A 72,089-nucleotide genomic window follows, 5' to 3' on the forward strand; every position below is an offset into this window, starting at 1 on the left:
GTTTGATGCAATATGAGTTGCACTATGACTTTCCTGTCCTTTGATTGTATTAAAGCAAAAAGGAGGTTTGGTTGGAACAATATTTGATTCCCTACAGTGTGGAAACAGGCCCTTCAGCCCACACTGAACCTCGGAGGGGCAACCCACCCAGACCTATTCCCCTATACCTAACCTGCATGTTTTTGGACTATGGGAGGAGACTGAAGCAAACCCACACAGAGTGAATATGCAAACTCCACACAGACAGTTGCCTGAGGTGGGAATTGAACCTGTGTCGCTAGCACTATAAGGCAGCAGTGCTAACCCCTGTGCCACCATGCTGTCCACTCAATCCCCACAAAAAGAAAGCAGCTCTGTAGGTGCAGTATACAAACATTTTTATACTTAAACCACTTTCACCAATTATCCGAGAACTCTGATTTTCATGCACGAGACCCGTGTGTGGAATAATGATTACATTTCCCCTGCAAACCTCTGCTCCAGCTGTTTCTGTTTACGGGAGCAGATTTATTGATACAGAGTCACTTAAATAGATGTTAATTAAATGGGATGCTATTTGCCAGATTTATTTGAACAAGTCTCCACTTGTGGTTGTCATATAGTCTGGAGAAAACTGCTTATTGCTTTAAGACGGTGGATAAGTTTTACAAAACGTTCTAAATGGACCTTGTGACTTCTTTAATAAGATGATTATAATCTAGCTTCGATAGGTGACATTTTCATCAAAAGATTTGATAATTTTAAAGAACATTTCTTCAGCAGTTTTAAAGTGAAGTGTTGACTAGATCAATAATTTGTTAGTAACATGAATGAAATGTTAGCCTTTACTGTAAGAGGATTTGAGTACAGGAGCAGTGAAGTCTTGTTTCTATGGTATAGGAGTTTGGTTAGACCACATCTAGGGAATCAACTAGACAAAAGTGAGGACTGCAGATATTGGAAAGCAGAATCTAGATTAAAGTGGTGCTGGAAAAGCACAGAGGGCCAGGCAGCATCGGAGGAGCAGAAAAATCAACATTTCGGGCAAAAGCCCTTCATCATTCCTGATGAAGGGCTTTTGCCTGAAACGTCGATTTTCCTGTCCCTCGGATGCTGTCTGACCTGCTGTGCTTTTCCAGCACCACTCTAATCTATACACCTGGGGAATATTGCACAGTTTTGTACTCCTTATCTCTGAAAAGGTCTGATTGCCAAAGAGGGAGCCCTGGGGTGGTGAATGAACGTCAGAGATCTATGGGTAATAGAGAAGACCAATGGAATGTTAGCCTTTATCTCAAAAGAAGTGGGAGGTTTCATTAAAACCACACAAGGCACTAGTCAGACTCACAGCTGGAATACATGAACAGTCTATGCCCTTCATCTTAGGAAAGATACACTGGCATTGGAGGCATTCCAGAGAAGGTTCATTCAGCAGATCCCAGGTATGGGGGGAAAATGTCTTATGAGAAGTGGTTGAATAAATTTGCTCTGTGCTTGTTGGAGTATAGTTGAGAGTGTGTTGCTGGAAAAGCACAACAGGTCCTGATGAAGGGCACTGGCCAGAAACGTTGATTTTCCTGCTCCTTGGATGCTGCCTGACCTGCTGTGCTTTTCCAACAACACGCGGTCAACTCTGATCTCCAGCATCTACAGACCTCTCTGTCTCCTTGTTGGAATATAGAAGAATAAGAGGCAACTTTATTGAAACATACAAGATTCTCGGGGCTTGATAGGATAGATATGGAAGGGCTGTCTCCCCTTGTGTGGGACCAGAGGGCATCATCTCTGAGTAAGGAGTCACTCATTTAAGATGGAGATGAGGAGGGATTTCTTCGCTCAAAGGGCACTTAGTCTGTGGAGTTCCTTAATGCCCAGGGCTGTTCGATGGGCCATTCAGTTATTCAAGGGTGAGATAGATAGATTTTGAATACGTTGGGAAATGAAGGGTAATGGGGAAAAGGGACAGTGTGGGAACAAGGGACATTGTGGGGACAAGGGACAAGGGATCAGACCTCATTGAATAGTAGAGCAGACCTGATGGGGTGAAGGCCCATAGGCTGTATGGTCTATGCACCGTCTTATGAAGTGAGATTGGGCAAAGTGCATTTTGTAACATTTTGAAAAATGAGAGGTGATTTCATTGAAACCTACAAAATACTTAAAGGATATTTTAAGACAGAGTAGATACAGGTAAGATGTTTCCAGTGGGGCAGTCTAGAACCAGAAGAACAATTTAAATATAAGTGGGATGCTATTGAGGACAGAGATGAGGAGAAGGATACTTATGTGTGGGAATTCTCTACCTCAAAGGACTGTGGCGACTCAGTTCTTGAGTGTATTTAAAGTAGACACTGATAAATCTTTGAGCATCTTGTAATGTAGCGTTCCAAAAATTTTAAAAGTTTGGTGCTTCCAAAATCATGTTTTATGATGATGTGGTGGTCTGCTCGTTAAAGAATTAAAGTCTAGGAAAATGCTACTTTAATCCTGAGATCAGATTCCACCACTCTGATATTATTCCACCACTCTGATATTAAGTAGGCCTCTTCTTTAATGAAGTAATTAGGAGCTGGCATATTTGACTGAAGTGTCAAATATTTGGACAGCATTATGTTAGACCCATGAAGGTAGCTTTTGTTCCATTGGTCCTCAACTGGAACACCAAATCTACTGTACGTTTACCACTGATCCTGATAATTGATAAATGTCAATTCATCTTCCTTGCAATCCATTTTGCCTGAGAATAATTAAGTATTTGAACCCTCTAAGATTCTATTATATAACCAAGAACCACTTGGACTTTTAAGCGATAACTTCTTAAATTACAATAAATCATTTTTGGGTCATTTATTACCTTGTGTTCAGCCAGATACGATAGGCAATGGATTGGTAGTATTATTGACTATTAATCCAAAGACCCAGGTAATGTTCTGGAGACCATGGCAGATGGTGGAATTGGAATTCAATAATAATCTGAAATTGAGGGTTTAATGATGATGATGAAACTATTGCTCCTTGTCTAATAAAGTCCATCTGGTTCACTAATGCCATTAAGGGAAGGAAATTAGCTGTCTTACCTGGTTTGGTCTCCTGTGGTTTACTCTTGTCTGGTGTCTGGACAATTCAGGATGGGTAATCCATGCTGGCCTAGCCAGTGATACCTACGTTACATGTATGAATGATAAAAGAAATTGTCCCAGCAATCCCTCCTATGAAGGACAATAGCAACAGGCATTTGCAAATGTTGCCACTCCCAAACACTCCATAAAGTTCCAACATGGGGCCAATGTCCTTTTGTTCCGTAACCACTCTATGACTTAGTTGGATATCACCACAATCTGGAAACATATCGCTGATACTTTCTTGTCACTGTCTCAAAATCCTGGGACTCCCTCACTGATTGAAGTTTGGTTGCATCAAGAAGGATTTTACAAAAGACAAGTGACCCCATCCACTGGTTAGGGATGAGCACAAAGTACCAGCCTCCCTTCAATAAATCAGAACAGTCAAAGGCCATTTCAAACTTTGCTCATTGAGTGTGCTAGAACAGGCGTGGACATTGAGCTGTGTTTGAACGTCACAATTTAACGATTTTCTCAGGTTGCTCATCTCCTGTGGAACTGCCCTCACAAAATCAGAAATGGTTGCAGAATCTCAGCAGCTCGGGCAGCATTTGTGAGGGAGGGAAAGCAGAGTTGGTGTTTCTTCACAACTGAGCATCAGCAGGTTTTTATGTTCATGTTACTGCGGTTTGAACACAGTAAATCTGATGTTCCAAAATAGTTATTATCATTAAATTATGAATATATAGAAAACCGAACCAAGAAGGAATTCTAACTCCATGGCTTCTTCAGATCCCTACAGGGTAGGAGCAAGCCATCTGAGTATTGAGTCCAACCCTCCCTCCAAAGCATCCTACACCTATAACCTGTACTTCCCTTTGCGAATTTAGCTAAGCCTGGGTCATTTATCATGGCCAATCCATCTAACCTGCATACATTTGGACTGTGGGATGAAACCCACAGAGACACAGGGAGAATGCACAAACTCCACACAGATAGTCACTTGAGGGTGGAATTGAACCTGGGTCCCTGGCCCTGTGAGGCAGCAGTTCTGACTACCGAGCCACCATGCTGCCCCTTCTGAGCAAGCACCATTTCACCAAATTAATCTCGCTCCTCCCGGTGAAGGCACGGAAAGAGCATGGAGTTGTTAACCTTGACCTCAGTTAGATGGGGGTCGTGGGTTTAATACTTACCTCAAACCGAGGCAAAGAACAGACCAGCAGCTGCCAGCCAGCGAAGATCCAAAGCCCCCTTTGAACGTACAATAGTCTCCCAGGTTTATGGTGGGGTAGGGCTTTCAGGAGGGTGTTGTGGGAGGGAGGGGTTTGTGTTGAGGATGGGGAAGCATGAAGGGCCAGATGTAGTGACTTTCTTTGTCCCTGCAGCAGCCATGAAAAGCCAGGGGCTGACCAGCAGGGTCTCCAGAGCGTCAGCTTGACTCCTGTGTACAGTTCCAGTTCATTATAGGAAAGATGTGAATGCGTTGGAGAGAATGCAGAATCAAGTTACAGGAATGGTCCCCTTCAGTGATGAGGATGGATTGAAGAAGTTGGCACTGTTCTCACTGCAGGGATGAAAACTTAGAGGAAGGTTGATAGAGGTTTTTAAAGTCATGAGCAGGTTGGATTGAAGAGATAGGGAGAAGTTATCCCGACTTGTGAGGGGGTGACAAACTAGATGGCATTGATTTAAAATGATGTCATTAGAGTCATAGAGATGTACAGCACAGAAACAGACCCTTTGGTCCAACCTGTCCATGCCGACCAGATATCCCAACCCGATCTAGTCCCACCTGCCAGCACCCAGCCCATATCCCTCCAAACCCTCCCTATTCCTATACCCATCCAGATGCCTAAAGGAGCAATAATGAAATGAAGAAAAAGCCTTTTCAGTTAGTGAGTAGTTTGGGAAATGTGGTGGAGTCAGCATTCTAGTGAGGTCTCAGGACAGCATTGGGATGATGTTTTGGGGAGAAATGGTCTACAGGGATATGAGAAAAGACAGGAGATTGACACCGGGTAATGATGCTCAAACATAAGCAGAATGTCTTGGAAAAACTCAGCAGGTCTGGTGGCATCTGTGGGGAGATAGAAATAGAGTTAAAGTTTCAATTCCAGTGAGCAATCAGCTCTAACAAAGAGTCAATGGATTTGAAATGTTAACTCTGTTTCTCTCTCACAAATGCTGCCAGCTCTGCTGTGATTCTCCAGCAATTCCTGTCTTTACTTCTCTAGCATCTGCAGTTCTTTGTTTTATTTTCGATAATGACACTTATTTGAAGAGACAGTTCAGGCACGATGGGCGGAATGGCCTCTTTCTGCACAATGACAGCTCTATGAGCTTGTGATGTCATCACACACGCTGTCAATATGGTTGGCCATGGAGTACAGTCAGCTGCCTGGTCCTGGGCAGTGAGCAGCAGGACTGCCCACAATAACACAGCCACCCAAAGATTGTCTCAGTTTGCTTCGGGTGTGGTTTAGCCTCAGTCAGGGGAAGCTGTAGAGGTTTCCACAGCCACGCTCTGGATAAAACTGCAAAGTGAAACAAAGGTATAAATCAGGAGGATATAGGTGGAAGTTGGTACTCCAGATGCTGGAGATTACAGTCAAGATTAGAGTGGTGCTGGAGAAGCACAGCAGGTCAGGCAGCATCCGAGGAGCAGGAAAATCGATGTTTCGCAAAGCCCTTCATCAGGAATAAGGGGCTGAGGAAGGGCTTTAGCCTGAAATGTTGATTTTCCTGTTCCTCGGATCCTGACTGACCTACTGTGCTTTTCCAGCACCACTCTAATCAGGAGGATATAACCTGCTTTTGGTAACCATTGCTTGTTGTGGATGGGGTCTAAGTGAGTGTTTAAACTTCCTTAACCAGTTACCTGCCTAAATCCTGGCCAAGAGTAGGAGCACGTCAGGTTAAGATCCACAAACTTAAGAGGCCTGCACAATCTTGGAAACAGGGTTTGGAATTTCTGTTTGGTTTTAGGGGGAGGCGATGGGCTGGTGTAATTGTTGCTGGATGTTGACCCAGGGTAACACTCTGTGGACCTGGGTTCCAATCCCACCACGGCAGATGATGGACTTTGAATTCAATAAACATATGGAATTAAAGGGTCTAAAGATGACCATGAATCCATTGCCGATTGTTGAGAAAAACCCATCTGATTCACTAATGCTCTTTAGGGAAAGAAAATTCCATTCTTACCTGCTATGGCCTATATGTGACTCCAGACCCACAGCAATGTGGTTGACTCTTAACTGCCCTCTGGGCAATTAGGGCTGGGTAATAAATGCTGGTCGAGCCAATGATACCCTCATCCTGTGAATGAATTAAAATAAACTGCTTGGCTTGTGAAATATTCCGTCTTTTTTAGATTAGATTAGACTTACAGTGTGGAAACAGGCCCTTCGGCCCAACAAGTCCACACCGACCCGCCGAAGCGCAACCCACCCTTACCCCTACATTTACCCCTTACCTAACACTACGGGCAATTTAGCTTGGCCAATTCACCTGACCCGCACATCTTTGGACTGTGGGAGGAAACCGGAGCACCCGGAGGAAACCCACGCAGACACGGGGAGAACGTGCAAACTCCACACAGTCAGTCGCCTGAGTCGGGAATTGAACCCGGGTCTACAGGCGCTGTGAGGCAGCAGTGCTAACCACTGTGCCACCGTGATGCTGCACGATCAAGTCAACATAAAGGGTTAAGTCCGAAAGAGAGAGAAAAATACCAAAGGTACATAACAATATCATCACCAGAAGTCTGTTAGAATGAGAATTGAGCTGCTGTTTATGATCCCAGAGCATATGAAGATTTAGACAACAAAATTGCATTAATTACACCAGAAGTACTCAACATTTTGTACAATTCCTTTTGCGACTTAAAAAAAAATGCCCAAACTGGGTATGGAAACAATTAGAGAGGCTTTTTGAAGAATAATTGATCAGGACTTATAGCTAATTGATTGTGAATGCCCACAATTATTTCCACTAATCATAGAAACGACTGGTATATTTATTTTAAACATGCCTGCAGCAAGATTTGAAGGCATCAGTTACTTTGCAGTGACTTATCAGTGAATTGACCCTCCGCCCTTAAACAAAGCAATATAATCAGTCTCTGGCTTCCTTTAACCCCTGACTCCAGGCTGGATGTGTTTACTCAGTGCTGTGCCTCTGTGATCAATGCGACAGTAGCATTCAAAAGGACACATTGCAATTTATTCCACAGGTTTTAATGCAGAGTTCGCCTAAACTTAAATGTTAAAAGAAAGTTTTGACAGTGTGTTCCCAGCTATTAGAAAGTATGATGACAAATATTCAGGTTCAATATTATTGTCAGCTGACACTGAGCTACAACTTTATTTCCATAAAGTTTTATCATTCTAGAAAAATGTTGGAAGTTACAAAACACCAGTCCAACAGGTTTATTTGGAAGTGCTGTGAAAGTTTGTGAATTCAAATAAACCTGTTGGATGAAGGGCTTTTGCCCCGAAACGTCGATTTTCTTCCTCCTCAAATGCGGGCCTGACCTGCTGTGCTTTTCCAGCACCACTCTAATCTCGACTCTGGTTTCCAGCATCTGCAAGTCCTCACTTTTGGGCTATAACCTGGTGTAGTGTGACTTCTGACTTTGTCCACGTCAGTCCAACACCAGCCCCTCCACATCAGAAAAATGTTGAACCTTGAATTTTCAAACATTAAGAAAAGGATGTGCTTCTTAAATACTTGATAATTAATCTTCATGAAAGATGATTTAGAGACAAAGCAGCAACAATTTGTGCTTGAGTATTGCCTTGAATGCAGCACAACACCCTAAGGTGCTTCCTAGGCCCATTATCAATAGACAACAGATGCAGGAGTAGGCCATTCTGCCCTTCGAGCCAGCACCACCATTCATTATGATCATGACTGATCATTCTTAATCAGTATCCTGTTCCTGCCTTATCCCCATAATCCTTGATTCCACTATCCTTAAGAGCTTTATCCATCTCTTTCTTGAAAGTATCCAGAGACTTAGCCTCCACTGCCTTCTGGGGCAGAGCATTCCATACACTCATCACTCTCTGGGTGAAGAAGTTTCTCCTCAGCTCTGTTCTAAGTGGCCTACCCCTTATTTTTAAACTGTGTCCTCTGGTTCGGGACTCACCCATCAGCAGAAACATGCTTCCTGCCTCCAGAGTGTCCAATCCTCTAATAATCTTATATGTCTCAATCAGATCCCCTCTCAGCCTTCTAAACTCAAGCGTATACAAGCCCAGTCACTCCAATCTTGCAGCGCAAGATAGTCCTGCCATTCCGGGAATTGACCTCATGAACCTACGCTACACTCCCTCAATAGCCAAATGTCTTTCCTCAAATTTGGAAACCAAAACTGCACACAATATTCCAGGTGTGATCTCACCAAGGGCCTGTACAGCAGAAGGACCTCTTTGCTTCTTTACTCAATTCCTCTTGTTATGAAGGCCAGCATGCTGTTAACTTTCTTCACTACCTGCATGTTTGCTTTCATTGACTGATGTACAAGAACACCTAGATCTCGTTGTACTGCTCCTTTACCTAACTTGACTCCATTTCGATAGTAATGAAATTTGAAAGACTCTCCAAGGCTATTGTAGTTCAGGTGGCTAAACAGAATTTCTCAAAGGTAGGTTTTAAGGAGCAGTTTAACAGTGAAGAGTGAAGGGGTGAGGTCAAGGAAGCTGAAAGAACAATCACCAACAATAAAATGATTCAAATATGGTACATGCAAAAGTCTAGAATGTGAGGAGTGCAGAAATATTGAAAGGCCACACAAATGGAGGGACATCAATGCTTGCCAACATTTGAAAAAGTCTAGTAAGGATTTTATTCTTTTATTGAATGTTGGGATTAATGACATGGTGTCATTTCTTGCCTATCCCTAATTGCCCTTGAGCTAAACAGCTTGTTTGGTCATGGGGCAGAGAAGAGTCAACTGCGTTGTGGTGGGTCTCAAGTCACTTGCATGTCAGACCAGGTAAGGACAGCAAATTTCCTATCCTACAGGGCATTAGTGAACCAGATGGATTTTTACAACAATCAGTTGTTAGTTTTGTGATCACCATTAATGAGGCCAGCTTTCATTCCAACAACCCTCAAGAAGCTTGACTCTATCCAGGACAAAGCAGCCTGCCTGATTGGCACCATGTCCACAGCATCCACACCCTCCATCACCGACACTCAGTAGCAGCAGTGTGTGCTATCTACAAGAAAAACTGCAGAAATTCATTAAAGATCCTGATACAGCACCTTCAAAACCCATAACTGCCACCATGTTGAATGACAAGGGCAGCAGATACATGGGAACATCACCCTCTGCAAGTTCCCCTCCAGTCAGTCATTATCCTGGCTTGGAAATACATCACCGTTGCTTCACTGTCACTGGGTAAAACTCCTGGAATTCCCTCTCTAAGGGCATTGTGGGTCAACCCACAGCACATGGACTGCAGCAGTTCAAGAAAGCAGATCACCACCACCTTCTCAAGGGGCAACGAGGGATGGGCAATAAATGCTGGGCCCAGTCAGCAATGCCCTATCACACGTGTGAATAAACCCTCCCATGTCTTAGTCAGTAAATTCCAGTTCCTGCTGTGATTTGAGCAGATTTCCATTCACAGTCCATGAGGAGATTTGGGGGGCGGTGGGGGAGGGGATGGCTGGGTGGGAGTTAGATAATTCCCTTTCAGAGCTGGGTGAGCATGAGGCTGAACAACTCACCCTACCAGCTAGCCTCATTCAGGTTTCTGCAGTGAGAAGGAAAGGTCATCATGCTACATCTGTTTATTTATTAAATATTGGGAAGGTGATGCTATCGTGTTCAGTCCCCACCACCAAGTCTGCTCGGTAACCAGTAGCCTTCCCTCCTGTTGGAGGCTGAACCATGTATAAGTTGACCCAGAGAGGAGCATTCAACAGCCATTCTGCAACATTAGGGAGGCCGCCCATTTCCACCAGCTCCACAATCTCAGCTGATCTGCTGCTGAAACCCTCATCGATGTGTCTGTCCTCCAGCTGAGATATTTGACCGAGATCCAACCTGTCCTTCCTGTTGGATGCTGCAGATCCCACGGCACTGGAGAAGAGCAGGAGAGTCAGCTGTAGTGACCAGGCCATATTTAACCCTCATCCCACATCACCGCAATAGGTTATCTGGTCATTTTCACAATATTCTCGGTGAGAGTTTGCTGTTGCTGGCTGCTGTCTTGCCTCATCACAACAGGAACTACATTTGAAGTTTACTTCTTTAGCTTCAAAGTGCTTTGAGATGTTTTGAAAGGTGGTGTATAAATAGAAGCCTTTCTTTGTTTCGTAAGTGAATGGAGTTGAGAATTACCAAAGTAAGATTGTCAGTCAGACATGCACCTGTGTGTGCTGGAAGTAATGGGTAGTAATACACAGAGCCACGTCCTTTGCAGATGAAAAAACAATGCACCTGCTTCAGCTTAATACACAGGGAGTGACAGCTATTCTCGGTTATTTCTCAGATCAACTTGCCTGATTTAAGCAAAGCTTGGCAGTTAAGTGTCAATCATCATCCAACTGGTGCAGTATCTTTGAATGAGTGGCAGCACCTCTTCTAATGAAGGTACGCTTGGCAAACAAGCATTCTCTTTTTAATACGATATAAATGTTACTTTCCTTCAACTTTGCTTCTTTTTGTTAAATGTCCTGATAAGTGCAAGAGAAAGAACTTCAACAAAATGTATCCTCTGTAACAATAGTCATTATGTTTTCTTTCTTCCTGATTGTCTTCCAACACTCTCCAGGCTGACCTCCCACATTTGGTCTGTGTTGATGACCATCCTCCTATAGATATTGAGGTTATCTAAAACTCTGGCATAGAGTCATAGAGATGTACAGCATGGAAACAGACCTTCGGTCCAACCCGTCCATGCCAACCCAACCTAGTCCAACCTGCCAGCGCCTGGCCCATATCCCTCCAAACCCTTCCTATTCATATACCCATCCAGATGCCTTTTAATTGTTGCAATTGTACCAGCCTCCACCACTTCCTCTGGCAGCTCATTCCATCCATGTGGCATCCTCTGCATGAAAAAGTTGCCCCTTGGGTCTCTTTTATATCTTTTCCCTCTCACCCTAAACCTATGCCCTCTAGTTCTGGACTCCCCAACCCCTGGGAAAAGACTTTGTCTACTTATCCTATCCATGCCCCTCATGATTTTATAAACGTCTTAAAGGTCACCCCTCAGCCTCTGACACTCCAGGGAAAACAGCCCCAGCCTATTCAACCTCTCCTTGTAGCTCAAATCCTCCAACCCTGGCAACATCCTTGTAAATCTTGTCTGAACCCTTTCAAGTTTCACAACATCTTTCCGATAGGAAGGAGACCAGAATTGCATACAATATTCCAACAGTGGTCTCACCAATGTCCTGTACAGCCACAACATGACCTCCCAACTCCTGTACTCAATACTCTGACCAATAAAGGAAAGCATACCAAATGCCTTCTTCACTATCCGATCTACCACTTTCAAGGAGCTATGAACTCCAAGGTCTCTTTGTTCAGCAACACTCTCTAGGACCCTACCATGAAGTGTATAAGTCTTGCTAAGATTTGCTTTCCCAAAATGCAGCACCTCACGTTTATCTAAATTAAACTCCATCTGCCACTTCTCAGCCCATTGGCCCATCTGGTCCAGATCCCGTTGTAATCTGAAGTAACCTTTTTTACTGTCCACAACACCTCCAATTTTGGTGTCATCTTCAAACTTAATAACTATACCTTACTTGTGTCTTAACTTCTTAAAATGCCGTTCACTCACCATTCTGCTGATCATTGACATGCATTGGCTCTAAATTAAGCAACTGCAAAGCTTTTAGATTCTCACCCTCATTTTCAAATTCCTCAAATTTTCTTCCAGCTTCTCCCTTGTAGTCTGTAACAGCCTCCAGCCACCCTTCTGAGATATCAATGCTGCAATAATTCCAACCTCTTGAGGTTTCTGGATTTTAATTTCTCCACTGAGCATCAGCATCCTAGCTCTTGAACTCTGGAATACCCAGCCTATATCTTTCTATTTTTCTATCGCCCTTTCTTCTTTTGAGACTCTTCTTTTGAGACACTTCTTAAGCTCCACCTCTTTTTCTGCATTTTTGATTATTTGCTTCACTGTATCTTTCTTGATAACACTCTTGGGCATGTTATGTCATTGAAAGGTTCACCGTATCAGTGAATTTATTATTTTTCTTTACCAGCATAGCCACTTGGGAAACACATTCAAAAATAATTCTTCATGAAATTAATACATGACTTTGTTATTCTAAAATAAAGCAATGAATTGCAGCTGTTGGAGATCTGAAACTAGAAAGAATAGAAATAGCTGGAGAAACTCAGCAGGCCTGGCAGCATCTGAGAAGAGAGAAAGCAGAGTTAACATTTCAGATCCAGAGACTCTTCTTCAGAATGAAGGCTGTGCAAAAGAATCACTGGAGTCAAAGCGTTAACTTTGTTTCTCTCTCCAAAGATGCTGCCATGTCTACTGAGTTTCTCCAGCAATTTCTGTTTTTGTTTGTTTTTGGGTTAATTTCAGGCAGAGCTAGGAGAATCTCTGACCAGGGGTAAAGGAAAGGCAGAGAAGCTGAATGATTGCAGTAAAGTTATTCTGCTCTGACACCTATGGAACCAAGAGTTGACTGGTTGATCAAAGGTCGACATAATCACAAGCATTTGAAACTATTATTGAGGAGGTGGGGAGGCAGCAGGAGGATTTGGACAGGTTAGGAGAGTGGGCAAAGAAGTATCAGATGGAGTACAATGTGGGAAATCTTGAGGTCATGCACTTTCGTGTGAAGAATAGAGACATGGACTATTTTCTAAATGGGGAGAAAACTCAGAAATCTGAAGTGCAAAGAGACTTGAGAGTTCTAGTTCAGGATTCTCTCGAGGTAAACTTTCAGATTGAGTCGGTAGTTAGGAAGACAAATGCAACAATGGCATTTATTTTGAGAGGACTTGAATAAAAAAACAGGGATGTACTTCTGAGACTACATAAGGTTCTGGTGGGCGCACATTTGGAGTATTGTGCAGTTTTGGGCCCCATATCTCAGGAAGGATTACAGGCCTTGGAGCATGTTCAGAGGAGGTTCATGAGAATGGTCCCAGGAATGAAAAGTTTAACAGATGTGAAATGTTTAAGGACTCTGGTCTGTATTCAATGGAGTTTAGAAGGATGACAAGGATGAAACTTACAGAATACTGAATGGTCTGGACAAAGTAGGTGTTGAGAAGACTTTTCCATTGGTAGGAGAGGCTAAAACCCAAGGGCATAGCCTAGAGTAAAGGGAAGACAATTTTGAACAGAGATGAGGAGAAACTTCTTCAGCTAGAGAGTAGTAACTCTATGGAATTTATTTTTACAGATAGCTGTGGAGGCCAGGTCATTGAATATATTTAAGACTGAGATAGATAGGTTCTTGAGTATCAAGAGGATCAAGGGTTATGGGGAGAAAGTGGGAGAATGGGATTGAGAAACTTATCAGCCATGATTGAATGGTGGAGCAGACTCAACGGGCTGAATGGCCTAATTTCTGCTCCTATGTCATCTGTAAAATGTAAAAACACACAATAAGTATTTGAAATGTAATGAACTGAATTGAATTGATTGTCACATGTACTGAGGCACAGTGAAAAGCTTTGCCTTGTGAGCAATACAGGCAGATCACAGAGTTAAGTAGCATAGATAGTAAATAATAGGTAAACAGCAGCAAAAACAAAAACACAGGTACAGGGGAATGTTAAGAGTTTGTGAGCCCATTCAGTATTCTAACAACAGTAGGGTAGAAACTGTTTCGAAACCGGCTGGTGCGTGTGTTCAGGCTTCTGTACCTTCTCCCTGATGGTGGAGGTTGTAGAAAAACATTGCCAGGGTGGGATGGATCTTTGAGAATGCTGGCGGCCTTTCCTTGACAGCGGGCCTGGGAGATGGATTCTGCAGATGGGAGGTTGGCCTTTGTGATTGTCCAGGCTGAGTTCACCACTCTCTGTAACTGTCTCCGATCTTGAATGGTACAGTTGCCATACCAGGTAGTGATACATCCAGACAGAATGCTCTTGGTAGCGCACCTATAAAAGTTGGCAAGGGTATTCGCCGACATGCCAAATGTCCTCAGCTGTCTGAGGACAAAGAGATGTTGTTGGGCCTTTGTAACCAGTGCGTCCACATGAAGAGTCCAAGAAAGCTTGTTGTGGATGCCCACTCCCAGGAGCTTGACACTCTCCACTCGTTCCACCTCCATGCTGTTCATGCAGCTGGTATACACATCACTGTTAATATTTATCTACAGGATAAGTTACTAGAATAACAATACAACTTTGCCTTAAATAAAATTAAAAATCACACAACACCAGGTTATAGTCATCAGGTGAAGGAATGGTGCTCCAAAAGCTAGTACTTCCAAATAAATCTGTTGGACAATAACCTGGTGTTGTGTGATTTTTAACTTTGTACACCCCGGTCCAACACCGGCATCTCCAAATCTTTCCTTAAATAAAACTTACTGGCAGAGAGTGTTCTCACTCGCACCCTCAACTGACTACTCAGACATTGCAGCACGTTACAGTATTTGAGAAGAAATTGATTTGAAATTGAATCAACTGTTGATATTTCATGTGCTGATTTGATTGAACAACATATATGTTTACATTGAGTCAAATAAATTAAAAGCTATAATAATTGGACAGATAATGCAGTAAACTTTGTGGTCTATTTGAGGTATATAACGTTTGCTGGTTTATCAAGAATGCCAATTCATAAGATACAGGTTAAAACAAAGTTTGCTGTATTTTGTGTCTGTTTTTCACTGAGTTAGATATATCTCCCAAAATGGAAATGTAAGTGATTAGGGAAAATGAGGAGCTGAAGGTTTTGTTATCATTAGTCAGAAGATTGTACCAGAGAAAATTAATAGAATTGAAAGTATACAATTCCCTCAGACCAGATACTGCATCACCTCATGGAGGTGGCTCCACGGACAGTCAATTCATTGGTGATTATCTTCCAAAATTCTATAGGTTCTGGAATAATTCCTACAAATTGGAATCCAGAGTGTGGAGTTGTCGATGTTGGACAGGGATGGACAAAGTCAGAAATCACACAATATCGGATTAAAGTCCAACAGGTTTATTTGAAATAACAAGCTTTTGGAACTATAGCCTGGTGTCACATGACTTCTGAATTCGCAAATTGGAAGATCGCAAATATCACCCTACTTTTTAAGAAGGGAGTGGGAGAGAAAATAGGGAACGACAGATCTCTTAGTCTGCACCAGGAGTTGAACAACTGCTAGAATCAATATTAAAGGATGTGATAAATGGATGACTTAGACAAAACTGATCTGATTGGATGCAGTTAGCATGGATTTGCAAAGTTATTGGAGTTTTATTGAATATAACTTGGCGGATGTAGTTTATTTGGATTTTCAGAAGAATTTGGCTAAGGTCCACTATTGAAAACTAATTAGAAATATCAGATAGGAGGTAATGTACTAGCAATGATTGATGATTGGTGAACAGACAGAGAGCAGAGAGGAGGAATAAACGGGACATTCTCACGTCGACAGTCTGTGGTTGGTGGGAAACCACAAGGGTCAGTACATGGGTCCCCAAAATGTGTCAATGAATTGGAGAATGGGATGAAAATGTAATATTTCCAAATCTGCGTATGTGACAAAGCTAATTGGGAATGTGTTATGAGGAAGATGTAGATAGGCTTCACAAGACTTTGGCCAGGCTCAGTGAATGGGCAAGAACATCACAGCTGGAATACAATGGAAAAATATGAGGTTATCCGTTTTGTCAGGAGAAATGGACATTGAGTCATACAGCAACAAAATCGACGTTTCGGGCAAAAGCCTTTCATCAGGAATAAATTCTGGATCAGTGGTGCTGGAAGAGCACAGCAGTTCAGGCAGCATCCAACAAGCAGCGAAATAGACGTTTCGGGCAAAAGTCCTTCATCATATAAGTTCCTGATGAAGGACTTTTGCCCGAAACGTTGATTTCGCTGCTCGTTGGATGCTGCCTGAACTGCTGTGCTCTTCCAGCACCACTGATCCAGAATCTGGTTTCCAGCATCTGCAGTCATTGTTTTTACCCCATCAAGTCATAGAGTCCCACAACCCAGAAACAGACCCTTCGGTCCCACCAGTCCTTGCAAAACATGATCCTAAACTCAACTAGTCCCACCTACATGCTCCTGGCCCATATCCCTGCAAACCTTTCCTATTCCTCTACATATCCAAATGTCTTTTAAATGTTGTAATTGTCCCCACATCCACCACTTCCTCTGGCAGTTCATTCCACGCCCTCTGTGTAAAATATTTGCCTCTCGTCTTTTTTTCAATCTCTTAATCGAGCAGTGCAATAGCAATTTTTTATGTGTATGAGGGAGAAGAAATGGGGCCTACATGTTCCACCCTGCATTCAGCCCATGAGAGGATCAGAGGGAGTCTCAGATAGCAGCCATGGTGAGGCCTGTGCCCCTGACCCTACACCTGACCTTGCTCAAGCTCAAGGAAATAACGTGGCAGCTTATGGATGCTGCTTCAAACAGAATAAAGAAAATTAAACCATCCATAAAGACATCAGCATTGACATATTAGTACCCAGAACCCTTGGTCTGCTGGTGATGCAGAGGAAATACCTCCCTCCATCTGCAAGTACTAACCATTGTGGAAAATAACAGCAGGGCTCTGTTTCTGTGCATTTTTATATCCATATGTTGCCCCAAAACCCATCTGTAAGCCTGTAAAATGTTCAAAGTTCTGACAATTAATGGATGCTGTAACAGGCAGGTCAGGTAGAAAAGTAAATATAATGTGGCTGATGTTATTCCACACAACGTTGTGAACTATGATCGAGGTCAATTTCCCACTGTTTTAACGAAAGCTCTAAGCAATGGAAATGCCGAACACATCCCCTTTCATGTAACTCATACCCAGATGTGATCTCTGAAGTGGATAGAAAGACATTCATACAAGGGAGCAGAGAGGAACAAACCTTGTATGTGTTTGACATACCCCTTCAACTAACTTCCCTCAGGTTATGCATTTTCTTTCTTCTCATTAAAAAAATAATTGACAGTAAAAGGCCTATTGTGATGATATCATTATAGAGGCTGAGGGATTGTTCTGGGACACACACGGACCCAACACAGTGATGTCAGAGAGACTGCAGCTTTAAGCAAAACATCAGGATTTCAGGGTTCCCTTGTTAATAAGCTCACCGGAATGGCCTGCAGTATTTTAAGAGCCAAACAAAATAGCTTCCATTCATTTGGATTCTTCAGCTTTTTCACACAATTTGTTTTTTTTAAAAAAAACAAATGAACACTGTTCAGACTAAAATAGCACAGGTTTAATGTGGCCACTTTTTCTTTGCCTGCTATTCACATGACAGGCCAGGCAGCATCCAAGGAGCAGGAGATTCTTCTTCAGGAACAAGGGCTGATGCCTGAAACGCCGATTCTCCTGCTCCTCGGATGCTGCCTGGCCTGCTGCGCTTTTCCAGCAACATACTTTTCAACTCTGGCCTCCAGCATCTGCAGTGCTCACTTTCTCCTGTTCACATGACAGTCAGTCACCCTTTTGTGACGATTTATTTTCATCATTCACAGATACAGGCACCACCAGCAGAGTCAGCATTTACTGCCCATCCCTAATTACCCCAGAGGGCAGTTAGGAATCACTCACATGTAGGCCAGACATAAGACCATAAGACATAGGAGTGGAAGTAAGGCCATTCGGCCCATCGAGTCCACTCCGCCATTCAATCATGGCTGATGGGCATTTCAACTCCACTTACCAGCATTCTCCCCGTAGCCCTTAATTCCTTGTGACATCAAGAATCTATCAATCTCTGCCTTGAAGACATTTAGCGTCCCGGCCTCCACTGCACTCTGTAGCAATGAATTCCACAGGCCCACCACTCTCTGGCTGAAGAAATGTCTCCGCATTTCTGTTCTGAATTGACCCCCTCTAATTTTAAGGCTGTGTCCACGGGTCCTAGTCTCCTCGCCTAACGGAAACAATTTCCTAGCATCCACCTTTCCAAGCTATGTATTATCTTGTAAGTTTCTATTAAATCTCCCCTTAATCTTCTAAACTCCAATGAATACAATCCCAGGATCCTCAGCCGTTCCTCGTATATTAGATCAACCATTCCAGGGATCATCCGTGTGAATCTCTGCTGGACACGCTCCAGTGCCAGTATGTCCTTCCTGAGGTGTGGGGACCAAAACTGGACACAGTACTCCAAATGGGGCCTAACCAGAGCTTTATAAAGTCTCAGTAGAACAATGGTGCTTTTATATTCCAACCCTCATGAGATAAATGACAACATTGCATTCGCTTTCTTAATCACGGACTCAATCTTCATGTTTACCTTTAGAGAATCCTCGACTAGCACTCCCAGATCCCTTTGTACTTTGGCTTTACGAATTTTCTCACCGTTTGGAAAATAGTCTATGCTTTTATTCTTTTTTCCAAAGTGCAAGACCTCGCATTTGCTCACGTTGAATTCCATCAGCCATTTCCTGGACCACTCTCCCAAATTGTCTAGATCCTTCTGTAGCCTCCCCACTTCCTCAGTACTACCTGCCTGTCCACCTAACTTCATATCATCGGCAAGCTTCGCTGGAATGCCCTCAGTCCTTCATCCAGATCATTAATATATAATGTGAGCAGCTGCGGCCCCAACACTGAACCCTGCGGGACACCGCTTGTCACCGGCTGCCATTCCGGAAAAGAACCTATTATCCCAACTCTCTGCTCTCTGTCAGATCCTCAATCCATACCAGTAAGTCACCTCGAACACCATGGGCCCTCACCTTGCTCAGCAGCCTCCCGTGTGGCACCTTATCAAAGGCCTTTTGGAAGTCTGATAGACCACATCCACTGGGTTTCCCTGGCCTAACCTGCTTGTCACCTCTTCAAAGAATTCCAACAGGTTTGTCAGACATGACCTCCCCTTACTAAATCCATGTTGACTTGTTCTAATCAGACTCTGCTCTTCCAAGAATTTAGAAACCTCATCCTTAATGATGGATTCTAGAATTTTACCAACAACCGAGGTTAGGCTAATTGGCCTATAATTTTCCATCCTTTGTCTTGATCCTTTCTTGAACAAGGCGGTTACAACAGCGATCTTCCAATCATCCGGGACTTTCCCTGACTCCAGTGACTCTTGAAAGATCTCAACCAATGCCTCCGCTATTTCCTCAGCCACCTCTCTCAGAACTCTAGGATGCATCCCATCGGGGCCAGGAGATTTATCAATTTTAAGACCTTTTAGCTTTTCTAGCACTATCTCTTTTGTAATGGCAACCATACTCAACTCAGCCCCCTGACTCCCTTTAATTGTTGGGATATTACTCATGTCTTCCACTGTGAAAACTGATGCAAAGTACTTGTTAAGTTCTCCTGCCATTTCCTTATCTACCATCACTAGGCTTCCAGCATCAGATTAAAGTGGCCCAATGTCTACTTTTGCCAGTCGTTTGGTTCTTATGTATTGAAAGAAACTTTTACTATCATTTCTAATATTACCGGCTAGCCTACCTTCATATTTGATCCTCTCCTTTCTTATTACTCTCTTTGTTATCCTATGTTTATTTTTGTAGCCTTCCCAATCTTCTGATTTCCCACGGCTCTTGGCCACTGTATAGGATCTCTCTTTTTCTTTAATACATTTCCTGACTTCCTTTGTCAGCCATGGCTTTCTAATCCCTCCCCGGATAATCTTTCTTTTCTTGGGGATGAACCTCTGTACAGTGTCCTCAATTATATCCACAAACTCCTGCCATTTTTGCTCTACTGTCTTCCCCGCTAGCCTCTGCTTCCAGTCTATTTTTGTCAGTTCCTCTCTCATGCCCTCATAATTACCTTTATTCAACTGTAACACCATTACATCCAATTTTGCCTTCTTTCTTTCAAACTGCAGACTGAACTCTACCATATTATGATCGCTGCTTCCTAAGGGTTGCCTTACTTTAAGACCTTTTATAAAGTCCGGTTCATTACATAGCACTAGGTCCAGAATAGCCTGCTCCCTTGTGGGCTCCATGACAAGCTGTTCCAAAAAGCCATCCTGGAAGCATTCCATTAATTCCCATGAAGACCAGGTAAAAATGGCAGCTTCCTTCCCTAAAGGACATTAGTGGCCCAGATGGCTTTTCCAATACAATCGACAATGGATTCATGGGCATCATTAGACTCTTAATTCCAGATATTTATGGAATTCAAATTCCACCATCTGCTTTGGGGGGTTCCCAGAACATCACCTGGGTTTCTAGATTCATAGTTTTTCCATAATACCATTAGGTCATCACCTCCCTGAAAATTAATCAAGACCTGCTGCTTTTTCCCCAGCGCGCTCTGTTTTTGTTTCCGATCTCAGGCATCCACAGGTGTTTCTCTCCTTAATGAATACTGTCATTCCCCCTCCTTTTCTGTCCTTTGAAAACACCCTGGAACCAGGTTTATTTAACATTGAGTCTCACTCTGCCTTCAGCCAGCTTTCTGCTTTAGCTACAACATCATGATTCCATGCTGCAATCTCCACCTATCCCACTATACTCTGTACTCTCCCTGGTGTGCTGTGAACATAGGGACATCAGAACTAGGAGCAGAAATGGGTCATTGAACCTCTCAGCTCCGTTATTCATTACGATCATGGCTGATCTCATCTCAGCCTCAACTCCACTTTCCTGCCTGCTCCCCATAACCCTTCAACCTGTGCTAGTTAAAAGTCTCTCTGTGTCCTGCTTAAATTTACTCAGTGTCCAAGCATCCGCCACACTCTGGGTGAGTTAATTCCATGATTCACGACCCTTTGACAGAAGTAATTCCTCTCCAAGTTTGTTTTAAATCTGCTGCCCTTTACCTTAAACTTGTGACCTCTCATGGTACAAGGGGAAGCATCCTCTCTATGTCTACTTTGCCAATCCCCTTTATCACCTCATAAACTTCAATTAAATCTCCTCTCATTCTTCTAAACTCCAGAGAGTAAAGGCCTAAGCTGCCCATTCTCTTCTTGAGACAGTTCTGATTTAGAATGTTTTTATTTCTCTCTCATTCTGATTCCAACTCTTCACATGTTCTCCTCTAATCTTTTGCTATCTTTCTCTCCCAGTATTTTGTGCTCCCTAACGTTGCGGTCTAATTTTGTCTCCCACACTGTACGCAGAGTTAATGTAAAGCCTCCCAATAGCACTCTGTAAGGAGCTCAGTCTTGGCTCTGTTCATGTGCCAACTGTTCATCTCTCCCAGAGCTAGTCCCAGGAATTTGATGTCCTCCTTCCTGCACTGTCCTTCCACCAATGAATTACTTTGTCCTGTCCTCTTATTTCTATACTCAATTGTGTGTGGGACTGGGAGTAATCCAGAGATCCTTACATTTAAGATCTTGCCTGTTAATTTTCAACCTAGCTCCTAAATCTCTGACTGCAGAATCCTTCTTCCGACCAACATGGTACGGATTGTACTGCTATAACACGACAGTTGTGATCCTCTGCAATCTCGTGCTATGGAAAATCCCACCGTGGAAAACTGCTGTTGAAAATCCCGCAATGGAAAACCGCTTTAGAAAATCTCCGTCTGGAAAACCATGATAGAAAATCACCCTGTAGAAGATTGCTAATAGAAAATCACTATACCTATTTGGTTGAAAGTTTGTGTTGTCCAAACAATGTCCACAATTCATCAGTTGCATTATAGCCAATTCGTGCAGATGAAACACAGGTTATTACAAAACAACCTGTACCAACATGGAGTATGACCTCTGGCTGATCACCCTCTACCTGCAGCCACTCTGATATCCTTAGCTCTTGCACCATAGACACATCATTCCATCCCAGTCATGTTAAGAGCTGAGAAAGGCCTATCTGTTCTGCTAACGAATGAATCCCCTATCACGTTTGCTCTCCTACTTTTTCTTTCCTCCTGTACGTCTCACCCACCTCAGGTGTCAAGGACCTGGCACTTGCTAAGCTCCGCTAAGGAAGCAAAGCCTTCATCAGTATTCTGAATGGAAACCAGAGTCTCAAATGGGACCTCAGGGACTCCTGAATTATTGATGTGATTCACTTGGATGGCCTGGCTGAAATCCATTCCTAAATTCCTGCATGTTCCTGACCTCTGTTGGATCCGTCTTGCTGAATGTACAATCAACCTACCTCTCAATGTGAGGAGTACATCACGGTAATTTCAGACACTCTTCGAGTTCTGAAAATCCGAGCTCAGGCATCTGCAATCCCAAGCACCTCTTTCACATGGTATCCATCTCAGTCACGTGACGTGTCAGTGATTTCCCACACATCACAGCGTGAGCATTCCACTTGACCGATCTGCCCTGCCATAATGTAAACTTACCTTTGTACAATTTGTTACCAACACAAGGTTAGTGCTTAATCGATTTACGGCTCTCCAGTGATGTCACCTTATTTTTTCTTCCTAACTCAATATTCTCGTGGAGTTTTTCAATTCCTGCTGCCCTGGAGGTCATGATGTGGAGGAGCTGGTGTTGGACTGGGGTGGATAAGGTCAAAAATCACACGACACCAGATTATAGTCCAACGGGTTTATTTGAAAACACAAGCTTTCAAACCCCTGATCCCTAGGTTTTCAAATAAACCCGTTGGACTGTAACCTAGTCTTGAGTGATGTTTGGCCTCCTGGCGGCTGACAAAGATGGAAAAACAAATACAGGAACAAAATCATATCCTTGTCTTCCTCACCAAATTCACTCACTCACCAAACTCACTGTGATTCCACTCTGTCCCACTGCACTGAACCTCTCTCACTGATATGTCTGAGATTTGGATGGTTCTACCAGGTGGGGTTTGGAGAGAGTAGCATAGAGTACAATGGGTGAGTGGGGGAGGAGATGAAGGTGATAGGTCAGGGAGGAGAGGGTGGAGTGGATAGGTGGAAAAGGAGATAGGCAGGTCAAACAAGTCCGGACAGGTCATGGGGACAGTGCTGAGCTGGAAGTTTGAAACTAGGATGAGGTGGGGGAAGGGGAAATGAGGAAGCTGTTGAAGTCCACATTGATGTCCTGGGGTTGAAGTGTTCCGAGGTGGAAGATGAGGCGTTCTTCCTCCAGGCGTCTGGTGGTGAGGGAGCGGTGGTGAAGGAGGCCCAGGACCTCCATGTCCTTGGCAGAGTGAGAGGGGGAGTTGAAATGTTAGGCCACGGGGCGGTGTGGTTGTCCCAGAGATGTTCCCTAAATGCTCTGCTAGGAGGCGCCCAGTCTCCCCAATGTAGAGGAGACCGCATCGGGAGCAACGGATACAATAAATGATATTAGTGGATGTGCAGGTAAAACTTTGATGGATGTGGAAGGCTCCTTTAGCGCCTTGGATAGAGGTGAGGGAGGAGGTGTGGGCACAGATTTTACAGTTCCTGCAGTGGCAGGGGAAAGTGCCATGATGGGAAGGTGGGTCGTAGGGGGGCGTGGACCTGACCAGGTGGGAATGGTCTTTGCAGAAGGCGGAAAGGGGTGGGGAGGGAAATATATCCCTGGTGGTGGGGTCTTTTTGGAGGTGGCGGAAATGTCGGCAGATGATTTGGTTTATGTGAAGGTTGGTAGGGTGGAAGGTGAGCACCAGGGGCGTTCTGTCCTTGTTACAGTTGGAGGGGTGTGGTCTGAGGGCGGAGGTGCGGGATGTAGACGAGATGCGTTGGAAGGGAAATTGCGGTCTCTTAAGAAGGAGGCCATCTGGTGTGTTCTATGGTGGAACTGGTCCTCCTGGGAGCAGATACGGCGGAGGCGGAGGAATTGGGAATATGGGATGGCATTTTTGCAAGAGATAGGGTGGGAAGAGGTGTAATCCAGGTAGCTGTGGGAGTCAGTGGGTTTGTAAAAAATGTCAGTGTCAAGTTGGTCATCATTAATGGAGATGGAGAGGTCCAGGAAGGGGAGGGAGGTGTCAGAGATGGTCCAGGTAAATTTAAGGTCAGGGTGGAATGTGTTGGTGAAGTTGATGAATTGCTCAACCTCCTCGCGGGAGCACGAGGTGGCGCCAATGCAGTCATCAATGTAGCGGAAGAAGACGTGGGGAGTGGTGCCGATGTAATTACGGAAGATCAACTGTTCTACGTAGCCAACAAAGAGACAGGCTTAGCTGGGGCCCATACGTATGCCCATGGCTACCCCTTATGAATGGAGGGAGTGGGAGGATTCGAAGGAGAAATTGTTAAGGGTGAGGACCAGTTTGGCCAAACGAATGAGAGTGTCGGTGGAAGGGTACTGTTGGGGACGTCTGGAGAGGAAAAAACGGAGGGCTTGGAGGCCCTGGTCATGGTGGATGGAGGTGTAGAGGGATTGGATATCCATGGTGAAGATGAAGCGTTGTGGGCCGGGGAAACGGAAGTCTTGGAGGAGGTGGAGGGCGTGGGTGGTGTCTCGAACGCATGTGGGGAGTTCCTAGACGAGGGGGGATAGGACAGTGTTGAGGTACGTAGAGATGAGTTCAGTGGGGCAGGAGCATGCTGAGACAATGGGTCGGCCAGGGTGGTCAGGCTTGTGGATCTTGGGAAGGAGGTAGAACCGGGCAGTGCGGGGTTCCCGGACTATGAGGTTGGAAGCTGTGGGTGGGAGATCTTCTGAGGTGATGAGGTTCTGTATGGACTGGGAGATGATGGTTTGGTGTTGGGGGGGTGGGGTCATGGTCTAGGAGGCAGTAGGAAGAGGTGTCCTTGAGTTGGCGTTTGGCTTCAGCGGTGTAGAGGTCAATGCACCAGACTATCACTGCGCCCCCTTTATCCGCTGGCTTGATGGTGAGGTTGGGATTGGAGCAGAGGGATTGGAGGACTGTGCATTGTGAGGGTGAGAGGTTGGAGTGGGGGAGGGGGGTAGACAGGTTGAGGCAGTTAATGTCCCGGCAGCAGTTGGAAATGAAGAGGTCGAGGGCAGGTAATAGGCCAGCGCGGGGTGTCCAGGTGGATGCAGTGTGTTGGAGGTGGGTGAAGGGGTCCTCGGAAGGTGGGCGGGAATCCTGATTGTGAAAGTAAGCTCAGAGGCGGAGGCAACGGAAGAATTGTTCGATGTCACGGCGTGTATTAAATTCATTGATGCGTGGACGGAAGGGGATGAAGGTGAGTCCTTTGCTGAGGACTGATCATTTGTCCTCAGTGAGGGGGAGGTCTGGAGGGATGGTGAAAACTCGGCAGGGCTGGGAGCTGGGATCTGGTGTGGGTGTGGAACTGGGAGTGGGGTCGGGGTCAGTACCTGGAGTGGGTGTGATGGTGGGGGGAATGGAGGTGGAGTCATGAGCAGGGGTAATGTGCCCCTCAGGGTTCTGGGGGGGTGGGGATAGTGACAGTGGCCCCCACTCCAACCTCTCACCCTCACAATGCGCAGTCCTCCAATCCCTCTGCTCCAATCCCAACCTCACCATCAAGCCAACGGATAAAGGGGGCGCAGTGATAGTCTGGTGCATTGACCTCTACACCACTGCAGGTGAGTGGCGCTGGTGGGGGCAGAAGTGGTGGCAGACACGGCAGTAGGGGTGGCGGAAGTCACTGAGCGTGTGACATCAGCGATGATGTGAGGGCCGGAAGTGGCTTTGGGAGTGGCCATGATGGGGGCGGAAGTGACATCATCAATCAGTGTGGGGGTGGAAGCTGCAGCAGCCGCATGGCTAATGGCGTTTCCGAGGCCAGGGGAATCTTCTGGAATGTTTGAGGAGCGCTGGTTATGGAGGTGGGTGGATAAAAGTTTGTTGTACTTACAGCTTTTGATGTTTGAGATAGAATTGAAATACTGTTTGTTGAGAGTATGAATTCTCCTGAGGATGTAGTACAGAGTGTGTCCTTTGCAATCCCGGGAGAGTGTGGCCCTCAGCTGAGGCAGGGCTGACTGTAGAGAGGTTAGGTGCCGGCGCATTGCTGCGAGCGTGGAGCGGAGGATCCTGAAGGAGAAACGTTGCTGGTGTTTTTGAATCTGTAGTCTGTACTGTTTGTCCTGTTTGGGTCTGAACTCTGCTGGTTTAAAGGTGGTCCGGAGTCCGTGTGGGATGAGTTGGTTACGGAGGCAGGCACTGAGAAAACAAATGTGGCTGTGGTAGCGAGTTTGTTTCACGACATGGTTGAAGAGCTTCAGGGCAGAGGAAATGACCTGGGAGTTGCAGTGGGAGAGGGGCTCCCTGAGATTCTTATAGAGAGAGGAGGAAAACTTCTTCAAGGCAGGCAGCCTTGCAAGAGGATTCGCAGTACCGTTAAAATCAATGAGGTAAAAACAATGACTGCAGATGCTGGAAACCAGATTCTGGATTAGTGGTGCTGGAAGAGCACAGCAGTTCAGGCAGCATCCAACGAGCAGTGAAATCGACGTTTCGGGCAAAAGCCCTTCATCAGGAATAAAGGCAGTGAGCTGGAAGCATGGAGAGATAAGCTAGAGGAGGGTGGGGTGGGGAGAGAGTAGCATAGAGTACAATGGGTGAGTGGGGGAGGAGATGAAGGTGATAGGTCAGGGAGGAGAGGGTGGAGTGGATAGGTGGAAAAGAAGATAGGCAGGTAGGACAAGTCATGGGGACTGTGCTGAGCTGGAAGTTTGGAACTAGGATGAGGTGGGGGAAGGGGAAATGAGGAAACTGTTGAAGTCCACATTGATGCCCTGGGGTTGAAGTGTTCCGAGGCGGAAGATGAAGCGTTCTTCCTCCAGGCGTCGGGTGGTGAGGGAACGGCGGTGAAGGAGGCACAGGACCTCCATGTCCTTGGCAGAGTGAGAGGGGGAGTTGAAATGTTGGGCTACGGGATGATGTGGTTGATTGGTGCAGGTTTCCCGGAGATGTTCCCTAAAGCGCTCTGCTAGGAGGCGCCCAGTCTCCCCAATGTAGAGGAGACCGCATCGGGAGCAACGGATACAATAAATGATATTAGTGGATGTGCAGGTAAAACTTTGATGGATGTGGAAGGCTCCTTTAGGGCCTTGGATATAGGTGAAGGAGGAGGTGCGGGCAGATTTTACAGTTCCTGCTGTGGCAGGGGAAAGTGCCAGGATGGGAGGGTGGGTCATAGGGGGGCGTGGACCTGACCAGGTAGTCACAGAGGGAATGGTCTTTGCAGTAGGCGGAAAGGGGTGGGGAGGGAAATATATCCCTGGTGGTGGGGTCTTTTTGGAGGTGGCGGAAATGTCGGCGGATGATTTGGTTTATGCGAAGGTTGTTAGAGTGGAAGGTGAGCACCAGGGGCGTTCTGTCCTTGTTATGGTTGGAGGGGTGTGGTCTGAGGGCGGAGGTGTGGGATGTGGACGAGATGCATTGGAGAGCATCTTTAACCATGTGGGAAGGGAAATTGCGGTCTCTAAAGAAGGAGGCCATCTGGTGGGTTCTATGGTGGAACACTTCAACTCCAGGACATCAAAGTGGACCTCATCAGCTTCCTCATTTCCCCTTCCCCCACCTCACCCTAGTTTCAAACTTCCAGCTCAGCACTCTCCCCATAACTAGTCCAGACTTGTCCAACCTGCCTATCTCTTTTTCCACCTATCCACTCCACCCTCTCCTCCCTGACCTATCACCTTCATCTCCTCCCCCACTCACCCATTGTACTCTATGCTACTCTCTCCCCACCCCACCCTCCTCTAGCTTATCTCTCCATGCTTCCAGCTCACTGCCTTTATTCCTGATGAGGGGCCTTTGCCCGAAATGTCGATTTCGCTGCTTGTTGGATGCTGCCTGAACTGCTGTGCTCTTCCAGCATCACTGATCCAGAATCTTGATTAGTAAGAGAATCAAGGGTTGGAGGGAGCAGGCAGGAAATTGGAGTTGAGAAACATATCGGCCATGATCAAATGATGGAGCAGACCCGATAGGCCGAATGGTCTAATTCTGATCTGATATCTCATGATTGTGCCTCACTCAAGAGCCTACGACATATTTTATCCATCCCTGACCAGCTTGGCAGACCACTCAGAACCTCCTCTCTGTCTGTGCTACCTTCTTTAAGTCTGTCACCACCCTTCTCCTTGATTTAGTCCAGGCCTTTCGGCCCTTGATGTTCCCACATCGTTCCTTTCAGTAGTCAACACCAGATATTCATTTGGAACCTTACCTACATCCTCTGCCTTCACACACAAATTACTGCTATAATCTTTAACGGCTGCTACTCTTTCCCTAGTTATTCTTTTGCACTTGTATTGTAAGTTGGTTTTGGATTTTTCTTTATTATACCTGCCATTATCTTTCATGACCCCTCTCGGATCTCAGAATCTCCTTTGTAAGTTTTCTCTTGTATATCCTCTGCTCCGAGGTTTCTGTTGGTTTGTGTCTGATATTTGCCAACGTCTCTCTTTGTCTTTATCTGATCTGTGTACTCCTGATGTGCAGAGTTCACTGGGTTTGTTGGCCCCTTCCTTCACCTTTACTTGAACATGTTGGTCCTGTACTCTCCCTATTTTTTTCTTGAATGACTTCCACTGCTCTGACACAGATTTATCTGAAAGTATCTGCTCCCAGTCCACTCTCACCAAATCAGATCTGAATGAGTCAGTGTATATGTTAAGCAAGTAGAACATTTTGCTTGTATGGTTTGTTGGATCATGACCTTCAGACTTATGCAACTTTAAAAAAAAAGACACATTGGGCAGGAAATGGTTGTGGATGTGATGCCAATCAAATGAGATGCCTTGTCCTGGATGGCACCAAGCTTCTTGACTGTTGTAGGAGCTGAACCCATCCTGGCAAGTGGGGAGTAATTCCATCTCGCTCCTGATTTGTGTCTCCTAAATGGTGGACAGGCGTTAGGGAGTCAGGGGATGAGTTACTCACCTCAGTATTCATAGCCTCTGACTTGTTCTTGCACGCGCTGTCTTTATGTGGTGAGTCCAGTTGAGTTTCTGGCCTATGGTAACCCCCAGGATGTTGATAGTTCAGGAACTTCCTGTCACATTGACCAAAGTTTGGCTGTAACTACTTTGGATATTGTTTTTACAAGTAATTGTTTGGGAACAGTGAACACAATATAAAATCTACCCTGTAATGACATGTCGGTGAACCTCTCTGTTAATTAAACCAAACACCCAGAAAAGTTCACCTCGCCTCATTAATTGTTAAAATATGAGTGACAGAGAGCCCCCAAATTCCACCATTTAAAGAAAATAACATCAACTTATTTTAAAACTTTAAACATGAACATTAAACAAAAACTATTCACAGCTCTTTCTCTTAACTGCTTATTATTTGCCTCCAACTCTAAAACAAAATACTATTACAACAAGATACTTATTCAAATTACATCAACTTCATTTTAAAACCACACAGCCGCTGTCACCTTCAGTGTCTGTCTTCATCTGGTGGAGGATCTCCCTCAGTCATCTTCTTCCTTCTTACTGCAAATATGTTTCATATGAAAAGTTGCCTTTGATAGCAAAGGTTTCCTAATTTCTTGGACGGCAAGATATTAGCTCTCCATGCGTTTCTGTTTCTACGGCTGTTGCTCTCTGAAAAAATTTCAAAGTGTCTGCATTTTATACTCCCCAACATTGGATTGTCTCATTGGTTTGATGTTGGGAAATAAAATCAAATTCCATTGGGTTTTAGTATCTTGGGACATAACGTAAACTGTTTGGCTGAGATCAAATTGTTGTCAAACGGCAACCAAAACTTAGGTATCCATTTCACTGCCAAATATTGCACATTTTCAACTTTCCAGTACCGAGTCATATCACACAGGTGCTTGCAATCTCTCAGTTCAGAACAGCACTCACTCTCTCTTAAAGATACAGTACGCACCTTCAACTTTATCACAATCCCCAGGGTAGGGGCTTTATTTCCAACAGACTATTTGTACCTGCCGGGAAAATATTTACATTAGTTCTCATAATGGAAGCACTAGGTAGAATCATATAAATGTACACCATTGAAACCCTTTCGTCCAACCCGTCCATGCTGACCAGATATCCCAACCCAATCTATCCCACCTGCCAGCACCTGGCCCATATCCCTCCAAACCCTTCCTATTCATATACCCATCCAAATGCCTTTTAAAAGTTACAATTATACCAGCCTCCATCACTTCCTCTGGCAGCTCATTCCATACACACATGACCCACTGTGTGAAAAAGTTGCCCCTCAGGTCCCTTTTATATCTTTCCCCTCTCACACTAAACCAATGCCCTCCAGTTCTGGACTCCCCCACCCCAGGGAAAAGATTTTGCCTATTTGCCCTATCCATGCCCCTCATAATTTTGTAAACCTCTATAAGGTCACCCCTCAGCCTCCGATGCTCCAGGGAAAACAGCCCCAGCCTGGTCAGCCTCTCCCTGTAGCTCAGATCCTCCAACCCTGGCAACATCCTTGTAAATCTTTTCTGAACCCTTTCAAGTTTCACAACATTGTTCCGATGGGAGGGAGATCAGAGTTGCATGCAATATTCCAAAAGTGGCCTAACCAATGTCCTGTACAGCTGCAACATGACCTCCCAACTCCTGTACTCAATACTCTGACCAATAAAGGAAAGCATACCAATGCCCAATGCCTTCTTCACTATCCTAACTATCTGTGACTCTACTTTCAAGGAGCTATGAACCTGCACTCCAAGATCTCTTTGTTCAGCAACACTCCCTAGGACATTACCATTAAGTGCATAAGTCCTGCCCTGATTTGCCTTTCCAAAATGCAGCACCTCACATTTATCTAAATTAAACTCCATTTGCCATTCCTCGGCACATTGGTCCATCCGATCAAGATCCCATTTTACTCTGAGGTAACCTTCTTCACTGACAGCTAACACAATACTAAATGATTCAACAGAGGTGTATTCCAGCTCCTGATATAGACATAATACAGACCCAAGCATGTTAGTGCTTGGACTAATACTAATCTATTCAACTAAAGAGCAGCACTCCTCCATCAGCATGTAATTCTTCAAGGGCCATCCAGTTAAGAGGGACTCTGAGACCTTACTCCCACCAGGTTGCACCTTTGATAAGGAGGTGGTGTCAAGAGTATATCTCTTAAAGGTATATAATAGGCTAACTGTGAGACACAACATAACACTGTATTCGTGCATTCCTCAAAGCAAATTAATCTGCAAAGTCTATCTCCTGATGTTAAACTCATACATATTTGATGAAGTTCAGTAATTTGAATGTGTTGAAATGTCTTGAATTTTACATCCCAGCTTTTGCATCATAGTGTCTAATGAAAATATTGGAGCTATATAAAGCATCACAAGGAACTGGAGATCAATGAATCACCAGTGCTCTATCCACGATAAAATTTCGGCGCTTCACTGGAAAGGGAGTTTGCTGCTTTTCAAAGAGATTCTGGCAAATGTCTTTGTTTTTGTTTTCTCATTCTTCCCATTCCAGTCCCTCCTGGTCCCAGGTCCGTCTCTGGATGTTTGATGCCTGAATGCTCTTTGTGTGGTCACAGGAGGTAATGAAACAAAAAAAAACAAACATTCTCTGCTCCAACTGAGACATTGTCCAGGAATTTAAAATGCTTTCCTTGCTCTGTCTCTTCACCTCATTCCCTGTGGGCCACTGATAACACCCATGACATTTGACCTGGGAATCATCTGAAGTGGACCTTGTGCAATTTCAATACTTTGACATGTAATATCATATCTTACAAGCAGAACACAAGTTATATACATACCTTTAACAACACATACAGAGCAAATTTGCTTTTTTCTTCAGTTTTAGGTGCCATTAATCTCCATATTTACTGACACTCCAATTAAATCCTCTTCCAAGAGATCTTTGCAGACTGCAGAATGGATTCTACATGCAGTACATGGACGTATGAATCATTCCATTTGTATGTTACATATAGGGATGCATTAGGGTTAAAAACATCATCACTGCATATCACTGGACTCTACCCTTTCATCGCTATCTGGGTAACTGTCCCCACTGTACGTGTCTGAGAGATGGGATTCCAAAGTTCCCAGCATTTTAGATTTGCATGCAGCCTGTACTCAGGGTGAAACGAAGTTTGGAAACAAGGTTAAATGCAGCAGAATTGAGCAGCAGTTTTTCATCTGGTAAGGTGCATGCAGATGGAGCAAGAAATTAATTTAGACAAAAAAGTGATTCAAACACAATTTGGCAAAGTTGACATACTGGGGAAACTATTTCAAGACTTGCATGGAAAACATTATGGATCTGCCAGTGCTTCCTGCTTCAGGCTGCTCTGTGTAGAATGGTCCCACAGGTAGGCTTTCAGAAGGTTGGCTATATTCATAACCCAACAGGAAAAGAGCTGAGAGAGTGGGCACCAAAATTGCAAGAGAAAAGACAAAGAAGCATCAGTAATGCACTGAGGCAGCAAAGAGTTAACCGTCGGCTTGGAAATAGTTACAAGTCCATCCCAAACACTTCATACAAGCTTCAGTTTCTCTACTGTTATTTTTTATTTATTTACAAACAGTTAAAAAGCAAAGAGACTCAAGCTTTCACAACCAGCAAACATCTCAAAGCCAACAATGTATAGTCAGTGCTGTGACAGAGGTAACACAGTCGCCTATTTACTCACAGCAAACTCCTACAAACAACAATGTCAGAAATGAGTAGATATTGGGATGTCATAGAGTCATAGAGATGTACAGTATGGAAGCAGACCTTTCGGTCCAACCCGTCCATGCCGACCAGATATCCCAACCCAATCTAGTCCCACCTGCCAGCACTTGGCCCATATCCCTCCAAACCCTTCCTATTCATATACCCATCCAAATGCCTCTTAAATGTTGCAATTGTACCAGCCTCCACCACTTCCTCTGGCAGCTCATTCCATACATGTACCACCCTCTGCATGAAAAAGTTGTCCCTTAGGTCTCTTTTATATCTTTCCCTTCTCACCCCAAACCCTCTAGTTTTGGACTCCCCAACACCAGGGAAAAGACTTTGTCTATTTACCCTATCCATGCCCCTCGTAATTTTGTAAACCTCTATAATGTCACCCCTCAGCCTCTGACGCTCCAAGGAAAACAGCCCCAGCCTGTTCAGTCTCTCCCTTTAGCTCAAATCCTCCAACCCTGGCAACATCTTTGTAAATCTTTTCTGAACCCTTTCAAGTTTCACAACATCTTTCCGATAGGAAGGAGACCAGAATTGCGCACAATATTCCAACAGTGGCCTAACCAATATCCTATACAGCCACAACATGACCTCCCAACTCCTGTACTCAATACTCTGACCAATAAAGGAAAGCATACCAAATGCCTCCTTCACGATCCTATCTGCCTGAGACTCCACTTTCAAGGAGCTATGAACCTGCACTCCAAGGTCTCTTTGTTCAGCAACACTCCCTAGGACCTTACCATTAAATGTATAAGTTCTGCCCTGATTTGTATAAAGCTAAGTCCTTTTGGCAGCTCCTCTAAATTGTGCAATGAGGTCATGAGTATCCAACTGAGAGGCATCATTCCGATGGTTCACCCAAAAGGCAGCACCTGTGACAGCGCAGCGTCAAAGGATCAGACTCGGCGTGCAACCTCAAGACCTGGATTATGGATCGAACCCATAAAGTTTGCATTCAGGATTAAGGGACTGCCACTGAGTCACATCAAACTGAAATAAGCTGGAAGCTTCATAATATGAAAGAAAGCCATTTCGAAAGAAATAGCCAAGTGACTGTAAATTTCAATCTGTGGGCTGGATCTTAAAATATATTCAAGGCTGAGATAGCCAGGTTTTTAATCAGGAAGGAAATCAAGGCATTTTAGGAAAAAGGAGGAAAGTGGAATTGAGGATGATGAGTTCAGCCATAATCCCGTTGAATGGTGGAGCAAATCTGATGGACAGAATGGTCGACAGTTGCTGCTATGTCTGATGGGTTTTACAGTCTACATTTCGATCTGTTCTGATAAGTGCCAGAATAGTTTTGGACATGTTTTGAAAGGAATTAGTCAACTTCTAACGACAGTTAAAGGTGGTATGTTAAACCCTGGAGGATATTCCCTGGGACTAAGTAGGCGAATCCTGGGTTTACAGCAAGTAGGGTAATAATCAGTGACCTTTAACTCAAACCGCTTTGTAAATACACCAGGAAGCTAACGTGGAGGTTCAGAATGATAGTATAGACCTGACTTTCACTTGCAGTATGAAATTCACTTGGTCTTTCTTATGTAGGTACATGGAAGAAAGAAATTCTTTTTATAATAGTTCTGCTCTCAAAATTATTCCCATTGGTGAGATCCCTCACATTCCAATGGCGCCTGGATTATAGTTAGCCATCAATCTCAGTCTTATCTCCGTTGTTGAGTCAATTAACAGATGATGCTAAATGCATAATCTTGGCCCCCAGGAATCTTGATCAGAAGATAAAACTTAGACATGCCTTTGTACGAGAAATTCTACTTTTTCATTCACCATCTGGATTGATTGTGTTGTGCTTCTCTATTCCATTTTCATTTCTATAGAATAATAATGAAAATGAAGTTTTATTCAGACAAGAAAAGAAATGTTTATTTTGTAACTCAAATGTTGTTAATTTTTCTTGTTTAGGTTTGAAGTTGGATTGAGCTTTAAAAATTAATGTTGGTTGAGACCAACCAAAATGACTGAAAGGGAGCAGTGTGCTTAACTTCAATGCATCTGATGAGATGAATTACTCCTGTTTGTCCAGTGCATGAGTCATTGGGGTTGACCCACTGGTTGGGATGACTCATTGGGGGGTGGCTCACTGGGGGGGTGACTCACTGGGGGGTGGCTCACTGGGGGGTGACTCACTGGGGGGTGGCTCACTGGGGGGGTGACTCACTGGTTGGGGTGACTCATTGGGGGGTGACTCACTGGGGGGTGACTCACTGGTTGGGGTGACTCATTGGGGGGGTGACTCACTGGGGACTGATTCACTGGTTGGGGTGACTCATTGGGGGGTGACTCACTGGGGGGTGACTCACTGATTGGGGTGACCCATTAGGGGGTGGCTCACTGGTTGGGGTGACTCATTGGGGGTGGCTCACTGGTTGGGGTGACTCACTGGGGAGTGACTCACTGGTTGGGGTGACTCACTGGGGGGTGGCTCACTGGGGGGTGACTCACTGGGGGGTGGCTCACTGGGGGGTGACTCACTGGGGGGTGACTCACTGGGGGGGTGACCCATTGAGGGGTTACCTGCTAGAAATCAAACTCCCCTATTCCTAGGGTTGTCACAAATGTAGAAATTTGATGAAACTAGTGGATTGTCCAATTGTACCCAACTGTACGATTTTGATTAAAACTATATGTAAACCAGTTTTATTAATTAACAATGAACACCTATTTATCTCAAATTTTCTTTTATCATTTACTCATTTTGTGGATTGTGGGCATCGCTGGCTGGGCCCAGCATTTACTGCCCATCCCTAGTTGCCCCTTGAGAAGGTGGGGGTGAGCTGCCTTCTTGAACTGCCACAATCCAACTGCTGTGGGTTAACCTACAATGCCCTTAATGAGGGAATTCTAGGATTCGGCCTAAGAAATAGTGATATATTTCCAAGTCCGGATGGTCAGTCACTTGGAGGGAATTTGCAGGGGGTGATATTCCATGTATCTGCTGCCCTTGTCCTTCTAGATGGAAGTGGTCATGGGTTTGGAAGGTGCTGTCTGAGGAATTTGGTGAATTTCTGCAGTGCTTCTTGTAGACAGTACACACTGCTGTTACTGAGGGTAGTGGTGGAGGGAGTGGGTGTTTGTGGATGTGATGTCAATCAAGTGGGCTACTTTGTCCTGCATGGCATCAAGCTTCTTGAGTGTTGCTGGCAAGTGGGGAGTATTCCATCACACTCCTGACTTGTGGCTTGTAGGTAATGGACAGGTTGTGGGGAGTCAGGAGGGGGAGTTACTCACTGCAGTGTTCCTGGACTCACCTGCTCTTGCTGTCACTGTGTGTATGTGGCAAGTTTAGTTGAGTTACTGGGAATGCAGCCTTGATATTAACGTATTTTGGCAGGAAGAATAGAGGAGCTGAATATTATTTAAATGGAGAAAGATTGCAGCAAGTTGTTGCATTGAGGGAGTAAATGGAGAATGGCTGTGGAATGCTGTCGCACTGAGGGATTTGGAGGTCCTTGTGTATTCAAGGCCAAGATAGATTTTTAATCAGTAATGTATCAAGGGCTATGTGGAAAACGCAGGAAAGCGGAGTTGAAGATTATCAGACCAGCCATGATCTTATTGAATGGTGGAACAGACTCAATGGGCTGAATGGCCTACAGTTCCTATATCTAATGGTCTTATGGGTGCCTGCAATTGCTGTGTTACAGCCTCAGGAGGAGTAGAATGGTCATCTTCCAGGCCAGAGGGAAATACCTGTGAAAAACAGCAATACTTGGAAGTGAATGTACGGATCACATTGGAGCTCCACCCTGTATTTTACAAGACACCAGTATGTGTCTTTGCCAGTTTTACTGGTTTTCCTTCTGAGCTTGAGAGGGGCTGAAGGGTCCTCCCCCGACTGAAAAGAAAACATGGGGCAGGTGTCATTGGTCTTGCAGAGGGCAAGTACAATCGATGGGCTGAAAGGTCTCCTTCTGTGCCTTCAGCATTTATTGGTGGCGATATTAACCCTTTTGCATCCCAAAATACCCTGTGCTTTTTACAGTTTTAAACCAATTATGTGTTGGGAAAGAATTGAGAGTCATTAACCCCTTTTCTCTGTTTTCCTGTGTGCCTATAAAACTGTGTTCTTTCGTTGGGACAGTACGTAGAACACATTTGTTTCAGACAACATAAACTGTCATCAACATAAACATCAACTTTTGATGCTCCATCTAGTGGTGCAGTTCAAAACTGCACTTTCAGTCTGACAGGAACTCCATTTTAGACCATAAGACATAGGAGTGGAAGTAAGGCCATTCGGCCCATCGAGTCCACTCCGCCATTCAATCATGGCTGATGGGTATTTCAACTCCACTTACCAGCGTTCTCCCCGTAGCCCTTAATTCCTCGAGACAACAAGAATCTATCAATCTCGGCCTTGAAGACATTTAGCTGTTCTTGAATTGGACTCAATGATTGCGTTAACAAGTAAAAGGATTGATGCCTGCACCCTATAAAATTACAGCACCTGCATCTCAACAACAATGCACTGGGATGTCCTGGTGATTAGAAAGCTATTCTCTCTTTCTTTAAAATATTTTGAGTCTGTACAAGAGGGCACACCCTTGTCTGTACCAACGGCGCTGAGGTGGAGATGGTCGAGAGCGTCATTTTCCTGGGAGTAATGATCACTAACAATCTGCCCTGGTCCACCCAGGTGGATGTGATATTCAAGAAACCACACCAACGCCTCTACTTCCTCAGGAGGCTAAGGAAATTCAGCATGTCCACAATGATACTCAATAGAAAATATCCTATATGGCTCCATCACAGGTCAGTACAGCAACTACTCTGCTCATGACCGCAAGAAATTACAGAGAGTTATGTACACAGTCCAGTCCATCGCAAAAACCAGCCTTCCATCCATTGACTCCATCTACACTTCTTGCTCGCTCAAGGATACAGCCAACAGCATCAAAAACCCCTCCCACACTGATTATAGTCTCTTACGCTGTCTTCCTTTGGGCAGAAGATATGAAAGTATGAAAACACGTACAAACAGATTCAAGAACAATTTCTTCTCCACTTTTGAATGGATCTCTCCTTGATCTCTCTCTCTCTGCACCTACTCTGCGGCTGATAACACAGTATTCTGCACTTTGTACTGCCATCCTGAAGCACTCTTACGGTATGACCTACCCATGGAGCATGTGGAACAACTCTTTTCACTGTATCTCAGTACACGGGAGAACAATATGTCAATCGATTAAGAAGAAGGAAGAGGAATGCTCACACATTTCCCCGTTGTTAACATCGTGATAATTTAGAGCAATCAGAATCTTAACTGGAAAATGCTGATCCACATTGAGTGAGCTACACGCAGACAGACCAAATCAGAGCAAAACCAACCCATTCAGTTCAGACTGATCTGTTGGTGGTTTGAATTCCACGTTCCCATCTAACACCGATTCCCCTGACTAATGAGACTCTATCTAGCTATCTAGTGGGCAGCATGGTGGCACAGTGGTTAGCACTGCTGCCTCACAGCACCAGAGACCCAGGTTCAATTCCCGCCTCAGGCGACTCTCTGTGCGGAGTTTGCACTTTCTCCTCGTGTCTGCGTGGGTTTCCTCCGGGTGCTTCGGTTTCCTCCCACAATCCAAAAAAAAATGTGCAGGTTAGGTGAATTGGCCATGCTAAATTGCCCATAGTGTTAGGTGTAGGGGGGATGAGTCTGGGTGGGTTGTGCTTCAGCAGGTCGGTATGAACTTGTTGGGCTGAAGGGCCTGTTTCCCCACACTGTAAGTAATCTAATCTAACCTCCGCCTTAAAAATATTCAAAGACCCCCATCTCCACTGCCTTCTGGGACAGGAAGTTCCAAAGTTACACAACCCTCAGAGGGCAACCCTAATTTTAAAATGGAGCCTCTCAGTTCTGGATTGACCCACAAGAGGAAAGATCCTTTCCTGCTCAGTCACCACTCACTCTCTGAATCCAATGGAAACAAACCCAGTCTGTCCAATCTTTCCTCATAAAACAACCCACTCATTTCAGGATCAATCCAGCAAACCTGACTGAACCACCTCCAATGCATATACATCCTTCCTTAAATAAGGAAACCAAACTGCACATTGTATAATTATTCATAATATATTACTGTACACATGCATTGCAAACAACTGTCAACAATAGTCCAATTCTCCATTCTCAAACCAACCATGCTATATTTCTTATATTCCATCTTTGAACAATGTAAGGAAAGACTTGGATTAACATAATGCTTTCTGCGAATGCTGGATTTGCAGTTAATGAGCTATTTTGATTTGATGCAGAACCGCTGTTGTAATGTAGGGGAAATGCAGCAGCCAATTTTCATGGAGAAAAGACTCAAAATGAGCAGAAACATGTGATTTAATGGTGCTGAGACCCCAAATATTCTGTACCATAGGGAAGTGAAGAGCAGCTGACATCTCAGGTAGTATGTATTTTGTGAGTTTAGATTTTTGGAGTCCTCACATACCTGGCCCGTTGTGGGCATTAACCCAAAGTTGCAATCAAAGGCATGCACACTGAAATAAAAGACGCTGGAGATCTGAAACAAAACAGGAAATGCTGGAGAAACTCAGCAGGTCTGGCAGTATTTGTGGAGAGAGAAACAGATTTAGCGTTTCAAGTACAATGACCTTTCTGAACTGGATTCAGAATGCTAACTCTGTTTCTCTCTTGAAAGAGCTGAAAATGTGTTGCTGGTTAAAACGCAGCAGGTCAGGCAGCATCCAAGGAACAGGAAATTCGACGTTTGGATGCTGCCTGACCTGCTGCGCTTTAACCAGCAACACATTTTCAGCTCTGATCTCCAGCATCTGCAGACCTCACTTTTTACTCTCTCTTGAAAGATGCTGCTAGAGCTTCTCCAGCATTTCTGTTATGCTCCATTCACATTGACATAAGGTAACACTTTACATTCTAGCTATTCATTGTGAAAATGCAAAAGACATCTTTGTGTGGTACTTTTTAACACTGCTCAAAACCATCGCAAAGCATTAGAACATAGAACATAGAAAAATACAGCGCAGTACAGGCCCTTCAGCCCTCGATGTTGCACCGACCGAAGCCTACCTAACCTACACTAGCCCAATAACCTGCATATGCTTGTCCAATGCCCGCTTAAATGACCATAAAGAGGGAGAGTCCACCACTGCTACTGGCAGGGCATTCCATGAACTCACAACCCGCTGAGTAAAGAATCTACCCCTAACATCTGTCCTATACCTACCACCCCTTAATTTAAAGCTGTGTCCCCTAGTAACACCTGACTCCATTAGCAGAAAAAAGTACTCACTGTCAACCCTATCTAAACCCTAATCATCTTATACACCTCTATCAAATCTCCCCTAAACCTTCTTTTCTCCAATGAGAACAGCTCCAAGTGCCTCAGCCTTTCCTCATACGATCTTCCTACCATGCCAGGCAACATCCTGGTAAACCTCCTCTGCACTCATTCCAATGCCTCCACATCCTTCCTATAGTATGGCGACCAAAACTGCACACAATACTCCAGATGAGGCCGCACCAGAGTCTTATACAACTGCAACATGACCTCAGGACTCCGGAACTCAATTCCTCTACCAATAAAGCCCAGTACACCATATGCCTTCTTCACAGCACTATTTACCTGGGTGGCAACTTTCAGAGATCTGTGTACATGGACACCAAGATCCCTCTGCTCATCCACACTACCAAGTAGTCTACCATTAGCCCAGTAATCCATCTTCTTGTTACTCTTACCAAAGTGAATGACTTCACACTTAGCTACATAGAACTCCATTTGCCACCTTTCTGCCCAGCTCTGCAACTTATCTATAACCCGCTGTAACCTGCCACATCCTTCTTCGCTGTCCACAACTCCACCGACTTTCGTGTCATCTGCAAACTTGCTCACCCAGCCTTCAAGCCCCTCCTCCAGGTCATTTATAAAAATGATAAACAGCAATGGTCCCAAAACAGATCCTTGTGGAACACCGCTAGTAACTGCACTCCAAGATGAACCTATACCATCAACTACCACCCTCTGTCTCCTTCCAGCCAGCCAATTCCTAATCCAAACCTCTAATGCACCCTCAATGCCATACCTCCGTAGTTTTTGCATTAGCCTGCCATGGGGTACCTTATCGAATGCCTTGCTAAAATCCATATACACCACATCTACTGCTTTACCCTCATCCACTTCCTTGGTCACCTTCTCAAAGAACTCAATAAGGTTTGTGAGGCACGACCTGCCCTTCACAAAACCATGCTGACTTTCCTTGATCACATTATTCCTATCCAGATGTTCATAAATCCTATCCCTTACAATTCTCTCTAAGACTTTGCCCACAACAGAAGTGAGACTCACTGGCCTATAGTTACTAGGGCTATCCCTACTCCCCTTCTTGAACAAGGGGACCACATTCGCTATCCTCCAGTCTTCTGGCACTATTCCCGTAGACAAACGACGACATAAAAATCAAGGCCAATGGCTCCGCTATCTCCTCCCTAGCTTCCCAGAGGATCCTAGGATAAATGCCATCTGGCCCAGGGGACTTATCTATTTTCATCCTTTCCAATATTCCCCAGACCTCTTCCCTACATACCTGAAGGCCATCCATTCTAATCACTTGTGACTCAATATTCATATCAGCAACAGTGTCCTGTTCCTGAGTGAATACTGACGAAAAGTATTGATTTAGTGTCTCTCCAATCTCCTCCGCCTCCACGCACAACTTCCCACTACTATCCTTGACTGGACCGATACCTACCCTAGTCATCCTTTTATTCCTGACATACCTATAGAAAGCCTTTGGGTTTTCCCTAATCCTACCAACTAAGGACTTTTCATGTCCCCTTCTTGCTGCTCTTTGTTCTCTCTTTAGATCCTTCCTGGCTACCTTATAACTCTCAATCGCCCCAACTGAACCTTCACGCCTCATCTTTACATAGGCCGCCCTCTTCCCTTTCACAAGGGATTCCAATTCCTTATTAAACCACGGCTCCCTCACAAGACCCTTTCCTCCCTGCCTGACTGGTACATACTCATCAAGGACACCCAATAGCTGTTCCTTGAACAAGCTCCACATAACATTTGTGTCCTTCCCTTGAAGCCTATTTTTCCAATCCACGCATCCTAAGTCATGCCTCACTGCATCATAATTTCCCTGCCCCCAGCTTTAACTCCTGCCCTGCAGTGCACACTTATCCCTCTCCATCACTAGAGTAAAAGTCACCGAGTTGTGGTCACTGTCCCCGAAGTGCTCACCTACCTCCAAGTCTAACACCTGGCCTGGTTCATTACCTAGAACCAAATCCAGTATAGCCTCACCTCTTGTTGGCCTGTCTACATATTGTGTCAGGGAACCCTCCTGCACACATTGGACAAACACCGACCCATCTAACGAACTCGAGCTATAGCTTTCCCAGTCGATATCTGGGAAGTTAAAGTCCCCCATAACAACTACCCTGCTACTTTCACTCTTCTCCTGAATCATCCTCGCAATACTTTCCTCTACTTCTCTCGGACTATTAGGAGGCCTGTAGAAAACTCCTAACAGGGTGACCTCACCTTTCCTATTTCTAACCTCCACCCAAACTACCTCAGATGGCAAGTCTTCCTCCATCACCCTTTCCACTGCTGTAATACTATCCATGACAAGCAATGCCACATCTCCCCCTCTTTTACCCCCATCTCTGACCCTACTAAAACATTTAAACCCTGGAACCTGCAACAGCCATTCCTGTCCCTGTTCTACCCACGTCTCTGTAATGGCCACAACATCGAAGTCCCAGGTACCAACCCACGCTGCAAGTTCACCTACCTTATTTCTTATACTTCTGGCATTGAAGTATACACACTTCAAGCCACCTTCCTGTTTACAGGCACCCTCCTTCGAGATCGATGCCGTGGTCCTAACCTCCCTACACTCAAGGTCCTGTACCCTAAAGCTACAGTCTAGGTTCCCATGCCCCTGCAGAGTTAGTTTGTACATGGTCCAAATTAGTTTGCTACATTCCTCACCATAAGAAGTATTTCTTAGTTGCAAAATGGTTTAGGATATGATGCAGCCATGAAAGATACTGTACAAATATGAGACTTTGTTTTTGCGATGATCTCAGTTACTCTGACTGTGTTGGTAAAGGTGTTACTCATTTGCATACAATATGATTCCATAAACAATAATGGACTGTACGATTAGTTCATTCATTTTTTTGTCAGGGTGTTTGTTAAGAGGGAGATGTTGGTCAGCCTATGAGAAGGATTCCCTGCTCTTATACAAATATGTTATTGAGGGATTGGGGTGAGGGGTGAATTTTATTTCCAAACACAAATGTCTCAGAGACTCAGATACGGTTATAACTGTTTATTACACACATGCATATGCAGAGATCCTCCAAGGGCCCTCCAAAGTGAACCCTACCCATTCAACTGTTTGGGTCCCTGAGTTTATACACTTTAGTTAGGGGTGTAAGTTCACCTTCTGACTGCATTTAGAAAGAACGGTGAACTGCTTGTGTTAACAATAACTGACTGCAATTGTGCTGTCACTCATCCGTTACATGTTACCTTGTTGCTAAGCATTGTTGCAACAGCTTAATCTCATTTTATGGTCCCCACCCAGATATATTCTGTGTCTAAGCTTGACTAATCTCTATATTCATTTCTATGTTGGCCCTTCATATATCGAGGAGCACAAGCTTTCTTGAAAACACATTTTCCCAGACAATCCCCTCCTTTGGTCCTTGGCTATACCTTGGCTTAAGGAGGTCATTCCCCAGAAATCTTTAAATGTGGCTGGCCCAGGTGCTCTCTGAACTCCATAACCCTCACCTCCTAAAGCCTCCTGCCTGGATGACTTTGCCTTGCACCTAATGGTCTCCTCTAGATACGGACAAATGTTAACAAACAAACTGAGCCATAAGTAATCAACTTGCTAACTTTAAAGGCATTTAAATGGTCATTGGATAAACATATGGATGAGAATGGAATAGTGTAGGTTAGATGGGCTTCAGATTGGTTCCACAGGTCAGTACAACATTGAGGACTGAAGGGCCTGTACAGTGCTGTAATGTTCTATGTTCTATGCATTGTTTTGGGGTCTTGTACTGTTGCTCCCAGTCACTTCCCTCATTTCTTTGTGGCTTTAGCCTCCTTCTAAGTTTAGCTAGATCCTTTATTATTTTCTTCCTCTGATTTCTGCCTATAAGGCGAATCATACCCATCAGTATTATCTGCATGAGAATCACCATGACATGGGAATTAGTTCTGATCCAGGGGTGGATTTATACTTTAACCTTTCAGTTCCACAGCAGGGTGCCCTTTCTACGCAAGTTCTGGTCTAAACTCACCAGCTCAATGTTACCATATCATTTAAGTTCAAGTCTCTCTTCTACTGCATGTGCTGAAATTTACTGGGGCCCTTGATTTGACAAATGTAGTGTCCTACCCTATCAAATTGTTCCACTTGTCTCATTAATTTGCCTACAAGGATAGTATGCAGCCTCTGATCTTATCTGAGTACCGAGGAGGTCATCTGTCATATTCAACATGATGGATACCAACTCATGGTGTAGATTATTATGGAGTGTCTCATCTCCTTTCATCAGCACAAGCTCATTCTTCGGCTCGTCCTTCTGAACAAGGCAGGGCTAGAATTGTGAGCAGACTGGCTGGAGAGTCTCTTTTGAGGGAGAGTAGAAGCCATCCATTGATGTTCCATTGGAGTCCGTGGTCTTTGGTAGAAAGATTTGAGACTATCTTCAAAATGAGGAACAGCTGAGGAAATCTGAAGCACAAAGGAACATGGGGATGCTACGTCAGGATACTCTGAAGGTTAACATGCAGTCTCAGTTGGCAGTTAGGAAGACAAATGCAGTGTCATGCATGTATCTTACCCAGAGGGATAAATGATCCATAAAGGGATAATCAAAAGTTCCTGAAAATCCTGGCCCAGCCACCAATGCCCATGTCTCACTTTTGAATTAACACAAAATGTGCGCAGGGAGATCCATCCCGGTACTTCAAAGCAAACTTTACTGTCAGAGCAATCCCATTGGTTCACACATCCTAGTGAAGAGTTTCAGCTCACATATTTACTGAAGCCTGACTGCATTTACAAAAAACTGACTACAATTATGCTAAAAGTTTCCATTTTACAAACATGTCTACTCATTGTCTTCTCCAGTAACTGTAATGATAAGCAGCCTTTACATCAGCTTCACCCTCTCACATGGTCCTCACCCAGACATTTCTTATGCTCTATCTTAGCTCTTTGTAGCTCTACTATGATGACTTTTCTTGCCAATAAATTTTCCCTAAAAGTACGAAGACACAAATTTGTGAGTTGGGACCTAGGAGTAGACCAATTGATTGCTAGTGCCTGCCCCGTCAATAGCTGATTCGATCCACTTATTCACTGGGGTGGAATGGTGGCTCAGTGGTTAACACTACTCCCTCACAGTGCCAGTGGCCTGGGTTCGATTCCAGTCTTGGGCAATGGTCTGTACGGACATTGTTTATACATACTTCCCTGAGTCTGCATGGGTTTCCTTCCACAGGCCAAAGGTGTGCAGGTTAGGTGGATTGGCCACGCTAAATTGCCCACAGTGTTCAGGGATGTGTAGGCTAGGTGCCTTAGTCAGGGGTAAGTTTAGAGTAGAGTACATTTTATTTATCATTTCTGCCATATACATCGGATACAGTAACAACGAGGATGTATTCTCCAGGACCAAAGTGCTCCATGGCCAGCACAAACTACATGATCAGACAGAGGGCAGCAGGAAGTGCAAACCACACAAATTACAGTGTAATAAAAGAATGATAATTAATAGACACTGTTCTAGCAGCAATTCAAAGTCGTGCAAAGAATCTCAGATGGGGAAGAGTATGATCATACAGTGTTAAGGAGCCTGATGGCTTGGGGGAAGAAACTGTAACACAGTCTGCCCATGAGAGACTGAATGCTCCGGTATCTCCTGCCAGATGGCAGGAGGGAGAAGAGTTTGAGTGAGGGGTGTGAGGGGTCTTCCACGATGCTCTCAGCCTTTTGGAAGCAGCGTGTGATGTAAGTGTCTGTAATGGAGGGGAGAGAAACCCCGGTGATCCTCTCAGCCGTCCTCACGATCCGTTGTAGTGGCTTACGATCCGAGATGGTGCAATTCCTGAGCCAGGCAGGGATGCAGCAGCTCAGGGGACTCTGAATGAACACTGTGTAGACTGTGGTGAGGATGGGGTTGGGGGACGGAGAAGGGGGTGGGGCGGTGGGGGGAAGGGGGTGGGGCTGTGTGGGGTGATAGGTAGAGGAATGGGTCTGGGTGGGTTACTCTGTGGAGGGTCAGTGTGGACTTGTTGGGCCAAATGGCCTGTTTCCACACTGTAGGGATTCTACAATTCCACATCCCTCCTGGTTATTGGACAGAAAGCATAAAATATAGGCACAATTTTCAGCATGGCAGACTTGACATATGTGACACTGCAAGGACCGATGTCTTGGACCCCAGCTATTCCCAATCTTTATTCGGAATGTGGGGATTAAATGTGATATTTCCAAGTTGTCAGACAACACAAAACTAGGTGGGAGTTGCAGAGTGAATGCAAAGATGCTTCAAGGGAATTTGAGAAGGTTTAAGTGAATGGGCAGAAATTTGTTAAATGGAAGACAGTGTAGAGAAATGTGAGGTCATTTACTTCTGGGTTAAACAGAAATACAGAGTATTTTGTAAATGGTGAGAAACTGGAAAGTATTGAACTTCAAATGGATTGGGTGTACTTTGTCCATGAGCCACTGAGAGTTAACATGTAGCTACAACAAGCGATTAACAAGGCAAATGGTATGTTGGCAGTTATTGCAAAAAGATCTGAGTCTGCAGTCATATAGGAGAAAGTGAGGACTGCAGATGCTGGCGATCAGGGCTGAAAAATGTGTTGCTGGAAAAGCGCAGGTCAGGCAGCATCCAAGGAGCAGGAGAATCAAAGTTTCGGGCATAAGCCCTTCTTCAGGAATGAGGCTGGTGTGTCAAGTGGGCTGAGATAAAAGGTAGGGAGGAGGGCTTATGCCCGAAATGTTGATTCTCCTGTTCCTTGGATGCTGCAATCATATAGAGCCAAGGTGAGACCACTGGATGTTGGTGCAGTTTTAGTCTCCTTAGCTGAGGAGGGGTCGAGGGAGTCATAGAGGGAATATGTCACTCATTCCTGGGCTTGAGATTGTCTTCTGAGGAGGGATCCAATAGACTGTTCCTCAGTCCCCGCGTTCTTACATTATCAACATTGCTACCAACTGAGCCACAGCTGCCAATATGAAAGATCCACTTGGGGAATATCCTACTATGACATTATAAACGCAAATGTTTGCTGAGATCTATGTAATGGTAGACTACACATTACTTTGCTTCATCTGGAATAATGTGTCAGGAGAGATAGAGAGAGCCATGGAGGGAGTATGACGCTAATTCCTGGGCTTAAGAGATTGTTCCCTTGCGGAAAGATCAAACATACTGGTCCTCAGGTTATTGAATGAAGAAAGCATTTGCCTCAGGTCCTGCCTTGATGCTTTTGTCATGAGAAGCCAAGATGAATGGAATGGGGTTAGTACATAACAACATCATGGCCATTCGTCTTTCAGCAGGAATCCATTTTATAAACATTTTTCTAATGTAGGATAGAAGGCTGTGACGTGGCTAGAGCAGTCAGTTCTAGATACACATTGATGTAGGCTTCAAGTAATGCCATCTGAAGTTCATTGATGTGCAGGTTGTGTCCTGTACCTTGAGGGAGGATCTCCATTGGCAGCAGTCACTTGGACACTGATGATTCTGAGCCTACCAGATGGTTTAGATATTTGTAATATATCTTGTTAAAGATGTAAATTTACCACTGCATAGGTGCTGCTTGTCTTTTACTGGGACTAACATATCTTGTACAAACACAGCAAATTGTACTCTTTGTGCCAAGAATGTGGAAATCGCTTCCGACAATAAAATGCCATTTGAAGAATAAATACTTACACTGAAGGTTGGCCGATGTATTCTCCTTCCTAAAGCGGCTGATAACTCGGTCAGTATCACACGTCCAGTTCCGGACAAACATCCATAATCAATAAAACAATGTCATTAGTGGAGAGTGGGTGTGTTCAGATTTTCACACCAGCTGGTAGAAGTATGAATGATATTTATCTGAATGTTTGAGCAAACATCAGCTTATCTCAACAGCTCCATCTGCTTCAGAGATCAGTGCACTCACCAAGTCAGTGTACTGTCTTGAATAACTGGCAGAGGAAGATGGAATCAAGTTGGTGAGTGAACTGATCTAGGAAGCAGATGGAGCTGTCCAGATTAATCCAGAATCCTGCAAGACCTTGAATTTATTCAGAGTTTGCAGATTTCAGTCACCCTCTGCCAGGAGGTGCCAGACTGGAGTCGAGAAGGTGCTGGCTGTTTCCATAAACAGCAACATTGAGGGGATTACAGCCTCCCCTCCCCTCCTCCTGCCCTGTTTGGATGTTGCAATGTGGATGTGTCAGTGTTGGTTTGGGCTGGACAAAGGGGCAGCGCTCCAAAGGCATGTGATTTAAAATAAACCTGTTGGACTATAACCTGGTATCGTGTGATTTTGGACTTCGTTTGGATGTTGTCATATAAGGATCTTAGCTGAAAATGTGTTGCTGGAAAAGCACAGCAGGTCAGGCAGCATCCAAGGAACAGGAAATTCGACGTTTCGGGCATAAGCCCTTCCTGATGAAGGGCTTATGCCTGAAACGTCGAATCTCCTGTTCCTTGGATGCTGCCTGACCTGCTGCACTTTTCCAGCAACACATTTTCAGCTCTGATCTCCAGCATCTGCAGACCTCACTTTCTCCATATAAAGATCTTACCATTGTAGTAATGATCATGATGTCGAATAGAAACATATTTCTGGCAAGGAAATAGGCCATTCAGCCCATTAGGTTCCTGCTGTAATTGATACACCAGCTGAGCCTCTTCTTGCTGCACTTCAACTACCTTACCAACATACTCTCTCGCTCCTTTCCCTGTCGAATGCTTATTCAGCTTCCCCTTGAGTGAATCTATATTACACCCTTCAACTACTCCTTAGCTTAGCTAGTTCTGAATAACTTATGAGTGAAGAGGTTTTTCCTGAATCGCTAGTTATATTTATTCTTGGTTATCTTGCCATTATAGTTCCTAGTTTTGGTCTGGTCTATACATCTACCCTATCAAACCTGTTCATTGTCTTAAAAACTGTTATCAAACCACTCCCAACTTGCTCACTTCTCAAACAAACTGTCCCAGGCCCCTCATTCCTCCCTAATGGTTTTAATTTTCCAGAGTCAAGAGTGTGGTGCTGGAAAAGCACAGCAGGTCAAGTTGTATTGGAGGAGCAGGAGAATTCACTTTTCACATAAAAGCCCTTCATCAGGAATGAGGCTTGTGGGGCACGGGGGCTGAGAAATAAATGGGAGGGGGAGGTGGTCTGGGGGAAGGTAGCTGAGAATGCGACAGGTAGATGGAGATGGGAGTAATGGTGATAGGTGATAGGTCAGAGAGGAGGGGGGAGCGGATAGGTGGGAGGGAAGATGGACAGGTAGGACAGGTCATGAGGGTGATGCCAAGTTGAAAGGTTGGAACTGGGGAAAGGTGGGGGGGAGGAAAAATGGGGAAACTGGTGAAATCCATATTGATGTAGTGTGGTTGGAGGGTCCCCAGGTGGACGACGAGGCATTCTTCCTTCAGGTGTTGGGTGACTAGGGTTTGGCTATGGAGGAGGCCCAGGATCTGCATGTCCTTGGCAGAGTGGGAGGGGGAGTTAAAGTGTTCAGCCACGGGGCAGTGAGGTTGTTTGGTTCCGGTGCCCTGGAGATGTTTTCTGAAACGTTCTGTAAGTAGTCCTTTTATCATTCTTCCCCATGAGATATTATCAGAATGATCAACGTATGCAAGAAAATAAAAGGATCAGCTCAAACTTTCAGCATTTCTGCATATTGGTTTGAAATGAAAAATGTGTTGGAGGAATGGAGTAAGAAATCACACAATGTGTTGGTTGCTGTCTTGACTGTATGTAACTGTGTGGGTTAAAAACATCTAGAAGTTCATCAACCAGCTTATTGAAGCAACTCCTGACTCAATGATGCTGCACTGATAACCCAATTATTCCCTTTTAAACCATTACTCACATTGACCACTCACAATATCAGAAGTCACATGACACCAGGTTATAGTCCAACAGGTTTATTTAAAATCACAAACTCTGAAAGCTTGTGATTGTAAATAAACCTGTCGGACTATAACATGGTGTTGTGTGACTTCTGACTTTGTCCACCCCAGTCCAACACCAGCACCTCCACATTGCTCACAATATCAATCGCTATATGACTGACAGCTCCTGAATACAGCCGAATACAAAAAAACATTCTGATTGCTGAAAACGAGTCATCATGAATTGTTAATGCACGGTTCTTCCGTTCCTGCTGAAACTGACATACCTGAATCAGCAGGAATTTATAGCTTTACATCTAATCTCTGTTCACTACAAAGAGCGTGAGGCAGAAACTATGTCAACATTCAAGATTAGATTGGACAAGTGGATGAAGGGAATGGGTCAGAAACGATATGGGAGCAGGGGGCGGAAATGTGGTCATTTGCTTTTCTAGTGTGTAAATGTTAACAGAAACAGGTTGGAGCTGAGTGGTCAGATCACAAGGTGTTACTTTTATGTGGTTCTAGTCAAGATAAAATGGAATAAACTCAACCCATTTCACTCAATGTTATAAAAATGGATCAGAACTCCATATTACTCACAGAGGTATTACATTTGTAAGTGCATTGTACAGTTTAAAAGAAAAGTACATTAGCTTTTTATTACTCAAGTGTCTCAGAGGAATCGTGGAGTGCCATGTCTGAAGAATGTCGAGGGAATTTCAGACAGTAATACTTCAGTGGGAGTGATGTGATTCAAACACTGGACTTTGATTTCCATGGAGATGGTGTTGCAGGACATGGGCATGGTATGAGCTGAAAGAAAGTCAGTTTGTGTTTCCCCTTTAAAGAAAACAAAAACAAAGGGTTAAATCCACCAGCAGCCCTGGTTGCCCTGTGCGGGGGAATGGACGTGCTAGTACGTGAATTTGTTCCACTGGCTAAAAGGTGCTGGAAGATACACATACCAGCACTGCCACAAGACACTTTCGAAAGTAAATTGTGTGTGTGTGTGTGTGTGTGTACACACATATCTGATTGCTGAAAACAAGTCAGTAGCAAAGCCATGCTTGAAAGAAACTGGATCACCTCAACTCAGCTAACTGCAGAACCAAAAATCTCAACCAATTCAGCAGGTTAAGTTAGTGCAGCTGAAATTTGGTCAATGTTATGGGCACTTACACAACCATGTGGAAAATTGCCCAGGTATGTCCTGCACACAACAAGCAGGACGAACCAATTACCGTCCCATCAATCTACTCTCGATCATCAGTAAAGTGATGGAAGGTGGCATCAGCTGTGCTACCAAGCAGCACCTGCTCAGCAATAACCTGCTCAGTGATGCCCAGTTTGGGTTCCCCCAGGTCCACTCAGCTCCTGATCTCATTACAGCCTTGGCTCAAACATGGACAAAAGAGCTGAATTCCAGAGGGGAGGGGAGAGGGACAGCCCTTCACATCAAGGCTGCAATTTACTGGGTGTGGCATCCAGGAGCCCGAACAAAACTGGTATCACTGGGTATCAGGGGCAAACCATCTGCTGATTGGAGCCATACCTGACCCATTGGACAATTGTTGTGGTTCTTGGATATCAGTCATCTCAGCTCCAGGGTATCTCTGTCGGAGTTCCTCAGGGTAGTGTCCTAGGACTAACCATCTTCAGCTGCTTCATTAATGACCTTCCCTCCACCATAAGGTCAGAAGTGGGGATGTTCACTGATGATTGCACAATGTTCAGCACCATTTGTGACTCCTCAAATACCGAAGCAGTCAATGTTCAAATGCAACAAGATCTGGACAATATCCAGGCTTGGGCTGACAAGTAGCAAGTAACATTTGTGCCACAAAAATGTCAATCTCTAGCCATCTCCAAAAAGAGACAATCGAACCGCTACCATTTAACGTTCAATACCATTCACACAGCACTCTGAACATCCTCAGTGTTACCATTATCCAGAAACTCAACTTGACTCATCACACAAACACAGTAGCAACAAGAGCAGATTAGAGGCTCAGAATACTGCAGTGAGTAACTCACTCCCTGACTTCCCAGTTCTGAAATTTAGAGTACGATGGAATGCTCCTCACTTGCTAGGATGGTGCAGCTCCAACAATGCTCAACACGTCCCCAAGCATCCACTCAGTCCACTACTCACACTCAGTAGCAGCAGTGTGCACTATCTACAAGATACACTGCAGAAATTCATCAAAGATCCTTAGACCGCACCTTCTAAACCCATCAGGAATCCAAACGTTCATCAGAAGGACAAATTCATAGAATCCCTACAGGGTGGAAACAGGCTCAACAAGTCCACACTGACCCTCTGAAGAGTAACTCACCCAGACCCATTCCCCTACCTTATTACTCTATTTTTACCCCTAACTAACACATTCCTGAACACTATGGGAAATTCACCTAACCTGCACATTTTCGGACTGTGAGAGGAAACCAGAGCACCCGGAGGTAACCCACACAGACACAGGGAGAATGTGCAAACTCCACACAGACAGTCACTTGAGGGTGGAATCAAACCCGAGTTCCTGGCATGGTAAGGCAGCATTGCTAACCACTAGGCCACAGTGCCGCTGCTGACACAGACTGCAGATTTATGGGAACACCACTCCTTGCAAGTTCCCCTCCAAGCCACTCACCATCCTGGCTTAAAATTTATCGCTGTTCCTGCAGGGTTGCTGAATCAAAGTCTGAAAATCCCCCTCTGAACAGTATTGTTAGGGATAGCTACACCAAAAGACTGCGTTGGTTCAATAAGGCAGCTCACCACCACCTTCTCAAGGCCAACTAGGGACAGGCAATAAGTGCTGGCCCAGTCAACAGAGCCCACGTCCCATAAGAAACCACTAACATAATATTGAGCAACATTTAGATTCTACCCATCAGGAGCAAGCCAATGATTGACTCGCCTGTGTGTGACTCCTGATCTACAGCCGTGTGTTTGATTCTGAGCGGGAATAAACAGGAATGCTTGGGACTAGGTTGCACTGATGCTCTGTTTGAAGTATACAAGATAATTTGGGCCTCAATGCCCCAACTGTAAGTTTTACTCACGTCAGCACCCTCCATGGAGCTGGGCAACTAACCAATCCAATGCACTTCCTTGGTGTCGAATGCCCCTCTCTCCATTGTGCCTGGTGCCCAGCTACAACAGCGTTAGGCTGAAGGATGAACAATGAGACTCCTTTCCAGTCGCTACCGATGAACCCACAAGGAGGAGCCAAGGTCCCAGTCACTGATGGTCTCCCCCTCCCATGGCACCACTCAGCTCTGGGCATTCTTTCATGAAATATGTTCAGCAACCATCTGCACGTGGCATCATTCTGAGGAACCTCACATTCACTGACCTCCCTCAGCAGTACCCACATCCCTGGGAGGGTGAGGGCACTGGTTTGGGGGAGGGGAGAATGCTTTACCCAGCTTCACAAGTTGAGATTCCCCTCACCAATGTAATTCGATGTTGAAACCCTGGAAGATTGCAACACCCTGCAGATGCTAGTCACCAGCAGAGTCCCACTTCACAAATAGCCCTCACCCTCTGCTCCTTTTAATCTGGGCTTTGCCCTTTGTGAATAATGACTGCCCCCTTTGTAAATGCTGCTCAATGAATCTAACACTCGCTTCAATTACTTTTCCCAGCTGCACTATCACCCAAGGTCATAGTTTCTTTTGTCAGCTGAATTTTCATGAATTTTTTTGTATTAAAGGCACGACACAAATGCAGTGTTTTTGTTGTTTCTATGGTGGAAGTGACTCTTGTCACCAATGACAATACTCCAAAGCTGAAGAGTACAAAACCCCGCTCAGTTACCTGTAATTGCTGTTCTTGGCAGAGAGAAAGAATGCTCTATTGGCAAGAGAACTATAAGATATCTCCTTTAGCATTTCATGATTGGTTTGATACTAATGGTCTTTCAAGCACTACCATACCTGAACTGAGTGAAGATTTACTCAGAAGTTACAAGATGTCTCCTAACAGCAGAAACTGTTTTTGGACTTATTAGCTTTTTGACAACTAAGATTTCGACATAGCAAACATCAAATCAAACTGTCAGTGTGCAGTTTGCTCTGAAGTTAAAAAAAAAATCCTGTAGCTAGTTTCATTTTAGCATCTTTGATTTACGTATCAAACAATAACATGGTGAGCTACCTCATCTGTGGTTGCTGCTTCAGAATCCTGGGCCTTCATTTACACACATTCTATCTACCCTTGAGTATAAATCGATAAAATGTGTGCAGTAAGCAGTAAGCAAAACATACAGTATCCTCAGCTTTATTAACAGGGGCGTTAAGTGCGAGATCAAGGAGGTTATGCTAAGCTTGTACAAGACATTTGACAGCCTTTAGCTGAAGCATTGTGTACGATTGTAGGCGCCACATTATCGAAAAAAAATGTGGAAGCATCAGAGAGAGTGCAGAAGTGATTTACAAGAATATTTCCAGTGACGAGAAATTTCATGGTGAGGACACATTGTCGAAGTTGAGAGTGTTCTCCTTGGAGGGAAGAAGACTAACAGGAGATCTGAGAGAGTTTTTCAATGCCATGAGTGGAGGGGGTAGAATAGATAGGGAGAAAGTGTTCCCACGTGTAAAAGGACCAAGAATGAGAAAGGTTTGGATTGAATGGGATGTGCAAACAAAGCAAGGGTGTCAGGATTTTTACAAAAATCTCACAATGAGTTGTTAAGGTCTGGTATACACAGGCTGGACATGTGGTGGAGGCAGATTCAATGAGGCATTCCAGGGGGATGCTGGATAAAGTGAACGTGCAAGGGTTTGGGGAGAAATCAGGAGACTAGCATGAGGTAATGACGCTCAGTGAATGAGCTAGTGAAGACACGACAAGCCGAATGGCCTCCTGCAGCTGAACAATTCTGTGATTCATGTTACACTGAACAGCAGTGTGGACCAACACAACAGGTATTTCCATGTGACAGTGATCTAGTGCGTCACTTGAAATCTGCACAGGGGAAGTGCATCAATTCTTTACTCAGCCGGTCGTGGATCTGGAGTTTTGCAGACAAGATTCCAAGTCTTATCCTGGCCTGACTCCGTCCATTGGAGGAAGCTGGGGAGAAAGGGAGCTATCCCCTCAGTGCAGGAATAGTTTTGCCGGATCAGGAATATTCATTAACAGTTGCTGACTGATTTCAGGATTACAAGGATCTAGAGGGACATTGACAGTGACAGAGGATAGGTGAGTGCAATGTGGGTTAGTGAGGGGGTAGATGTGCCAAGTTGTTGAGGTAGATTGGGGCATTTGTTCAGAAAGGCTGGGGTGAGGGGTGAGGGTGTTTCTAGAATGGCTGGGCTGGGGGGAGTGAGGAATGTGAGGGGTCAGGGGAGGTTTAATTGAGGAATAACTAGTGAGTTCGGGTAGAGCTGGATTCAAATTCTTAAACATTTCCTCAGACTCACAGCCGTCTGAATTCTCCAACTTTAATGGGTTTGGAGACGCAGGGGAGTTGCCTACTGGAAGATTCAGCTTTTTATTCACTTATGGGATGTGGGGTTGCTGGCTGGACCACTATTAATTGCCCATCCCTAAGAGTCAAGGATCAACAACATTGTTGTGGTTCTGGAGTCACATGTGGGGCAGACCAGGTAAGGATTGCAGATTTCCTTTCCTAAAGCGCATTAATGAACCAGATCAGCTTTTGTTACATGGTCACCATCAGTTAGCTTTTTAATTGTAAATTTTATTTTTAAACAGAATTCAAATTTCACCATCAGCTGTGCTGGGATTTGAACCTGTGTTCCCCTGGAGTTTTACTTTAAAAGTTCAGTGACATTACCACAACACCACCACTGCCCTCACTTTGTAGGCAATTCACAAAAAGTCTACTGCCTTGGGGATTCCACATGGTCCTGAAGTGCACCTACATTGCTCCAGCAACTCTCTGGCCACTGGAATGTTTGGTCCATTGTGCTGTGCACAACCACTGGAGATATCAAACCTTTCAGGACCAAAGATGTAGATAATGTAGGGGAAAAACAGTCTTCAGTTTTAGCTCGGCAAACTCCCACAAACAGCAACACGCTAACCACCACATATCCTTGATCGGAGGAAAAATGTTGGGCAGAATTAAAGATAGCTCCCCTGCTCTTTGACATGGTTCTATGGGATCATTTTCAACCAAGCGAGTGGGCAAGTGCAGGCTCAACTGAATACTTCATCTAAAGGCTAGTACCTCGGACAGTGCAGCACTCACTTACTCAGGTGCGAGAGTGTCAGCCTTGAACTTTGATCTTGGAAGGGGACCTCAATCCCCTGATTCTGCATGAATTGGAGTATTTAAAATCTCCTTTATGATTTTATTTATTGTTGTGACATGTATCTAAGTACTGTGAAAAGTTGTGTTTTGAGAGTAGCACAGGCAGATCATAGCAAACAGATCATAGGGTGCTTAGACAGAGTGAGATATATCAGGTTATAGCTGCACAGGAGGGGCAGAAAGCAACATCAACATTTGATTTGAAGTTAGAGAGGTTCATTTAGAATCTAACAACAGCAGCGAAAAATTCTTAAATCTTGTTCTTGATAAAGGTTCTTGAATCTGAGGTATACATGTTTAAACTTTTGTATCTTCTGCCTGATGGAAGAGATTGTTGGAGAGTATTACAGGGTGTGATGGATCTTTGATGATGTTGGCAACTTTTCTGTGGCAGAACGCTGTGTAAATGGAATCCATGGATGGGAGGTTGGCTTTTGTCATAGTTTGGGTGTCCACACAGTCTTCTGTAGTTTCTTACGGTCCTGGGCACAGCAGTTGTCATACCACGCTGTTATCCACCCAGACAGAATGTTTTCTATGGTGCATCTATAGAAGTTGGTGAGGTTCCTTATGGACATACCAAATTTCCTGAGCTCATTGAGAAAGAAGAGACATTACTGTGTCTTCTAGAGTGCCACATCAATGTGGGAAATCCAGGAGAGGTTGTCAGTTATTGTCACTCTGAGGAACCTGATGCTCTCCATCCTTGCTGCCTCTGCTCTGTGATGTAGATGGGGGCATGGTCTCAACCTTTCTTCGGGAAGTCGATCATTAGTTCTTTAGTTTTGCCGACGTCGAGACAGAGATTGTTCTCCTTGCACTATGACATCAAGCATTCTATCTCCTTCCTGTATTCTGACTGGTCATTGTTGTTATCCAGCCTATAGCAATGGAGTCAGCGGTGAACTTGTAGATGGCATTTGGATAAAACTTGTCCCCTTCCTCCTGCGTAAAATGTGAGATTCTGACACAGGCTTTTATAAGTAGGATCACATGGTGGAATTGTGTTTTTTTTAGTGTGGTATTGGATTGAGAAACAGGAGGTAGTCCCACTCTGGGTCAGAGTGGGTTGTCTTGGGCAGTCTTTGTACAAATGGGAGAAAGGAAATATTTGGTTTCTTTTTGAGAGTTTATCCTGAATAACCAAACCTCTGGGTCCTCATCAGGCATCTCCAACCTGAAAGAGAAAGTCTGCTCTGTAGCCAGCTCAACATAGTGAGGCACTTCCTGACAGACCCATGTCTACTTGTCCCCTCCCTCGTCAGCCATGTAGGAGACAGTTGTAGCTTGCAGAACGATGACTCATTTCAAGCATGGAGCTCATTCTGGTTCTTAGTGACTCTCACCATTTGCTGTGACAAAGTCCTGCAATGTTGGAATCACTTCACCCCACATCCTCAAAGTAACCGTGCTGACGCCCATACACCTTTCTATAGGCCAACACCAACACTCCCAACAACACAAGCACCAGCTTTATTAAGAGTGACTTGTCCTTCAGCTCAGATGTAGGACCTGGTTGGGATGTGCATGTGATGAGCAGTTAGATCCAGTGAACCTTCGTGAGGTGGTAAGTGCTTCATTTCAGAGTGAAGTCCTGAATTGCGTGTGGGTGCGATCTCTTCCACAGTGCATCCACAATGAGAGGTTCTATATTGACCCAACTTAAGAAAAGAATGACGTGTGTATTTTTATCTTACTGTTCCTGAATTTTCACCCTCTAATCTGATCTCCCACTCTTTAATAACATCGTACCAACTCCAATGACTATCACTGTAAACATTGGGTCGCATGATTGAGTTACAGAGATTGTGGACTCTGGAAAGATTCGAGGATTAGAGGGGGAAAATAGGAAAGTGTAGCTGATTTCACAAACCGGATTTGTTGTGATCATATTCAGTATTGTCTTATCCACCATCTTACTGTGGTAGACTGGATGGGTTGAATGGCCTACTCCTCTCATGTTCTGTGTCCCAGTGGAAGGAAGAACTGTCATTTCAGGGTCTTCCTGGAAACTTTGCACACATTGAATAGTTTGAATGAGCTCCCACAGGAAGTGGTGGAGGCCAGTACAATTGCAAAATTTTAAAGGGATCTGGATGGGTATATGAATAGTTAGGATGTAGAGGGATATGGGCCAAATGCTGCAAACGGGATGAGATCAGTTTAGGATATCTGGTCAGCATGGATGCGTTGGACTGAAGGGTCTGTTTCCGTGCTTATAACTCTACGACTCTATAAGTCTTTGACTGTTCCTATTGTACTACACCCTCCCAGAAGTTCCCATTTAGGGTACAGTGCCAGGTAGATTCTGCAGGGCACTATGAAATGGGATCCCTTTTTATCTTCAGGATCTGAGGAAGAGAAATCAGGATTTCTTTTGTCTTCAGGATTGAATTAGGAATGCTGCTTCATCAGAAAATAAACATAGTGCAATATGGCAGTTATAAAACCATCATTATCATAAACAGATATTTGATGTAACATGGAGAGAAAACAGAGATAACGTTAACTCTGATTTCTCTCCTCAGATGCTGCTGGAGCTGCTGAGTTTTTCCAGCCATTTCTGTTTTTATTTCTGATTTCCAGCATCTGTAGCTCCATCTTTTCAGTTTTACCCAACATGGTTCAGGGAAACAGGCTTGAACAAGTCAAGATTGAGGAAGTTGAAATGCAGAGCTGAAAATGTGTTGCTGGAAAAGCGCAACAGGTCAGGCAGCATCCAAGGAACAGGAGAATCGACATTTCGGGCATAAGCCCCTTCGTCGATTCTCCCGTTCCTTGGATGCTGCCTGACCTGCTGCGCTTTTCCAGCAACACATTCTCAGCTCTGATCTCCAGCATCTGCAGTCCTCACTTTCTCCTTGAAGTTGATATGCAGGAAATTTTGGCAAACATTAAGTTTGATAAGTTCTCTTCCCAGATCAGATTAACCCTAGGTTGCTCTGGGTAGCAAGAAAGGAGGTTGCTGAGCCGCTGGCGAAGATTTTTGTTTCCTCACTCTTCATGGGAGTCACCAGAGGATTGGGGGGAAGCGAATCTTGCTCCTCTTTTCAAGAAGGGGAAAAGGGAAATCCCTGGCAATTACAGACCAGTCAGTCTTACATCTGTGGGTTAGCAAGGTTTTGGAAAGGATTCTGAGGGATAGGATTCATGACTATTTGGAAAAGCCTAGCATGATTAAAGGCAGTCAGCATGGCTTTGTGTGGAGCAGTTCATGCCTCACAAGCCTTATTGAATTCTTTGAGGAGGTAATGAGACAGGTTGACGACGGTCGATCAATGGATGTGGTGTATGTGGACTTCAGCAAAGCAATTGATAAGTTTCCCCATGGTGGACTCATTCATAAAGTCAGGAGGTACGGGATACAGGGAGATTTGGCTATCTGGATTCAGAGTTGGTTGGCTGACAGAAGACAGAGAGTGGTTGTAGATGGAAAGTATTCTGTCTGGAGGTCAGTATTGAGTGGGGTCCCGCAGGGCTCTGCTCTTGGGCCTCTGCTCTTTGTAGTTTTATAAATGACTTGGATGAGGAGGTTGAGGGGTGGGTGAGTAAATTTGCAGATGACACAAATGTTGGAGGTGCCATTCATAGCATCAAGGGCTATTGCAGGCTATAGAGTGACATTGACAGGACGCAGAGCTGGGCTGAGAAACAGCAGATGGAGTCCAGCCTGGATAAATGTGAAGTGAAGCATTTTGGAAGGCTAAACTTGAATGCCGAATATATGATTAAGACAGGATTCTTGGGAAGGTGGAGGAGCAGAGGGATTTGTTTAAGATTCTCTTCCTCAGGAAATGTAAACCTTATGGAAGTGTTGGCTATAAAACAATTAACCAAGTGATAATAAAAGAAGATTGAAGCGTTCATTTGTTTTTGATTCTTGTTTGTGAAAATTAGTGTCAGCAAAGGTGCGCTGTGCCATCTGCTTTCTCTGATAAGAGTTTCCAGTCTGAGAATTCCGCCGGAAATCGCTGTGCAAATTCCGAACGATGACATTCCTTTTCGACTATGTCCAGCACAAAGCTGGGGTGTTAAATAGTGTGTTATATAAGCAAATGCCACCTTGTGTGTGTGTGAACTGGACAATGGAACAACACTGTGTGCTCCCTCATGAACAAGACAGGAATCTTATTTAATACAGACTGAGTATTCAGGAATTGTTAGATTGGCTTGACCTGTGTTGATGACTACAACTCCTAAAATTCTTCCACTTTGGCCTCTATGTAGCAACCTGCAGCTTAGCACCTCTTAAAGGGAGTGTGTGTGTGTGTGTGTGTGTGTGTGTGTGTGTGTGTGTGTGTGTGTGTGTGTGTGTGTGTGTGTGTGTGTGTGTGTGTGTGTGTGTGTGTGTGTGTGTGTGTGTATATATATATACGGGTGAAGGGGAGGGGGTGTACAGATGAGAGTATGGATTAAATTAACAATAGGGCCTTGTGCCTGGCGTGTGTCGGAACAGTGTGGTGCTGTTGTCAACTTCATGATGAGGGTTGTGACCCTGGCAGGTGCTGGTATTGTAAAGACTCCTGCTCCCAAGTAATGACCACAGACGAGTACACGTCTCCCCTTTGCAAGGATGTAAGAGTGTCCAGTTGCACAACATTTGCACTTATCATCTGGTCTCTGGTGGACTCTTTAATGAATGAAATGGTGAAATGTGACATTGTATCCCCACCCTTCCCCCACCACCCCACCCTGTCACCCACCACCTCGTTTTGTAGCTGAGCGGGTTTCAATTGGGAAAGAAAAGGGATTGAGATGATGAACAGGTTTGTCATGTGTAGCACTGTCCTGGACAGTGACACCCACTCCCTCCCCTCACAGTGTCTGACAAGTTCACTTCCTTCTGATTGGACAGGAACCTGGGCAGTTGGACGGGGGAGGGGGTGGATGGTATATGTGAAGTGTAGAGCTGGGGAGGGGTTTGGAGGTGGAGGGGTGGGACATGGGCTTTCAGGGCACTGGACCAGATCCACGTTTCCACTTTCAACCTAGTCCAAGTTCACTGGTCACACATAATGCCTCAATAGAAATTATTCTACTTAGCAATTTTTTATCTATTAAACATTCATTAGGACTCTCTCCTCTGCCCCAGCCCAGCTTGCAGCTGGAGGGAGGGGGAATATAAAAAAAGACTTTTTGTCTAACAGGTTCAATCAGGGCAAGAAAGGCTTCAATTTAGGTTGACATTTTTTTTGTTCCTAAATTCCTTTGGCGTTGCCAGACACAAGCTCTGGGGAGTAGAGGCAAAAAGAAATTGGAGAGACTGTTATTTTACACTTACACGTGCCCTGGACCGTCAATTGCTCTCATAAAGTCAAAGTCAACTGTACAACATGTAATACAAAAAGAAAGGGAACTGTGTTCATATGGTAATGTGTTAAGACAATGCATTCATCTGTCTCTCAATCTGTCATAGAGAGATAAGTAACAATCCAGTGGAAATATTCTTTCAAGTGGTTTTTGTGTCCAAAAGAAAAGCAGTAGTCATGAATGCTAAAGTTATGTTCTTGAATTCTATTGTTTTAGCGCTACAAAGGACATGATGCTTTTATAAGTAGAATAAACAGATGTTCTTTTCAGTACATTTTCTTCTGGCTGATTGCTGCTGGCCAGAACAATGTGCTGATCATATGGATGGAGGGAAGCAGCAACGAGACATGACAGATGAAATTAGCAGCTGCTGCTGCTGCCAGTGTTTCCAGAGCCAATTTTCTGTAATATTTTTAACTCACCCAATGAGGAATTTTCTTCATTGTCTGGCTCGCTGACTTTTAATCTAGTCTGGTTTGTGAAGCGAGTGTACAATGGTGGAAAGCAAGGAAACAGCCAGTGACCAAACGCACTCGCTGTGATTGAAATTTCAAAACAGAAGGTGACCACATCGGTATATTGTTTCAGGACTTCCAAACACGAGCAACTTATTCCAGTTTAATTTCCCCTTCTGCTTTAATCTTTTGTTCTTCTTCAAGCGTGTATGTAAATTCCTCATCAACATTCTGATTGAATCCTGCTCAACAGCTGTTTGTGATCATCGATTCCACATTTGATGTCTTTCGATTAATTTGTCTTTACTTGTCTCTTTAGACGTGGAGATGCCGGTGTTGGATTGACGTGGACAAAGTCAGAAGTCACACTACATCAGGTTATAGTCCAACAGGATTATGTGAAATCACAAGCTTTCGGAGCGCTGCTCCTTTGTCACCTGTTGCTTGTGATTTCAAATAAACCTGTTGGACTATAACCTGGTGTCATGTGACCTTTGACTTTGTCACTTTAGAGCTCTGAGTTGAAGAACCTATTTGCTTTATACAGCTATTTATTGGATCTTTACCTGCATGGGATGTCATGTTGAGGTTGTACAGGACATTGGTGAGGCCTCTTCTGGAGTAATGTGTCCAGTTCTGGTCGCCCTGTTACAGGAAGGATATTATTAAACTGGAGAGGGCTCAGAAAAGATTTACCAGGATGCTAGCGGGAATGGAAAGTTTGAGTTATGGGGAGAGGCTGTGACTTCTTTCACTGGAGTGTAGGATGTTGAAAGCCGACTGTATCGAGATTTATAAAATCATCTGGGTATAAATAAGGTGGATCCGCAGGTTTCTTTTCCCAGGGCATGTGATTTCCAGATTCAGGGGCATACCCTTAAGGTTTACAAAGGACATAAAAGGCAACGTTTTTACACAGAGAGTGGTTTGTGTGTGGAATGAACTTCTAGAGGATGACTAGGGAGAAGATAGGATCACTCAAGGATAAAGGAGGGAACTTGTGCTTGGTGACAGAGGATGTGGGTGAGATCCTAAATGAGTATTCAGCCAGGAGAAGGAGATGGAGGAGAGTGACTTTTGTGTGAAGTATGCTAATATACTCGGGTGTTTGAGACCAAGGAATAAGTGGTGTTGGATCTCTTGAAGAGCATTAAGGTGAATAAGTCCCTAGGGCCTGATGGTATTTGCTATTGGTTACTGAGAGAGGCAAGAGGGATTTCTAGGACTTTTCAACACCTTTGTATTCTCGCTAGCTGCTGGAAAGATCCCCTGAGGACTGGCGAGTAGCTAATGTTGTTCCTCTGTTCAAGAAGGGAAATGGGACAATCCAAGAAACTATAGGCTAATGAATCTCACATTGGTAGTTGGGAAGCTATTGGAGAGAATTCTTTGAGATAGGATTTATGCACATTTGGAAAAGCATGTCCTAATTAGGCAGAGTCAGCATGGCTTTGTGCAGGACATGTCACGTCTTACGAACTTGATTGAATTTTCTTGAGGAGGTGACAAATGTGATTGATGAGGGTGCAGCAGTGGATGTTGTCTATGTGGATTTTAGTAAGGCTTTTGACAAGGTCCCTCATGGGAGGCTCATTCAGGAGATTAAGATATGTGGCATCCAGGGTGATTTGGCTGCATGGATTAAGAATTAGTTTGCCCACAGAAGGTAGAGGGTAGTGGTGGAAGGATGTTTTTCAGGCTGAAGGTCCGTGGCTAGTAGAGTTCTGCAGGTGTCCGTAGTGTGGATCCTGTAAATCAGAAACAAAAACAGAAATTGCTGGAAAAGCTCAGCAGGTCTGGCAGCATCTGTGAAGAGATATCAGAGTTAATGTTTCAGGTCCAGTGAAACACTCTGCTGTATGTTAACTGGATGCTAAATTTTCCATGTTACATTAGAGATGACATCATATTTTATAAAAGATGGTAAACAATTTGAAAACTTATAAAAGAGAGAATCTGCACAGTACAGAAAGTAGAAATTAATGTTTTTGTTTGAAAATTCAAAAGTAACATCCTGTTGTCTCGTTATTTTATCCCACAACCTTCCCCTCCTGTGTTCAGCACCTGGAGGAAGCCCACACATGATATGGCACGGTGGTTCAGTGATTAGTACTGTGGCCTCGCAGAGCCAGGGACCTGGGTTTGATCCCAGCCTCAGGCAACTGTCTGTGTGGAGTTTGCACATTTGCCCTGTGTCAGTGTGGGTTTTCTTTGGGTGCTCTGGTCTCCTCCCACAGTCCAACGATGTGTGGTTTAGGTGGATTGGCCATTCCAAAATACACAATAGTGTCCAGGGATGTGTAGGCTAAATGGATTAGCCTTGGGGAGTGCAGGGTCACATTGATTCTCACTAGGGAGTGAGTCTAGGTGAGATGCTCTTCAGGGATTTGGTGTGGACTTGTTGGGCCAAATGGCCTGTTTGCACATTTTAAGAATGCAGCTATTGTCTCCTTACTTGAGAAAGGATGTACTGGCACTGGAGGGGGTGCAGAGGAGGTTCACTGGGTTGATTCTAGAGTTGAGGAGATTGATTTATAAAGAGAGATTGAGTAGACTGGGATTATATTCATTGGAATTTAGAAGAATAGGGGTTGGGATCTTATAGAAACATATAAAATCATAAAGAGAATAGTTAAGATAGAAGCAGGTATGTTGTTTCCATTGGTGGGTGAAACTAGAATTAGGGGACATAGACTCAAAATAAGGGGGAGCAGATTTAGGACTGAACTTCTTCTCCCAAAGGATTGTGAATCTGTGAAATTCCCTGCCCAGTGAAGCAGTTGAGGCTACCTCTTGAATGTTTTTAAGACAAAGATAGATACATTTTCGAACAATAGAGGAATTAAGGGTTTTGGTGAGAGAGCAGGCAAGTGGAGCTGAATCCATGAAACAATCAGCCAGGATCTTATTGAATGGCCAACTCCTGTTCTGATTTGTTATGTTCTTGTATTCTCCTCATTACATTAAACTTTTTTGTGAAATATTAGGTGCCTGCATCCTGGTAATGATTATCGATCTAAAGCCTGGTGGTTAACTGTCTATTAGCCTTGATGGGTGCATTCTCCAAGGCAATACCACTAACAATCAGACCCCACTTGCCAATCAATTAGCATTCTCCTATTATGCAGTATTAATGTTAGATTTTCCCTTTGAAATGATATTCTTGCAAATTATCCTGATGAGTGCAAAATGAAAAGCTTTGACAAAATATGCCTTTTTTGAGCAATGCTAGACTTCTGATTCTGGTGCAATCCTTAACAATGGGTAAAAATGAGCCTGTTCAACTACAGCGAGAATTATTGTCGTGTCCAATCTTTCCTTTACAAACACTGTGAAGATAAAAGTGCATGGAGTCAACAAACAAAAATATTATGAGCGACACAGACAATGTGGATAGAAAGCAGCTGTCCCATAGTTTGTGGGTCAGTAACAAGGGGGTGTACTTTTATGTTGAAAGGCAGGAGGCTGAGAGTTATATTGAGGAAAATATTTCACTCAGAGAGTGGTGAAGGTCTGGGATGTACTGCGTGGGAGGGGATTTGAGGCGAGAAACTTCACAACCTTTGAAAATTACTTGGATGAGCACTCGACATGTCATAATATTTAAGACAGTGGGCCTAGTCTGGGAAGGTGGGACTGGTGAAGATTTAGAGTTCTTTTGGTAGTACAGATGAGGCAGACCGAAGGGTCCCAGCTGTACTGCATGATCCTATGTCAAGTTAGATAAGGGAATGTTTCGAATATAGTGGGTGGCATTTAAGGGAACAGGAAATTGGCAAGTGAAGGTTAGGAGGAGTCTAAGTTAAAGGTTGGAGCCTAAGTTGTCCAATGATGAGTTGCGTTTTCGTGATTCAGTCAGCAGCATTGAAGTGTTGGACCACACCTCACACTGTCCAGGAATGGGTACCGCTTTTTCATATTTTTGCATCCACGAGGAATCATCAAAAGGCAACTTTTCCAAGTGAAGTCCCACTTTCAGGATGAAGTTCTCAGTGAATGGGAAACTCCTGCCCCTTGATGAATGACTGCGTGAGGAAAGGCTGGCACCAAGTGCAGTCCAATCTACTTGGATCAGAGGTGAGCAGTTGTCTTTCCCAGATTTTGTGACTGAGGGGAGGTTGGGAGCTGGAGAACGCTCACTAAGCTTGACAGTAGATCACAACAAGGTGGAAAGGGCAGGGCAGCTGATATCCAGGGTACAGAGGTATTAGAGTGCGGAATGGCACAGTAGGAAGACAATGGGGTGTTGGACCTCAAGGATGATGTTGGGGGAGGAAGCCGTAATCACGGACCCTGGAGGTCACAGTCTCCTGCTGTGTGGTCTTGGCAGTGTTGGGGAGACAGCCGGGCCACACAAGGAAGGTCAGCATTGAAACAGGTCAGCCCAAGCTCAGAGGAGCCACAACCAGTTTGAGGGTGAGAAGTTCAGTGATGTTCGAGCGAGGACTGGGGCTGCAGTGGAGTGGTGAACGACAATGGAGAAAAGTCCACGGAGCTCAGGTCGAAGGGCGTGGTTGAGGAGGTTAGGGTCAAGGGTGAGAGGTGGAAGGTTGAAAGTCACTGTGAAAAGGTCAAGGATCTTCATGACAGAAGATACAGGATGTTGATGAGTGGAGGCTTGATAGAGACAGAGGGAAGATAGTAGCTGATTGCTGACTACCCCAGGATGACCCTGACAAAACTCCAAACAATATCCAGTGCTGAAAGTCTAGGTTCATATCGGAGGAGGACACTGTGGATAAAGTGAACCTTAATTGAGTGAGTGAACACTGGTGGTACCATTGTAACGTCACAAATACTTGAGTTTACTTCGCCTCACACTGCGTCATGTGTGATGCTGCTATCCACAGTGGAATAACCCACTCTCCAAAAACCGGTGAATCATGCTTCCAAATTAGGCAGCAGGTGAGACCAGGCCTCAAGCACAGACCCATCCATTGACTTCCATTAAACTTTCTTAACTGTATCAGCCATTCGTAAAACTGGCTCTCATTCAGTCAGGAGGAGTAGAAGAGTTATTCAACAATTGCCAAGCAAATCCTGTTTACCTTTGCAATTGTTGGAGATCAGAGCTGAAAATGTGTTGCTGGTTAAAGCGCAGCAGATCAGGCAGCATCCAAGGAACAGGAAGTTCGATGTTTCGGGTATAAGCCCTTCCTCATTCCTGATGAAGGGCTTATGCCTGAAACGTCGAATTTCCTGTTCCTTGGATGCTGCCTGACCTGCTGCGCTTTAACCAGCAACACATTTTCAGCTACCTTTGCAATTGTTCCCTGGCTTTCAGAAGCTGTCTGCGATTCCTCTCTGAGATGAGACAGTCTAGTCCCAATACTAGTTGAATCGGTAAAGGATAGTCATGGGACTTCTGGGAGCTAGTTTGTAAGATCCTTTGTCTGTTTTAAAGATAGATTCACTTTTGCCATGAAATGCATTGGTTAGCTCAGTTGGCTGAATGGCTGATCCGTGATGCAAAGTGATGCTTATGGCATGGGATCAATTCCCATACCAGCTGGGGTTACCATGGAGGACTTTCTCTCTCACTCCCCTCATCTGAGGTGTGGTTACCCTCAGGTTAAACAATCACTAGTCATCTCTCGTGTTTTTTTCTCTCTGATGAGAGAGCAGCCCTCTGGTTTGGTAAAACGGTGCCAATGTTAACTTTGATACTATAATTACGCTGTCTGGACAATGGTCTCCACAGAGGAATTCTTTTATTAGAAGCAAGTTGGGCAAACACAAAGCTTATGTTTTTGAGCTTTTTAAACCAAATGAGGGCCTGGGAAATCCTGTCCATTAATGAGCAAACTTCTCCAAACGTCAACCTGAGAAATTGTTCACCCACACACGAGGGTATTGTTCAGTCAGAGGAACAGGTCCCTGTTCTTTCAGTGCCCCATTCGTGATCATGTTTAGGATCAATTGGAAAATCTAATCTTTTGTGTTCAGTCATGCAAAATGTAAAAATAAACAGTTGGAGTTGGTTCCAGTTTTTTTTAAACTGGCTTCCTCTTTGAAATAAAGACAAAAGACACAGCAAGAATGACTCATTTCTTATTGTAAGCTTATCTCAGCAAGGGAGGGGCCTGAACTATCTTTATATGCATTTGTGCCACCTGGAATATGTGGGGGTTGTGTATTTGGCTACAAACTGAACTCAAGATTGTTGGAAAATGTCTCATATTGAGAGCCTTATGTAGCTGAGCTTCATATCGTGTCTGATAATGCTGCGACATTGGGAGAGTTTACTTTGTTAAAGGTCCAACAACAGTGGAAATGTTTACTGAGTGTAAGGTATGCAGTGAGAATATCGCTCCTGCCCACTACTTTTGAGGAAACTGGACATTTCTTGTGGAACATGGAAACAGTTTGCACCATGAAGCGGTGAATTTCAAAAGGTGGCTGAAACTGAACAAAAACTGTGCCAGAAACCACCACCAGAAAATACCAGCATAAGCACCTTTGGGTGGCATGGTGGCTCAGTAGTTAGAACTGTTGCCTCACAGCACCTGGGTCCCAGGTTCGAATCCAGTCTCGGGCGACTGGCTGTGTGGAGTTTGCACATTCTTTCCAGATGTTCTGGTTTCCTCCCACATTCTAATGATGTGCAGGTCAGGTGAATTAGTTGTGCTAAGTTGCCCATAGTGTTAGGTGCATTAGTCAGAGGGAAATGGGTCTGAGTGGGTTACTCTTTGGAGGGTCGGTGTGGACTGGTTGGGCCAAAGGGCCTGTTTCCACACTGTAGGGAATCTAATCTAATCACTGTACTGCTTGGAAATGAACATGCAGATTGTACTGGGGCACTGTTCTGAGACATGAGGCAGGCTGCACCAGTATGTGTCCTTTGTAAGTCCTACTGGTTTTTCTTTCTGGGAACTCCTTGCAGGACATATGGACTGCACCCACACAGGGGGATGTGGTCACTGGGTGGCTGTCTGTAGCCTGTGCCAAGTCTTAACATCTGGACCTCTTGTGTCTTGTGCCAAGGGATGGTTGCTGATAATTACTGTGATCCTGTGTATAGCGGTGGGTGTTCTCTTAGCTTGACGGAACTGTTGAGGTTTGGGGACATGGCTCCAGGCATATCTGGCCTGGACTGTGTGGAAGGGATCCACAAAGAGTGTGGATCTGGTTGGCACTCTTTCTTTTCTCAGTTATAACCTTATCTCCATTCATTCTCCCACTCATTCCACAACAACAGGCCAATGGTGAAGACTCCAGCAGTGTCCCTTGGTTAGCAGACAACTGCTCTGGCCTTCCCAACAGGAACATGGTGCACGCATATTGGACCCATCCAGAATGAAATACTTTACAGGAGCGTTGTAAAACGAAAATATGACTCTGAGCCACATACAGTGGCAGTGAAGATTTGACACAAGAGGTTTGTTTTCAGAGACGGACAAAAGGACAGAAAGTGAACTGGAGAGGCACAGGACGATTGTTCCAGAGATGCCAGCCTCAGTGACCAGCTATACAGTGATTAATGCAGCCGGATTGGACCGGCGCTGGATTTGAAAACACTGCTGAGAATTTTAAAATCAAGGTGCAGCCAGTTCTTCTATAACGCGATGGCTGTATTCTTGTGCAACCCCGTGTTATAGAAAAACTCTGTTTGAGACACAGTGCTTAAAAGTGTCGGCGATGTAATCACATTTTCAAAGCTCATGCTTTAGAAACAGCCACCCCAGATCGTCAATCGCGTGACAGCGAATTTGTGTTGAGGAAACGTGCGTTACAGCAGAACGACCTGCATTATTCAATCATCAGGGCACTCGATGTAGATCAGTGGGCACAGGAGAGCTAAGTGAAGGGGACTTACTTTGAGGAAAACAGAGGCAACAGAGTTTGGATGAAGCTGGATGTTGAGGGAAGCTATGTCACTCCACAGAAGGGAGTCTGCCTGCTCCTCCTTGGCTACTCTCCTGCTGTAACACAGTCAGGCTGGGCGATGGCACACTGCAAAAATGTGGCACTGTGTGAACAATGTGTTAAGTGTCATCTTGCTCCTTCCAATTGTTTCTCCTTATCCTCTTTTCTGTATTCATTCATGGGGTATCATGGGTAATGCCAGCATTTATTGCCCATTCCTAATTGCCCTTCAGAAAGGTGGTGGTAGCTGCTTTCATGATCTGCTATCACCATTTGATACGTGTATGTTCAACCATCATGCTGTTAAGAGAGGGGATTCCAGCATTGGGCCTAGTGGCAGTGACTGGAGTTGGGCCACATTGTGGTGTCCCCATGCATTTGCTACTCCTGTCCTTCCAGCTAGAAATGGTCACGGATTTTTGAAGGTCTTGTCTTGGAGCATGGGTGAATTTCTGCAGTGTGTCTTATAGACAGTACATACTGTTGCTAGTGGACAGAGAGCGTGTTTCAGGCTTAGTGAACAACATTAATTTGGAAAGAACAAAAATGACCATTTACATTGATGGGACTGTTCTCCTTGAAGAGAAGAAAGCTGAAAGGAGATTTCCAAAATTACAAATGGTCTGGGTACAATAGATTCTTCCCCTGCCACTGCGAGAATTGCAAACCTTGCACCCACACCTCCTCCCTCACCTCCATCCAAGGCCCCAAAGGAGCCTTCCACATCCATCAAAGTTTCACCTGCACATCCACCAATATCATTTATTGTATCCGTTGCTCCCGATGCGGTTTCCTCTACACTGGGGAGACTGGACGTCTACTCGCAGAGCACTTCAGCGAACATCTCTGGGACACCCGCACCAATCAACCTCACCGCCCCGTGGCTGAACATTTCAACTCCCCCTCCCACTCTGCCAAGGACATGCAGGTCCTGGGCCTCTTCCATCGCCAGTCCCTCACCACCTGACTCCTGGAGGAAGTACTCCTCATCTTCTGCATCAGGACCCTTCAACCCCATGGCATCAATGTGGGCTCCACCAGTTTCCTCATTTCGTCTCCCCCACCCAACCTCACTTCCAACCTTCCAGCTCAGCACCATTCTCATGACCTGTCCTACCTGTCAATCTTCCATCCCACCTATCCACTCCATCCTCCTCTCCGACCTATCACCTTCCCCCCATTTCCAGCCACCTATTGCACTCTCAGTTACCTTCCCCCAAGCCCCACCCCTCTTTCCCATTTATCTCTCCACCCCAAGGCTTCTAGTCTCATTCCTGATGAAGGGCTTTTCCTGCTCCTTGGATGCTGCCTGACCTGCTGTGCTTTTCCAGCATGACTCTAACCTTGACTCTGATCTCCAGCAACTGCAGTCCTCACTTTCACTTAGAATAGATAGGCAGCTGTTCCTGCTGGTAGAAGGAACAAGGGCGGGAGGACGCAGATTTGAAGTGATTTCCAAAAAAAAAACAAAGTTGAAATGAAGTGTGGGTGTGGAATGAACTGGGTGGAAATGCAGTGGAGGCAGGTTCCATTGAGGTGTTCAAGAGGGCATTGAATGAGTATTTGGATCAAAATAATGTGCAACACTATGGGGAAAAGGCAGGAGATTGGCACAAGGTAGGGATGCCTGTTTCAAGAGCTAGTACAGCCACATTGGGCTGAATGGCCTCCATCAACATGGTAACATTTGTTTGATTCTGTGATTTGTAGCTGACCTTACAAAGCTCTGTTATGGAAACAGTCCCTGGTAAATGCAGGAAGGAAAGTTCCAAACGACCAGAGGGTCCAGAACCCTGGGCCACATGCGAAGGATATGGAGTAGGTTATTGAAGGATATGGAGGGGTTTATTGAAGGATTTGGAGGGGGTTATTGAAGGATATGGAGGGGGTTATTGAAGGATATGGAGGGGGTTATTGAAGGATATGGAGGGGGTTATTGAAGGATTTGGAGAGGGTTATTGAAGGATTTGGAGGGGGTTATTGAAGGATATGGAGGGGGTTATTGAAGGATTTGGAGGGGGTTATTGAAGGATATGGAGGGGGTTATTGAAGGATTTGGAGGGGTTTATTGAAGGATTTGGAGGGGGTTATTGAAGGATATGGAGGGGGTTATTGAAGGATTTGGAGGGGGTTATTGAAGGATATGGAGGGGGTTATTGAAGGATTTGGAGGGGGTTATTTACGATGGAATTGAGAAGAGATATCTTCACCCGGACCGTGGTGGACTTGTTGTGGAGTCCTGTGCTGACAAAAGCGAGACTAATATTTGAATGTATTCTAGAAGCGGTTCGGTACACTTAGAGTCATAGAGTCATAGAGCTGTACAGTATGGAAACAGACCCTTCGGTCCAACTCATCCATACTGACCTGATGAAGTGCTCCTGCTCCTCGGAT

The sequence above is a fragment of the Hemiscyllium ocellatum genome, chromosome 18 (genome assembly GCF_020745735.1).
Source record: "Hemiscyllium ocellatum isolate sHemOce1 chromosome 18, sHemOce1.pat.X.cur, whole genome shotgun sequence".
NCBI lineage: Eukaryota > Metazoa > Chordata > Chondrichthyes > Orectolobiformes > Hemiscylliidae > Hemiscyllium > Hemiscyllium ocellatum.